This window comes from Onychomys torridus, chromosome X (genome assembly GCF_903995425.1).
Source record: "Onychomys torridus chromosome X, mOncTor1.1, whole genome shotgun sequence".
In the NCBI taxonomy this organism is placed as follows: domain Eukaryota; kingdom Metazoa; phylum Chordata; class Mammalia; order Rodentia; family Cricetidae; genus Onychomys; species Onychomys torridus.
The window spans coordinates 86,301,771-86,373,859 of NC_050466.1; the positions used below are offsets into that span (position 1 = coordinate 86,301,771).

A 72,089-nucleotide genomic window follows, 5' to 3' on the forward strand; every position below is an offset into this window, starting at 1 on the left:
AAGAAAAACTATAGATAGAATGAATACCCCCTATATGGCCCACACACATTTATCTTTCACACAGGTGAAAAAACTAATCTTCCATAGTTTGATAAAAATTTTTATGTCATTACTTTTGCTTAATTGACAGTAAGTACTGATAATATAGGATTTTAGAGTAGTGCAAAGCTGTTCTGTGATTAAATTTTTCTCCTTTTTTGACAGTTTTTTTGAACAGAAAGTTTTCTTGAAAAATCAATAACAATAGTAGAGCTGTTATTTTTTGTCAAGGTTGTGTTTTACCAATAACACAGATTTTATTATTCAAAATATAGAAGTATTCTTCATTTCTCTACATTGTTCCTGACGTGTATTTAATTACCTTGGCCACTCTGTATAATTTAATTTCCTTTAAGCTACATTTGCATATCATTATCATAATTTTTAGTGTAAGAAATACTCTCCAGTTTATTTGATTCATAATCACCCATGAGAAATTACAGTTTTAAAAAATGTATTTTATGTATTTATTTATTCTACAACCTGACTGCTGTTTCTCCTCCTTCTTCTCCTCCAAGTCTTCCCTCATCTCCCTTCTGCCCCTTCATGCCCCCGCATCCACTCTCCTCTGTTTCTATTCAGAGGAGAGCAGGCCTTCCATGGATATCCACCAAACATGGCATGTAAAGTTGAAGGTTGAATGAAGTAAGGAACCCAGTATGAGAATAAGGGTCCCAAAAGCTGGCATAAGAATCAGAGACAAGCCCCTGCTTCCTCTGTTAGGAGTCCCACAAGAGGACTAAGCTACACAACTGTAATGTATATGCAGAGGGTCTAGATGGTTCCATGCAGGCTCCCTGGTTGTCTATTCAGTTTCTCTGAGGCCCTATAAGCCTAGGTTAGTTGATTCTATGGGTTTTCTTGTGGTGTTCTTGATCCCTCTGGCTCCTACAATCCTTCTCCCTCCTCTTCTGAAGGATTTTCCAAGGTCCACCTAATGTTTGTCTGTGGGTCTCTACATCTGCTTCCATCAGCTGCTGGATGAAGCCTCTTTGATGACAATTGAGCTAGACACCAATCTATGAGTATAGCAGATATTATTAGGAATCATTTTATTGATATTTTCCCCCATAGTTTTGGTTCTTTCCTGGGTCCCTTGGCTGTCCAGCTTCTGGGTCCTAGCCCTCTAGGCAATGTGAAGGGAAGGCTCCCGCTTGTCTTGGGTGTCAGGCTGTACCAGTGGCCACTCCTCCAATTTCTGCACCACTGTCTATACCCCAACACATCTTGTAGGGAGGACAAACTTTAGGTTGAATGTTATGTGGTTGGGTTGGTGCCCCTATCTTCTCCACTGAAAATGGACAGTTTAGGCTCTGTATCCCCCATTGCTAGGTGTCTTAGCTAGGGTATATATATATATATATATATATATATATTGGTTTTTAGAGACAGGGTTTTCTCTGTAGTTTTAGAGTTTAGAGGCTGTCCTGGAACTCCCTTTGTAGACCAGGCTGGCCTTGAACTCACAGAGATCCGCCTGCCTCTGCTTCCCAAGTGCTGGGATTAAAGGTGTGCGCCACCACCACCCCGCCCAGGGTCTATATTTTTAACTCAAAATTTAAATACTGAATATGTTGGGCTTCTCGTATATTAGAAAATGCAAAAAGAAAAAATTCCCTTGAGGAATTCTGAAAATTACTTGACCTGTACATTAGTCAACTCCACTCTAAAGTCTTTTGTGAATCTACACTTAGAAAAATGATTGTCTTTCACAGAAACAAAATATAAGAAATTGTGAGACTTATATAAAAAGAAAGACAAGTCCGAAGATGTCAGTTAAGAACTCAATCTTGCTTGGCATTGTGGAACATGTCTGTAATCCTAGTACTTGATAAGATAGTGCAGGAGGCTCACCAGTTCACAACCATACTTGTTTACATAGTGAGACCCTGTTGAGTTATGTGGGGGTGGGAGGTAACACTTAGGTATTATGGTTCTGGAGGTAGCCTGAGGCCACAATTGCAAGCTGACCACAGCTTAGTCATCCATTTTCATTATGGCAAATATTGATAGAACATATACAATATGCCACTGTTATAATAAGTGCAGGGATGTGAGTCATCTTATGAACAATTTTTATTTGTGCTTTACTAAAGAAAGATAAAGGCACAAACAGGAAAACTGACTTGAATTTTAAAATCAGGTTTATATATAGCAGCCGAAGACACGATTCAAAATGAGCCCATTGATTTCTCACATCTGTGTTCTTAGTTACTCACCTCAATGCCTCCTGAATAATAAATAATTGTTCTACTGGTATATTGCAGAGGAGAATATGGTAAAGGCTGAAGCACAGTCAGAAGTCTTTGAATGGTATATTATGAACAAGTTACACCATTCTGCTTCTGCCACTTCCATGCTGTATGACTTAGAAATAGTTGTTAAACTATTCTGCTTTAGGTCTAACCTATTAAAAATGAATGTAGTCTTTTTTGTCCTCATTTACTTCAACTAGAAATTAAACATGAAAGATGATTGAAGAATAAATGAGGTAATGTCAAAAGCAAAGGTACTGCACAAACAAGGTTATTGTGGGGTTTGTCATAGAATTTATTTGTATCTAGAATGCCATTTGTCAAACTTGTTTGCATTGAGAAACATTTTATTGCCAATGCACAGACTCATAACTGGTAAAATTGCTATCACTTATTGACTGTGAGTGTTCATCCTTAAAATGGGACATCTATATTAACCACTAAGTTTCAGGGAACATCACAGAATAAAAGGTAGAAAGAATTTAGGAGCTATGGGATGAGGAGGAGTGCTGTGAAATATTATATTCTGGTTATGCTATGGTTATTTTACTCAGCTCACAGCAGCTGGGGTTACTGGCACAAGATTAAGATTAAGCCAGCTAAATTTCCAGCATGGATGGGAGAGAAGCTCACAAGAGCCCATCCCTAATTAAGGAGCGCTTAGCAGCTGGTAGGTGCTGGAAGAGGAAAATCATTCTTTGGGAGTACGGTCATTGGCAAGTTGCCTATGCCTCAGTAGGCTGGCTCCATGCCTATGCATATATAGGCAACATGATTTGGATTGAGTAGGTTAAAAAATAAAAATTAAAAGCAGAAAAAGGAGACATGAAGCTGGGAGATGTTTTGAGTGAGAACTTGCATATATAGTGGGAACATACATATATTATTTGAGACATAAGAAAACTGAGAAAGCCTTACCTAAGATGGTAAAATTTAAGAAGAAACTTGAAACAGAATGGTATTAGTGGCAGGATTCATGCTACACAGAGGAAATGGTAATTATAAATGCCCAGGAGTGATAAGCATGCTTGAGATGATTGATAAATAGGCAAAGGTTGCCAGAATGGTTGTCATGGTGACTTAAGGTGGAAGAATTGCAAGTAAAAGAGGTTACAAAGAACAACTGAAGGATATGACTCACCCTGTTAGTACTGCCAGTTATTGGTGGTGGGGTCAATGTGTTACACTCAGCCTCTCATTATAACCCTGAGGTGAGAGACCTCTCCTTACTCTTGGTAACATGAAATTTTTAATTCTTTTTGAGATTTCTGTAGACACTAACCTTGCCAGAAGAAGGTAACATACCACTGTTCCCCAGATGACCACTGATGGGGGAATGTCTTTCTGTATGCTGCAAATATGTATTGCTCAGATTGGTTGATAAATAAAGCCATTTGGCCTATGGCAAGGCAGCTTAGAGGCAGACAGGGAATTCAAAGAGAGAGATAGGAAGAAGGTAGGGTAGATGCCAGTGCCTCCCAAGGAGCAACATGTAATAGGATGCAGGTAAAGCCATGGGACATGTGGTGATAAATAGATTAATAGTTATGGGCTAATTTAAGATGTAAGAGGTAGCTAGCAAAAGGCTTGAGCCATGGCCATGCAGTTATAATTAATATAAGCTTCTGTGTGCTTACTTAGGGGATGCAGGGGGAGAGATTTGTCCTGACTGCCAGCTGGCTGGGACACAGAAAAACTTCCAACTACAGACCACCACTGATATCTTTGAATGGAAAGATACCATGCTACTTCAAGATAGTAGTAATGTTCCGGCTTTTCATAGAACTTCCACTAACAATCTCTAGCAGGGCTGGAAGTGAGAGGAATGATCTGTAACTACGTGGCAAGGTAAAATCCCAGCCTCCTGCTAGGCTTCCACTGATACCTTGGTGGGTTGCAAGTAGTGACAGTCTCCATGTTGCATTTGGCCTTGTTTGGTAGTAGTCTGGTAGGACTGAAAATGGTATGTCATTATAGGAATGTAAGAATATAAGCCTTGTCCCCCATATCACACTAACTTACTGGTAAGGGTAGGATAAGATAACAACTTGTCTGTATCTGGCTTAGGTAGTACAAATATTGCTTACAGTGATGCTATTTGGCTAGGTTGCCTCCTTCTTTACATTTTGCCTTGAAACGTCAAACAAATAAGCCAACAGGCTTTCCTTGAGAATGTTGATCGTCTGTGATTGAAATTTGTATTGTGGGCTTTCCTTCCATCCAGTCTTCAGCATATGAGCAATATGGTGACTTGTTGGATAAACATTATGTTTCCTAATGCCTGTCATCAGAAGGCATTCATGGAATAGTGGAACACAATTCAGTCTAAGGGGCATACAGACACAAGCTAGAATTCCAGAATGTCATTTAAAGTCATATAATCATTAGAAAATCATTAAATCTGTTTGAACTTTAGTTTTCTTCTTTACAAGATGATTACCACAGGCAACTACCATCTACAGCATGAGGTTTTAGTTCAATAAAATACAATTTACTGATGCATATGTAGGGGTCAACTTGTATAAGAGAGCCCCTTAGTTTTTGTTTTTAATTGCTGTGAGAAACACCATAAACAAAAGCAACTTTGGGAAGAAAAGGTTGGTTTGGCTTACATGTCCAGATTCATCACTAAGGGAAATCAGGGCAGGAGCAGTAACAGGAACCTGGAGGTAAAAATTCCATGGAGGAATGCTACTTACTGTCTTGCTCTCCATGCCTTACTCAGTTTGTCCTCTTCTACAATCCAGGACTACTTGCCCAGGGGTAGCACCATCCCTAGTGAGCTAAACTCTTCCAAATCAACTGTTAATGGGGAAAATGTCCCATAGGCTTGCCTATAGGCCAATCTGAGAGAATATTTTTTATCAATTGTGGTTCTTTCTCAAATACTCTAGATTGTGTCAAATCCACAAAACACTAATCAGCACACTAACCACCACGTATTAATACTCCATTCCACTTCATTGTTACTGTACTATTACTTACAAAGGAGTTATTAAGGGATGGAATCTTTTACCATCAGAAGCCACAAGGATAAAAGCAGAGGCGGTGGCAGTGGCACACGCCTTTAATCCCAGCACTTGGGAGGCAGAGCCAGGTGGATCTCTGTGAGATCGAGGCCAGTCTGGGCTACAGAGTGAGATCCAGGACAGGCACTAAAACTACACAGAGAAACACTGTCTCAAAAAGCCAAAAATAAAAAGAAAGAAAAGAAAAAAGCTTTAGTGAATGATAACCATGCAGTCGAGCAAGTGTCCTAGGGAAAAAGCCATTTTGTTCGGACAAACAGCACTGAAATCCCAATACTCATGTAGAGATGGTTTCTTAGTCCTTAAAAGGCTAACTTCTAGGTATACAGAAACTTAGCAGCCACACTGTGAACATAACTAAGTAGTGTTACTAGCCCAGAAAAATGTGAGTGTTCCTAGTCACTAATAAAAAGATTAATAACCATCTAAAAATTCTCTGTTTGATGCCTTGATGATTTTTACTGCTCTTATCCATCTGTTCAGAGATCTAGTTTCCTCATATCCTTCTAGGGTAGAGTGGGGGTTCATTGCCCTGTGACTAGCACAGGCACACAGTGACTTCAACTCCACAGCAGACAAGGTTATTCCTTACATAATAACCATTTCTGTGCCTCCATCACTGCATACATTTATGAATTTAATCTTCTTCACTATAGCAGCATTCTCAATTTTAATCAAGTGAGAATATGAGATCTGACATGTTTTCTTACATCCAGAAACAGGACAGTGTCACCACAGTGGACAGCCTCTTAACAACTAGTAATTGCCAGTCAATCAATATTTTATCCAATGATAATGCTAATATGCCTCACTGTGGCCTGTACTGCTACTTCCTTTGCCTAACATCTTTTTACTTTGTCTAATCTGGAGACTGTAGTGCCTTCCCCTGTTTTTCCTCTTTTGGTCTAAGACATGTGCCTAAAACTTCCTCTAAGTTCCTCCTATATACTTCCTTTTCCTCTTTCTCCCTGCCTATGTAGATAGTTGAAAAAGAATAGAACTGAACACATCTCTTTTTTTACCCTGAATTGAGTTACTAAGTAGAGAGAAAGAGTGAGAGAGAGCAAGAGAGAGACAGAGACACACACGAGAGAGACAGAGACACAGAGAGAGAGATTACAGACTCAATCCTGGCAATGAAGGTATGTGAAAAGTATTTAAATTGACAAGCCAAAAGTGAGATCAGTGATCAAAAAATGTTTTAAAACAGTGTTATTGAGTATTATATATATAATAAAATTCATCACTTTCAAGTGTGCCTGTCCACAATTTTTTGTGGGGTGGGGTTTCAAGACAGGGTTTCTCCGTGTACCTCTGGCTGTATCCACCTGCCTCTGCCTCCTGAGTGCTGGGATTAAAGGTGTGTGCCACCAGTGTCCAGCTGCCTGTAGTCAATTTTTAATAAATTTACTGAGAAGTGCAGTTACAACCATAACATTTTTATCTTCTAAATAAGAACATTTAGTTGTTTCTCTTGTACCCACTACCAAGAGATCACTAATTTACCCTCTGTCACCATTGACTTACATTCCACAAACAGTCAATATAAATGGAATTATGCAACATGTGCCTTCTGGTACCTGGATCCTTTCACTTTTTATAATTTGAGATTAAACTCTGACATATCATATATAAGAATTTCAATTATTTTGATTGTTGTTTAATAACTTATATTGTATTACAATTTGTTTACTCATTCATCAGTTGGTGGAATTTGGATTGCTATCAATTTTGAATATTACAAACAATGTTTCTAAGAGTATTTAGTCAAGGCATTATGTGTACATGTCTTAATTAACTTCAGTATATATTGAAGAGTAGAATTAATGAATCATATGACAACTGACGCTTTAACTTGTACAGGAACTGCCAGACTGTTCAAAAAGGTCATACCACTTTACAATCCCACCAACAATGTATGAATTTTCTCCTTTTTTCACATCCTTGTCCATATATATTTTATTAGGATTAGACAATATTTGAATTAGAAAGAAATTTAATTTGCCTGGTTTTAAATAAAATTATAGTAGTGAAGAACATTTCAAATCAAATGCTAGTCCTTTAGCAGCCCCTTGAATCCAATAACATTGTAAACAAAAATACAGACCAAACAATGGAAAGCAACGTTCTTAAGAGGCAATCTTACTGATAGTCTAGTGTGTGTGTGTGTGTGTGTGTGTGTGTGTTTTCCTATTTTTAAAACAGTGTGACAAAATGGGAATTTGGTTCATTACTCCAAATATATGCACAGTCTTAAGACTACATAAACCTGTTTACAAATTATAACTTCAGAACATTAAATTGTCTGGTAGATCTGTAGCCAGACAAGATTATAAATGTCATAAACAATTCAAAAGCAGGACAATTTAGACTATAACTCAGATCTCCTGGGCTACAAGTGATAATCCCTGTAGCCCTGGTGCTACACACAATGATTAGAAACACATTTCTTTCTGTACTGACTGAGCAGACATACAAAACAACTAAATGAGTCACCCCAGTTCTCTGAAAGCAGAGGAATAAACAAGACATTTGGATGTTCATCTGTTTATTGGTTCATATGAATTGTTTGCAGATTATCATAAACCAAACACAACTTGTCAGTATCCACACATGCATATGGCACAAGATTTAACAAAATCTTTATAAATAGTTCATTTTAAGGAAAATAATAATTAAAATCTAACCTACATTAAACACAAAACACCAAAGACCTTGGTAATAAATTGAGAGGTGGTGAATGAGGGTGACATCTCAGTGTGGCAGGGCTGTTTGTTGGGGCGAGTTGTGTAGTACTAACATTTTTACTTAACATATTAAGACCCTCAGGGAAGAACATTGATCTTCCATACTACTTACAACCTTTCAAAATTCCAGTGAAATTGTAAGTGAAGCCTGACTTACCTCCACTAAATACCTACTTCTGCCTTGTAAACAAAATCAATTTCCTTTTGCTAGTTCAAATTTGTAAAACTCAACTACTGTCCAGGCTCAGAGTTATGTTGAATACATTTCTAATGAATTCTTCTACTGACTTGTATCCCCAAGTAGAAGACACATAAAAACATAGTACTCAGAGTTGTCCCACTTTATAAGGACACTACTTGAGCAAACATGCAAATATGAATTTGGCCATGGCCAAATATCAGTTATAATGAAAAAAAAAAAAAAACACCCTTCACTTCCACCCAAGATACCTTAGAAATCAAATAAAAAAAAAATAAAAAATAAACCACCTTATTCTAATTACCAACCCCAACGGTTAAATTTAAGAAAATTGAAACCAAGATAATTCTTGGTATGGGTATATAATGACCTTGCTATGACCAAACACAGTGTAGGGGGATGCCTGGCTCATTTCATCACATTGTTTTTGCTCTTCTCTCATCACAATCCTTCTCACTGAGGAGCAGTGACAGACTTGAGTGTGAAGCAGTACCAGGCACATGGTGACCTTTTAACAGCTGGGAACTTCTTAAGCCGAAACCACCTCAGACTGGATGTTAGTTCTTCTCCACTAGAAGTATAGATATGACTAAATAAAATTGGTGAGATAAGAAGAAACCATCCCAGGAAAAAAGTACAGTGAACCCAAAGACCAAGATCTAAACCTTGGCTCACACATATTTGCTAATGCATGAGACCAGGTTGCCTGGTGTAGGCTTGTGATTCAATTGTTTCTAATCCTCTGCCAAGTAAAATGGGACCTTTTAGCATTTTTCTCCCATGCTTTTAACACACTTAGCAGCGGTTTGATCTTAAGGCCCTTAATCAGTGTCTGTAGATGAGCTATTATTAAAGGTACACTTAACAGAATTCTAAAACCAGAAATTTTGTGGAAAATATTCTGTTAGGGATAAGATCTGATGATGAAGTCTATGTTTTACCTTAACCATCAAGCAATTCTGGGATAGAAACTAGCAATACAAGATTCAGAAAAGATTCTGAGATAATAAAGAATAATATAATCTCCAAGGAGATTCTTATTTCTCTCTGTTTGTGAAATGTATAGAGAGGCTAAAAACAAAATGAACCTTCAAAAAGAACCAAATGGACAGCATACTAGCCATCAAACTGACATGTCAAAAGAAATACCCATACCTTGGGGCACTTTTCACATCTTCACTAACACTAAACAGGTTGGGGGTATCTTAGAGACCTGAAGGGTGATTGTACAGAGAGCCCAGACATAGGAAAGGAAAACTTGGCTCAAGAATGTTCTGTAGAGTTCTGAAAGATCAAACTCAGCCTGGCTTCCTGCTAGGGGTAGGTAGAGAAATATAGAACTTCAAATATTAGACAAGGCCCTGGAGACCCATATGAAACTTCCTTTCTGTGATCTATGATACAACTCAGGTCCATTGCTCTATGAATATCTACTGGATCTTCCAACAGACTCATAGAATGCTATGCGTCTAGGAACTCATGAAGCAAGCAAAAAAAAAAAAATTCTTATAAACCGTATTTAAGAGCTAATGGGAGGAAAAGCAGGACAAACTCCTAAGATGAACTCCACTACAGCTTCAGAAGCACTAGCAGATTCTGTGATCTATTGCATTTCTTAGTGGTGAAAATGTTCTATTTCCGCCTTTCTTCCCATCCTTTCCTTCCTTCCTCCACCAATATCTTTCTTCTGTAATGCTAGGATGGAATCTATGGCCTTGTTCATGCTAAGGGCTAGTAGTCCATCATTATCTAAATTCCTGCCCCTTGGGTTTCTGAAAAAGAGTCTTGAAATGTAATGTGGCCCTGCTTCAAAATTCTGGTACTTCTGCTTCTGCCACCTTTATATTAAGAGAATACTTGTATGCATGCTCTGCTCTTCTACCTTTTAAAATGCATCAGGAAGTGTCAAATGAGGAGAAATGACTAAAAAGCCTTTAGCCTTGCTATGTACCCTATTTTACTGAGTAGCCCCTTTACTGTCTAGATCAGTCCTTATAATAATCCATGGAGATGACAGCTCTGATGTGAATAATGTAAAGTGCAGCACCCATGTGTGTAGTAAATCTTAACATCTTTGACCAGGATGATTGCTCTTCTCTTTAGTTGCTTTACTCATTTGACCACTTTTCCTATCGAAACCTGAACTACTGTGAGAGAAAAGTATCAAAACTACAGGCTCTTTTTGGACATAAAGGGATACTTAAGACCAATGCATGATGCTCATCATCTCTGGGTCCTGAGGATCACATCTGCAATGTTCTACAGAAAGGTTATGAAGAAAAAGGTTTCAATTCATGCTGAGAAGCATGTGAAACTGGAGGTTCAGGCTTAAGAGAAATGGGATGACTATTCTCTAAGCCAAGAAAGCACCAAATGGTCCCCTTTGCTCCTCAGGGCTCTACTCCTGCACCTCAGAAACCTCACAGGCAAGACCTGACTGGAAGGGGAAAAGGTAAGAATACTAGAGTAATACAAATGGAAAGAAGTTTAAGAAAAGACAGTTTTAAAAGCTAAAAGACACAAATTTGAATCCCATTAGAGAGTAGCCTAATCTTTGAGAATGAAGACTCTAACAAATACGCTGGCTTCAGAGCTATCACAGCTATGGAAAACTAGAACATGAGTTGTAGTATCAAGGCTTCAGGCCTCCCTCTGTATGTGTGTGTATGTCTGTGTGTATGTTCATGCCTCCCCCATGATATCTCTCTATATATCCTTCCACTCTGTGTGTGTGTGTTTGTGTGCTTGTGTGTATGTGCTTATGTGTACGTGTGTGTTCAGGCCTCCCCTATGATATCTCTCTCTATATATCCTTCTACTCCATGTGCATGTGGGGTGTGTGTGTGTGTGTGTGTGTGTGTGTGTGTGTGTGTGTGTGTTTTAGAGGAGAGAGTCAAAGCAGAAAGCTAAAATGCACTTCATTTTTCTCTGAACTTTCAGGAGAGTTCTGTAAAACCCTTTCTTCAGATCTACCTGACCAAAAAAAAACAAAAAAAACAAAAAAAACAAAACATAGGCAGGAAAAATATACAGGCAGAAAAACTTTACCTTGTTCATCATTATTTCCCCCACTTCCATAATTAATTAAATAGAAATAGCATGCCCAGCAGTCCCATGCCTATGGATTCTGGGTCCCCAGACTAAAATTTAAAAAACAATAAATGTTCAAGGTCAGTCTTGGGGAAACGAGGGGGCTTTAAACCTCTGATAGGATAGTGGCTCTGAATACCCCATTTTTAGAGTACTGGTTATTGTGGGCCTACATCCCAGGCCCACGCTATTGGTGTTGAATAGAAGAGCAGGAAAGTCCAGCAACAACCACTGGCAAGGTTGCCAAGAGTGAAAGAGACCTAGAAAAAGAGCAGAGGAAGTTAGAATCCTGTGCCTCCATTTCATCATCACCCTCTTCCTTTCCTCTAAAAGTACATGGTTAGACCAGTGATTTAGGACACAGTAGCAGAATATATCACCTGGCCATGGAGATGACAAATCTATACTATTACAAACTAGAAAAGGTATTTTTCCTGAAATTGGGTTAAGTTTTAACACGATGTACTTGGTGTACATGCTTTCCAGCCAGATGTGTAGCCCAAGAAACAGAACCAGAACCCATAAGTGAGTATGAGATACACTTATGATTTTTATATTTAAGCTCTTCAGTCATAACCATACTATACATTGGGCAGTTGTGTGTTCTTGTTCATTGCAATACATAAACAAGAACTATATTGCCTCTTGATGAAGAAATAGATTGGGCATCCTTAGTCCAAAATTCAAAGATTGAAAATCCCTAATGCTTAAAACTTTATAACTATTTGGCATGACACCATAAGTGAAAAATTTCATACTTGATCACACATGACAGTGTGTACTAAGAACAGTACATGAAAGTGCCTTCAGGCTATCTGTACAAGGTATACATGAAGCACTAATAAATTTTGTATATGTTCTGTTTTTTTCCCCAAGATGTTTCTACACACACACACACACACACACACACACACACACACACCATATATATTTATACATGTACATAACATATGTATATGTGACATATATTGAGATACATACACATATGTTTTGAAATCCAATGATGGAATTAGATGAACTCTATAATGGGACTGCTAATTCTGGGTTCTAGCCTAGTTCTGAGATTGGGTTGCTCTATGACTTTAAGAAAATCACTTTTCACCTCTGTGGCTCAATTCCTGCTTGTTTAAAATGAGATGAGCATATTTCTGATTTGCCTACCTCAAAGGCATGAAGTTATAAAGTTCAAAACAAATGTAGTGGATATAGAAGGAATTTGTAATTTGAGGCCGAATGCAGGGAAAGGAAGGAAAGCCGGAAAGTAAGCATGGTATAAACATCTCTCATAAAGATATTATAAAGGACATTTGCGCATGTTCTCATTCAGTCCTTACAGTAACTTATGAGCAGAAGAATCTGTGTCTGAACGAGGTAAAATGATTTCCGCAAGCTCATAAGGCTATTCAGAAACAGGGATTTATCTGAATATAGAGCTGCATACTGTACAATGCTGTGCCGCTTATACACATGAAAGGAGAAAACTGAATATGACTAGTCAGTAGTGGGGTCCAGATAAAGAAACTGGCATCAGGACATCCTGCTCAGTCTCCAGACAATTGTTGGCTTACAAGTCATATAAGATTAGCTCAAAAGCTTAGTACCCCAGCTGTTGCCTTTCCAACCTCTATCTGCCCAATTTCCTGCCACTCTTCCGTCAAAGTCCTATCGAACAACACAACTTGGAAATTTGTTGAGAGTGCCCCACACCTTCTGGTCTTTTAACCATACCTTTCTAGCTCACCTCAGTAGAGTCAAAGGCTGGGAACTTCAAAAGGTGCATGGAGCCCCAGCTTGTCTCCAGAGCTTTCAGCTGTGTTCTCCCTCAAGGTTTCAGCTCCAGTACAAGGGGCAGAGCTGGAAAACTTTTGCAGGTCCAGCTCTGTACATTCAATGGGGGTATGAACCCATTGAGAATGGCTCTCGGAGGCACAGGAGGCCATGGTAAAAGACTCCTGGGTGGGGAAGCCACGAGTGGAGCTGCAGTCGTCATCCAGAATGGCGTTAATTGGCTTGATCTCAAAGATGCTCTCATTCACTGGAAGTTCAGGACTTGTCTCCTGGCCAGGTGGCATGGGGAAAATAGAATCATCCTCCACTGCCTTTTCAGCCTCATATGGCAACGAATCTCCTGCAACTCGAAGCAGAAAGCCACTGAGTCACCCACAGTCAGGGTCTCTTCTCAACAGGGCACCTCTTCCTGAGCACAAAATATGGAAGGGGTGAGGAGGTCTAGGAGCCAGAGTTCCTCTTCCCTCCTGGAGAACTAGAGCATCTAGAAGTGGGCTAAAAATCACACATTTTAGAAATATACTTTCATTGGGGTGTTACATTAAGTCTGCCAGATGCTGGATTAGGGAAGACAAATTTATTCAGCTAGAGATAAATGGTTTATGGAAAAGATATTTTAGAACACCCCCTTCTTCCATAATCTGTGTATATTATATCATATGGCAAAGGAACCATTTGAATTATGGTAGTGGATGTTAAAATAGGAAGATTATCTTGAATTGTGCAGATGAGTTCATAAATACCGTTAAGATAAATCACATTTTTATTCTATGATTAATGATGAACATTTTAATTTAGTAAGTACCATTTTTCTAGTTTTCTAGATGCATCATGAGAAGTATAAGAAGGTAGAAATGACACAGAGCATTAGAAAGATGTGGCATAAAACAACATCAATATACCACTGCTAGTTTTAGAAACAGAAGAGAGCCATGATCTGAAAAATATGAGCAGTCTCTAGTTGTTTTCAACTTTCTAAATACTTCAGCCCTTTAATACAGTTCTTCATGTTGCTGGTTTATCATGATAATGTTGCTACTGTTACGAATTATGTTGCAAATATCTGTTTTCTTATGGTCTTACACAAGCCCTGTGAAAGGGTCATTCTACCCCCAAAGAGATCATGACCCACAGGCTGAGAACCACTGCTCTAGAAGCTGGGAGTAACCTTCAGATGATAGCCACCAAGAAAATAAGACTTCAGTCCTACAAATTCATGAGGAAACAGATTTCCCTAAAACATACAGAAAGAAATACAGTCCTGCCAATTTCTTGATTGAGGCATTGTTAAGACCTGGAAAAGCCTGCTAAACTTCTGAGCTATTGAAACTGAGACAAGCCATTAAATATGTGACAATTTGTTATAACAATTATAAAGATAATTAACCCATTATTCATGCCTGAGTCTGAGTGTATGTTTATGTTTCTCCACTGTGGTTGAGGTTCTGTAGTTTGTTCAAATTTTTTGTTGAGTACATATAAAAATTTCATACACAATTACAAATTTCTAGATCATTTGAAAATTTGGAAGGTTTTGCAGTAGTAACAAAGAGAAGGAACTGAGTAATGGATTCTTGTTTAAGTGGGAGATAGTCCTTCTAGTATGTCACAATTCCATTCTCTTTTCCTGCTTTTGCGTTAGATTTAGTAAATCAACACTAAGTTGATATCCCCTAGAAAGTCCTAGAATGTGTATAAGTCTGTCAGTACTAATAGACACCTTTCTCATATGCAAATCATGAGGAAGCTACCTGTCCTTTTGTTCCCAGGAGGATACTACAATAATGTCCTTAGGCTAGAAAAAGAGTTACTCGTTTCTTTCTCTTCCAAGGGAAGAACAGGGAGACAGGCAGTTCTTAGATATTTCATTACATTCATCTTGCTGAAACATGGAACCCAAACACTTCACTATCCATGATCCAGAACTAGGCAAGAATTCTTATTTTACATCCCAACTTCCAAAGACTGAATGGTCAATGAAACAGAGATACAGTGGTCCACCATTACCTGAATTGTCAGAGCTACCAGAGTTACTTTAAGACGACTGAAGCAGAGTTGAAGAAAGGTCATTGACAATCAAGAGGGAAACACTATATCTCATGAAATGCTAGATTCATCTTTGCTTAGAAAACATGGAGTACACACAAATAAATCATTGATAGGCTGTAGAGTCAAATTGACTAAGCAAGCTCTATTTAAGAAGGATTTTCCAACACAAGTAGAGTGAAGCTAAAATAAAATGTTGCCTCAGGCACAGTATCCACATTAAGTTAAGGAATCCTGACAGTCCTTGTGTCTAGTAAATTCTATCTTTTCCTTTACTATCACAGGTCTATTTATTAGCCTGAGTTAGTTTTCTCGTCACTGTTAAGTTCTTGGTTCCATTAATTGCACTGAAGCTGCATTGGACACTGGTATTCTTGTCTGAGATTCTAATGTCTTATTTAGTCCTGATGATCCTACCTCTTCAGTATTTGCTGATTAATGAACTATACTTTCTGTATTACATTATTGGCTAGTAGATGAAGTTTTAAGAAGTAGAAATGTTATTAAGACTTTAAACATCATCATCTATCTTGATTTTCACGTAACCATGTCCTATGGCTTTGGCCAGTTCTCTTAAGCAGTAGTATTTTGGAGGACAGAAAATATAAGAAAGTTGACTAAACACTATGCTCTCAGTAATCCCATTTTGAGAAATTACTATATTGACAGTATTTACTGTAGACCTCATTAACTTTTATTAGTCATAGTCTAGGTATAGCTAAATCCTCTTTAATTCTGATGTTTCAGAATCTATTAATAAATACATACATAAAACAGTTTAAACAAATCATCCAATCCATTTTTCATTTTAAAGATTAAAAATAAATAAACTCAAAGGGTCTAGATAATTTGAGCTATACTACAATTTAAAAATAGAATTAGATGTTTGGTCTTTAGGTTCCTTGACCAAGTGATTTCCCATTAAGGCCAACACTCCACAAACCCTTAAAATATGATAAACCAGTCTAGTCCACTAAACTTCCAGGTAGATTCCAGCCCTTTTGACATCCCATGTTTTTTGATGCCATCCCAGATAGCTCCCATATGATAACAGTGCATCATTCCTGGGAATTTCCATTGTGGCAGGGAAGGCACATTAACTTACAATCTCAGAAAAATTCCTCTTTTTACCACATGAAATGTTAAGCTAAGCAGATACACTTACCACATTGACAATGTCTGTTGAAGATCTGCTTGCAGTAGAAGAAGAAGAGTCCAAGGAAGGCTAATGCAAACACCACCAGCAGACTGCCCACCAGTGCAACAAGTGTGGCTTCTTTACCAGGAACATTGTGTGCATCTACCTTCACTAAGCTCAACTGGAAGGTACCTGAGGAACAACAACAACGAAACAATGGGAGCGGTTAGTCAATGTGGGCAGTTAACAGTCAGACAAGGGCCCCAAAGTTCCTTAGGTCCCATCTTCTCTTTTAGGTCATCTCTATCAGAACTGCTATGTTCTTACCTGAGAGTATGTACAATTATAGTGAAAAAAGCAGAACTCATATGCTGCAGACCTGGTATAAATTAGCATGAATAACTAAAAGATGCTGCTATTGTGGTTTATTCATGCTATGTTTAGTAAAATAACCTAAAAAAATAGAACCAAATTAAAATGCTCATCAGTAAATACTGAATCAGTAAATCGTGACATCATAAAAGACCTTTCATTTATTAATATAAATAACCAGTAGAGAACAACAAAGTGAAGCAAGAATAGCTTGGTGACCTTCATAGAAAATGTTGTAAAGCACAAACTATTAGCACATATTGTCTAAGAATGTGAGTATATATGAAGTAATGCAAACATTTAAACACTAGTGGAGAATGTGGCAGAGGAATGTGTCCATGAATTATCACACACTCTCTATATTCCTTACAGTCTTAAAGACATCAACACACTTGTAGCCAATGCACTTTGAGTGGGAGCAATGTATGTCACGTCTAGACTGAGTCAGTTAAGAGCTGATACATCTAAATCACTTCTTTCTGTGACAAGGAACTGGGCACTATCTAGTCTAGCAATCATAGGCACATGATGGAAGAAGGACTTTGCCTTATGAAAGGAAACATGGGATTTGTTTATTACCATAGGACAGCCTGGTAAAAAGTTGCTTAAAATTTCATGAAAGTGGTTGTTTCTATGGAGGGAAGGAAAGAAGAGGACTCAGAAAGGATCACAAAGGAAAGATTATTATGTCTGTTCTTTTAAAAATCTAAAGAAATATATAAAATTTTAGGATTTATTGTCTAGGAATCTCAGCTAATTCAGGACTTTGTATTTTTAGACTTACTTGTATTTTGCAATGTCTGTTTTATTCGTCATGATTTTTAGAGATACACCAATAATTTAAAGAGTATGTTAGAAGATACACAAAAATTATAGGAAGTCAGACAAAAAAGTAAACCTCAAGTGTGTTAGAAGATACACAAAAATTATAGGAAGTCAGACAAAAAAGTAAACCTCAAGTGCCATGGACATAGACTAGATTCTAGTTCTTTTTTCATATTATGATGTGGTCTAAAACCCAAGTACTTCCATATACCATGTACATGACTCAAATAGCAATACTGACTCCAATAGAAATTAAGTGTAGAAATACTATTATTTTTTAAAGTACATTGTTACATTCATTACTCCATAAAACCTAGCCAAGTATCTCACAAAGTATGAATAAAAATATTTTCTCATTAGATTCAATTTTTAAGACAAGGGAAAAGAGGTCCAATGAATTTGAATTTGAATAATGAAAAGTTGGGGTTTAACCACAGGCAATTGCCTTCACCAATATTCCAATGGAAGGAGTACTAAGGAGTATGCTCCTACAAGAGTAAAGAAGTCTATCTACTTTGTTGACACAGAGATTTGCAGAAGATGGGAGAGAAAAGTAGATACACACACTGAACCTCAGAAGAAGGAGTCTGCTTTGTACATGGGATGCATTCTTGGTCCTGCAGGCCCCCAATGCGTGTCTTTCGGTAGAACCTGTGATCAGAGCAGAAAGGAATGGCAGAGCCATGAAATAGGCAATTGACTTATAACAGTCCTTCCTGTGATCATAGGGACGAAGAGTCTTTCCTTCATGTTTCCTTCATTGGAAGAAGTACCTACCCTTGTGAGATCTTTTACATGTGTGATTCAGTCCACCTTTTTCCTAATTCATCACATCCTATGAGACAGGGAAGCAGTTAGATGATCCCAATTTCTTCATGATTTCTGTGCAATATATCTAAAGCGACATTTTTACTTTAAATTTTAGGCAGAATGTCAGCATAATTAATAAGCTTTTAAGTGCTCATCTGTTTTTGATAATTGCTGGATACTTTATATATAGGGATCTAGTTAGAAAGGTAAGACTTCCCCACTCATAGAGCTTCAAAAGAGCATGATGTGGGTAGTTAGAATACTTTTACTGAGGTCTAAGTGGTAGGACGATAAGGGACATAAAAGAGCTTTAAAAAGTCCCAGAAAGACTGATACAATTTAGTAGGCTTACCTGGGCATACAGTCTCCACAGATAGCATTAGAGGTATTTGTGCAGTTGGCCTTCTGGACCCGATTGATGACAGCACAGGTGATGCAAGTCTGACACCTGTGATGTCCCCAGGTGCTTTTATACTTTCGGGGAGGACAGGCTATGCAGTAAGCATCTCCACCTTCTCCATAACCACAGTCCTGAAATACAGAAGTATTCATAAGAGCTTTAAAGAGAGGATCCGCTATGAGTCAATGTATATGAATATAATGTAAAGCAATAATTTTCAAACTACAAGTTTTAACAACATTATTGGGCCATTGAATCAATTCAGATTGTAACCAACACAGGAAACTGAAATGGAACTAAACAGTATAGTGACATAAAATGAAGTAAAGCTAAGTGCATCAATGAAAATAAAGAAGGTTATACTATGGAAAAATAAAACCCCCAAATTTTAGTTATGTGAAGACAAAAGATTATTTCTTATTTGCACTCTGCCTATTAGAGATTTAAGGAGGATTCTGACCTATATTAGCCACAGTGGAGCCTACATGAAAGGTTTCATTCTTGTGCTACCATGACAAAAATATCAAGTAAAAGATAACATTTTGTTCTCTTTTCACACATTTCACTTTTACCATGCAACACAGGCCATAAACATCAACTGATCATTATTAAGTATAAAGACCACAAGAAAGTACAACTCTACAATATATCAAAAGGTGGGTACTAACAAATATCTGACATGAAAAAGTACCTATCTTTTTAATTAAAACTTTTATAGGAAAAACACATATTAGCACATTTTAGGTAATGATGGACAATTACTTCTTATTCTAGTACAGTAAAAATGTTTTAACACCAAATGGATAAGGGATCACCTATCTGGCTTTTGCTTCAGGCCAGCTATCAATGCAATGATACTGGGACCATTACTCTCAACCTATTCTTTCTGTGCATAAGATAACTGAACAATTGAAGAGATTGGAATCTATGTTCTGTAAAGATTATTCTAGTTCTCCTACTATGGAAATCAGTGTGATAGCTCCTTAGAAAGATGAGAATCAATTTATCTCAAGACCTAGCTATACTACTCTTGGGCATATACTGAAAGTATGCTTTATCATACCACAGAGACACTTGCTCAACAATGTTTATTGATGTTTTATTAGTAATAGTCAGAAATTAGAAACAACCTAGATGTCCTTCAACAGATGAATGGATAAAGAATGTGGGACATTTTCATTATGGAATATCATTTACCTGTTACAAAATGAATAATTAGGCAAATAGATAGAACGAGGAAAAAAAATCATCCTGAGTAAGGTAACTCTGATCCAGAAGGACAAATATGGTATATATTTGATACATATGGACATTGGCTATTATGTCAATTATAATCAAGCTACAATCCAAAGAGGGGATGGACAGATCTCCCTAGAAAGGGGAACTAGAATAGACAGTTATGGAGTGGTAGAGGTACTGAAACAGGAAGATCAAAAAGGGTGGGGGAGGGAAAAAAGGGATGAGGAAGGGAATATGGGGAGAAACAACTAAAATTAAGGGTCATTTATGGGCTCATATGGAAATTTGATACAGTAGAAGCTTCCTAAAGTATATACATATATGAAGGCAATCTAAATGGATTCACCAAATAACAGGGGAGACCCAGGCCCAACTGAACATCTCTTATCAAAAAAATGGAAGCCTCTAGTACAAGAATTGAGTTATATCTAATTGAGTTTTTGGCCAACATGGTCCCATGGGAATTCCCAAACAACCCAGGATGTTGCCAAGACCATAAGTTGTTCTTCAAAAACTGACTGCAAGGCCTAATTTTTGAAGACAACACCTACACAATTCATTAAGCATGGAGACTTCAAGCTGGTGCCTACATAGAGGCTTCACATATAAGGATTACTGTTCTTGGTACCAGAAGGTATTCTGCACACAACCAAAGGAGAAGCATAAACAGCAAACCTAGCTATAAACTCTCTGCTCAACAATGATGTCTTGTCTGTGAGATATTCTAGGGCAATGGTGGCACAAAGCTTGTGGGAGTAACAACCAATATCGGATTTGATTTAAGGTCTGCTCTGTGAGATAGAAGCCATACCAAGAACTGCTTGGGTGACTACAAACCTGAGGCTAAATGTCCTAGGGACCTAGGATTAAACCAAATACTGTCCTAAAAAAAAAAAGCAATAAATTAGTCCTAATGACATTCTACTATACCCAAAGATCAGTGCTTTGCTCAGTCATCATCAGAGAAGCTTTCTGCTGCAGCAGATGGGAACAAATACAGAAGCCCAAAGTCATACATTATTCAAACTGAGAGAGAGAGAGAGAGACTTTGGAACTGTTATCCTTAAATGTAGTATCTCCATCAAATTCCTCCTCTACAGGATCAGGGAACCCTGCAGAAGAGGAGGTGAACAAAGTGTAAGAGCCAGAGGGGATGGAGGACAGCAAGAGAACAGGATCAAAGCTCATATGAACTTAAAGAGCCTGAGGGCAGGGCCTCCAAGAGTCTGCCCCAGATGGTGTTCAAGAGCTGAAAAGAGAAGGAGACACATGTCCCCATCCCTAACTTAGAAACTGTCTCCATTTGATAGCACTTGCAAATGAAAATGGAGTTTTCTCCAAGGGAATGCCATTGGAGAAACAAACAACTCTTCAGGGTAGGATGCATGCCTAGAAGTAGATGGCCAACAGAAAACAAACTCGATGGCGTCTTTGGACATTTCTTGTCTCACACTGTCATGTCTGAGCTTTCCCCTTTTTTAAGTTTATCTTACTTTTTATTTTTATTTTAACTTTCTTTTATTTGCATATTTTTGCTTTCTTTTTACCCAACGGGTCCTTGCATATATATATTATGGCTTTCAGTTGAGTGTCTTTATGGGATTCCTAAATATGAGAATGAATGGGTCTGTTCTATATCTGTTTCTTGTGCCTTCTGTTGAGCTCTTTTCCTTCTATTTGTTTTTCCTATTCTGATGTGTGAGTTTTTGTTTTATCTTATTATATTAGATTTTATTATTATTCCTTATAAACCTGTTTCTTTTCTACTGAGAGATAGAAAGGGGGATATCTGGATGGCAGGGGAAGGGGGAATGAGAAGTAGTAGAGGGAAGGAAACCATAATCAGGATATATTATATGGGGGGGGAATCCATTTTCAATAAAAAGAGAAAAAAACACCTGTACACTGTGGTTAAAAAAATTATTCTACCTCTGACAGGTTAAACAGTTACAAAATTCATGTCTGATAGTACTCATAGATTTTTTTCAAGTTTATGCATAATGATACACTATTTCTGTTTGGGGAATGAAAATGTCTATGAAATAGATACAAACAAAATTGTACATGTGATTAAAAGCACTTAATTCTTTTTTTTTTTTTTTTTTTTGGTTTTTTGAGACAGGGTTTCTCTGTGTAGCTTTGTACCTTTCCTGGAACTTGCTTTGGAAACCAGGCTGGCCTCGAACTCACAGAGATCTGTCTGGCTCTGCCTCCTGAGTGCTGAGATTAAAGGCATGCACCGCCACCACCGTCCAGCTAGCACTTAATTCTATAATTAAAATAATTGAATACAACAACTTATATATACCACAATTAAAAACAGGAAGTAATCCAATACACTTTGCTTTTTCGTTGGGAAAATTTTGAGATACCTTTTAATACTTGGACAACTATATGAAAAATAATAAAATATAATTTGGTCCTAACATTATCAACAAAAACAGATTTCAAATGGATCAGATATTTAAGAATTAAAAGTGAAAAATATTTGGGGGAGTCAGTTGACTTTCTCTTTTGATTGAGAATAGGAAAAACCTTTCTTAACTGTAACTCAGAACCCAAAGTCTATAAATAGGTAAGAATGTAATCACATAAAAAATAAAGAAGGTTTGGGCACAATAATTTAAAATCAAAAGTGTAAAACAAAGAAAAATACACATACCTTGAATCACAGGCAAATTTTTGTGACTCAAATATATAGAACTGAAAAAACAACTGACTAGAAACCAAATACATAAAAATAAACATAAATGGTTCAGATGAGAAATGTTCAAACTTACTCATAACCAGGTGAATTAAGTAAAACACTATCCTCACATATGATTTTTCACTTACTAGAGTAAACAAATTGCAAAAACGTTAACAATCTCATGTGTTAAGAAAGCTGCAGGGTAAGGAGCAAGATGGCTCAGCAGTTAAGAGCACTGACTACTATTGTAGAGGACCCAGGTTCAATCCCAGCCCATGCAGAGTCGAATTATGCCAGGAGAGAGAGAGAGAGAGAGAGAGAGACAGAGACAGAGACAGAGACAGAGACACAGAGAGAGACAGAGACACAGAGAGAGACAGAGAAAGACAGAGAAAGAGAGACAGAGACATAGAGCAAGCAAGCTGCAGGGAAACAGGAATAACCATGTTTTACTGGTTATAAAAAACAAAAAACAAAAACAAACAAACAAACAAACAAAAAAAACCACCAGAGCTCCTATGAGGAGAAATTGTCAATACTGAGTCAAAATTGCATTTAGGATTCTATCCCATAATTCAACTGTGCATTTGTTGTTATCATCAGGGCTAGTGCATAGTAAGTTCTCAGTGAACAAGTATCACTAGGTATTGCTATGCATTCTGAAATAAGTAGGACTCTGGTATCAGAAGAACAGGATGTGAGTCCCTATTCACTAACTGACTAGAGAAGACAATCATGAAAGTTATCCACATTCACTGATAATCAAATAATAAATTTACATATTGTTCAGCATTTTTCTTGATTTTACTGGTTAATTCAGATAACACTTATTAAACAAATATTATATATTATGAATCTGCCATGAGTATCATGACTAAATGATTAAAATCAGAGAAAAATCCCTGCCTTCATGGACTTTCATATTTGTCTATTCTCCATATAAATATCTAAGGTTGTATTACTATCCCTATTTCAAAAGAGGAAACTTTTTGTGTCAAAACAGTTGGCTGGCTCATGAGATTTCTCCATGTACAAACAGAGATACTGTGCTGTAGTGGACCTGAGCAACAGAGATATTGACACAAGTAGCCAGTCAAAGTACCATTTTTTTTTTTTTTTAGTCTAAGAATACTACATAAGGCTGGATGGCTGAGTATATACTGGAAGGTAGTATACTACAACCACTACAGTCTTAGAAATATTTTTCATCACAAAAACTCAGAGACTTCTTTCCTTCAAATGAGATAAATAAAATGCTCAGGAAACATCTTCCAACCATCAGGTAGTCTAGCAGAATAATGCAAGACCCAAAAGTACCAAAAAACAAAATATAGACCAAATAATGTTCCAACGATATAGAAAATTAGTCTTTCAAACTGACATCCACAAAGAAGTCCAGAATCTGTATGTTAACACAGATAACTGCTCAGTAAAGTGAAAGATTTTAGTAGGATTCTGAATATCCTCAAAATATATCACATACCATAAACACCCATGATAACAAGAATCAAGAAATTCAGATTAATGGGAAAAAGACAATCAACAAACACTACCAGTTAGATGAATCAATTATTGGAATTGTTTAACAAGGATTTTAGAGCACTTATAAAAAGTGTTTTGACAAGCAATTACGAACTACATTTAAATATGAGAGAAAATTAAAACGACACAGCAAATAAATGACATTTTTATTGGCAAGTATGGTTTTTGACATAATGCTTAAGCAGGCTTCAAGCATGAAGACATTTTGCTCTTGCCTTCTTAATGCTGGCATTAGAGCTGGAAGTAACCATATTTAGCTCAAAGAAATTATTTTTGAAGAGCCAAATGGAAGTTATAAAAATAGCTAAATAAATGAACAAAATTTACTGAGTGCACTAGAAAATTAGAAAAATCATTGAACCTGAAGAGAAAACAATAGAATAAATGCAATTCAAATAGCAGGAAAATTAGACGAAAATAGAAAAAACAAGACAATGACTGGAGAACTTTGGGGCTAAAATCAAGCAATAAAATTATCAAAGTCATATGAAAGAAAAACCAAAATAATTTGCATTAAAAAACACTCCAAGAAACAGAGGCTGAAATTTTCACAAATTTAGAAAAAGAATCACCAAATATGATGACCAATTAACATAGAATAAGTTCAAACAAATACACAGAGTCAAGTAGTGAAAACAATATGGTAAATGGCTTAAAAAATAGACATGTTGACCAATGGGGAAAAAAAAAAACCCTGAAGATCCAAACACGAGTATGCATAACCACATCCATCTACTATTCTACAAAGATGTTAAAAACATACACTGGAGAAAAGACTGCATCTCCAATAAAGGGTGCCAGGAAAACATGTCCACATGTAGGAGAAAGATATCAGACCAGTATCTATAACCTTTCAAAAAATCTAATTCCAAATGGAACAAACACTTAAATGCACAATCTCAAATGTCTAGAGGAAAATATATGAAGTATTCTACATGAAATGAGTGTAGGAATGAACTTTCTAAATAACTGCCCAGACATTGAGGTCAACAACTGACCTCATAGAATTATAAAGAGGAACCTCATAAAACTTAAAAGCTTCCATACAGCTAAAGAAATGATCACATGAAGAGTATTCCCATAGAATGAGACAGAATCTTTGCCAGCTATATATCTGAGAGTATTAACATCCAAAAGATGTAAAGAACTCAAACTCAAAAAATAAACAGACAAAAAACCCCTCATAAATAACCCATTCAAAAAATAGGCTTGAGATATGAACAGATGGGAACAGCAGGGTACAAATTATCCGATCAGGGAAATGGGAAAGAGAGGCTCTAACTATGGAAGGGAAAGGAAGATAAATACAGAAGAAATAGGAAGGAGGATAAAATAACAGTAAGCATGTCTCGAAAAGTCACAAGGAATTACACTATTAGGTATCTACCTAAAAATCCCTATTATACATAACTATGTATTTATATATATACATATGTACATGTATACATATATACATATGTTAAATAAAATTTTCTTTTTATTTAACATAAAAATATGTTGACATAAGCTCTTGGTTGACAATGCTCCCTTCAAGAGCCAAAGACAACCTAACAAAACCCCCAACACCAGGCATAAGAAGCCCTCTTTTGAATTTTTGGCTAGAGCTGTCCAAGAGACTCCTAAAACAAACAGCCTATTGCTATTGACATTGATTGCCCTCAAAAGTTGAAGGCAAGTCTCTGATGCTAAAGACACTATGCACTTTAGGCATACAGCTCAGAGGCCCCTGTGCAGGAACTAACTTGAATGCATCCTCCATGAGGACTAGCTTTCCTGATGCCAGAAGAGACAATGGAACCTTTCAAGCTTCCAAAGGAAGGACACAACTAACCGTCCTACCCATCTATGATGCCAATGAAGCACAGCAGTGATTACCATGATATAATAAGCCTAATAGGTACAGCAGTGGCACACATTCCTTAGTGGTAACCAAGAGCCTTCTAATTTTACTTCAGATCTGCTCAACAAGACGGAAATCATGCCTGGTACAGGAAACCTTTTCAACTACCTAGTGCTAGTGACATCAGAGATCTTAGAGAAGAACATACAACTGCCATTTTACTAAACCACCAATATCCCTAAACACATTCTAAATATTTGTCTTTATAGCCACAGATAAGTATAGTCCTTACTCCTTATCAAGGAAACTTACCTTTGCAAAAGGAGAGCATTATAGAAAACCACAAATAATCAAAATTCAGAGTTTTAGTGCCCAGCCTCAGTGGATACATCTACAAAACCACTTCTATTCCTAAAGCTCATGGAACTTTATGAATAAGGAAGTTTGCTATGAAATTGTGTCTCCTAGTAATGTAAGAAATACACCCATAGTCTTGTCAATGTGAAGGTCTAAATATAAGCTGAACAAGGACAACAACATAGACATGTTAAAGTGAATGGGAAAAGCCAGGAGGCTTCAACTTTATACAAAGATCTACAAACAACCAAAGAATGTCAGAATGGGAAAAATAGTTTTCCCAGAGAAGAGTACACCAGTACCAAGAAGAGATATAAAGTAATGGTTTTAGGGAGGAAAGGGAAGGAAGAAAATGATGTAATCATATTTTAATTTGAAAAACTAAAAAAAAAAAAGTCTTTTAAAAATAAACTTTCTTTTCATGACTTTAATAAATCCTGTTTGGTGATTACACCAAAATATTGTGTCTGATATCCATAACAATTATATTTATATGTTGGGTGTGGGGGTATGAATAAGAATGGCCATATAGACTCATATATTTGAATGTTTAGTTATCAGGGAGTGGCAGTATTTGAAAAGGAATAGGAGATGTTGTCTTGTTGGAAAAGATGTGGCCTTGTTGAAGGAAGTGTGTCACTAAGGGAATGGGCATTCAGGTTTCAAAACCCCAAGCCAGTCCCAGTGTCTCTCTCTGTCTTTTCCTGCTTCCTGCAGTTTTAGATGTAGAACTCTAATGCTCCTTCCCCATTACCATATCAGCCTGCATTATGTTGTGCTTCCTGCTATGCTTATAATGGACTAAATTTCTGAAACTGTAAGCAAGTCTCAACTAAATGCTTTCTTTTAAAGATGTTTCTATGGTCATGGTGTCTCTTCACAGCAAAAGAACACTGACTAAAACACTGGGAAAGTAAAGACACTTAAGTGATGTTTCCATATTCATAATTGGAAAAGGCTGAAACTACCAGACCCTGAAAAATCACATGTGTGTATATTAGTATATAGAACAGCTAAGTAAATAATATAAAGGAATACAATAAAAATGGCACAAATAAATCAAGATGGAAAGATACCTTTGTGTAACCAGCAGGAAGGCAAGAAAAGACAAAGAAAGGAATAGGAATGGTGAGAACAACAATAAAATGGTAGCCTTAAGCTCTAAAATGCCAATCAATAACAATCTTAAATTTAAATCATCTAAGCAAAGCAATTAAAAGGCAGAAATGAGCATTGTAGATAAAATCAGATCCTATCAAATTGCCCCCAGTAACCATTGCTTTCACTGATGAATGAATCATTTCCTAAGAATTAAGAAGATGCAAATTATCATTAAAAACTCTTGTTGAGAATCATCTTTCATAGTTAGGAGGCAAAGAGTTTTTCCTTTTAAATGATTCAGGTTCCCAAATGATTTGGCAGCTAATCAGTTTTATATCCAGGAAACATTTATCTTAATTTTATCATGCTTTTATGACACTGACACAAAATTTTGATGCTCATCATGGAGTAGGTATGGTTATTTGCTTTTAAAAGTTGTTTATATAACATACAAGAACAATTAGCTAACAATTATAATCAAGAATGGTTTATCTTGCAGATATATATTTTAATTTTAAGAGTTTATTACTATATTAATCAATTTATATGATAAAAACAAAATGTATGAAAAGGTGGATATAAAATAATGAAATACAACAAAATTTGAAACCATTTCTGATTTTAATATATTTGTTTAATCTATAAAGGATTAAAAAATACTTTATTTGGCAATATTTGTCTACTCAAGTACCTTACATGAGTAGAAATTGGACAATAAACATTGCACTAAGAAACAGTTCACAGATTAGTATATTTCTCTGTCAAATATTTAAAAAGCAATAAAAATTCTCATAGTTTCATAAATTAGTAATTTAATATTATAAGCACAAAATTAACAGATGATGGAAATATACATTATTCATTTGGGGGTTTGACTTCTGGGACGTGGGAGTTTATGCATTATTGAAAATGCATGCAATTGTAATGGATATTAGTAAAAAATGTTCAAAAGTGGTATCTGTTCATATATTTCATGAATATTAAAATTGTATTTAGTTTACAAATTATACATTTAGAAAAATATCCTGAGGAAGTACTGTTAATTTTCTGCAATGATTTGTTTACAGAGATATTTATAATTCATGAGTGAAATATAAAATTGAATAAAGATAACTGAACAGAAATGTTGTCTTGGATGTTGTTTGCTAATTATCCAAACACCATGGGCTTTCTTTAATAATCAATAGCTAATTTCATTCTCGGTAGTATGATGACCAGGCTAAAAAATGGTTTCTTACTTTGTTTAGTCAATCATGACAACATCATTTCTGTTTGCAAACACACATTTCCCAGTCACCCTACCTGGTATATAGATATGCATTACCCAGATATGTATCATATATAAAGGGGAGTCTACCTAGAAACTTGGAGAAATATTTATTTTCTGATAAATGGAAAGCTCTTTTGGCCTTGTCTCTGCTTCATGACTTTTATGGAGTGAAGATACAATGCCTTGGGTTTTGACAACTATGAGCTATGCGTATGGGAACAGAATAGGAAGGTATTCAAAATACCTGAAGAGACCATGTCCTTGATAACACTGTTGATCAGCAAAACAAACCACAAGGCTGTCTGTATCCAGACTTCAATATGTTCATACATGTGCTTATACAGTAAGTCACTCTTAAATTTTAATTACTGATAGCTTTTCATTCTAAACATGGACAATTTGTTGAAGTCTTAAAACAATTGTTTTAATTAAGTTTGTTTTAAATTGGTACACAAGACATAAACATGGTACTATATCAACTGAACCAACCCCTCGGCATCCATTTTCAGATGTTTACCATATATTGTCTTCTGAGAATTTTCCACTTATTGTATTAGCTTGTTTATTGATTGTGTGTTTTATTTTCATGGTGTTTAGTTTTTTAGTACATATCATCAACACAACACTTTCTGTCGCATGAAAAACTAGCAAATATTTTCCACCATTCTCTAAGCTGTCTTTTTGCTCAACTGTTTCCTTCGCAGTGTAAAAATATTTTAATTTCATTTATCAATCACTGCCACTGTAGTTCTATTCAGAAAGTACTTGATTTTATTTATGTCTTGAAGTTTGACTCTCACATTGATTGTTTTAGGTCTTATATTAAGATTTTTGATGCCTTTCCAGTTGATTTTGAAGCAGGCTTGGAGATAGAGATTTGCTTTCATTCTTCTCCAAGGGGCTATCCAGCTTGGCCAGAAACATTCATTGATGAGCTTATCTTTTCTTCAAGCATGATTTCTAAAGCATGATTTTGAAAAAAATTATTTGGTTGTAGCAGTGTGAGCTTATATCTGGGACCTACATTCTGTTCTACTGATCCATTCATGTGACTTATTTTTGCCAGTCCAGTGCGTTTTTGTTACTATGGTTCTAGAGTACAACTTAAATAATGTGTGGATATATGACCTTTTTTTTCTTTTTTTTCCCCCAGAATTGATGGAACTATCCAGGGTCTTTTGTGTTACCACAGGAATTTACTTACTTATTCTATTTCTTTGAAGAATGGCACTGAGGTTTTAAAAGGATTGTATTGATTATGTTGTGGTGATATATTGTGTCCCCCAATATATTGTTCACCCAAGTAAAGCTTATCTGAGGATCAGAGGAAAAAACCAGCCACTATACTAAACATTGATATCAGGCAACGGTAGCACATGCCTTTAATTCTAGCTTTCAGGAGGCAGAGATCCATCTGGATCTCTGAGTTTAAAGCCACACTGGGAACAGAGCCAGGCGTAGTGGCACATGCCTTAAATTCCAACACTAGTTAACCATAAAGGTCTGGAGGTCTGTACAGACAGACAGGAAGTAACAGAGCTGGGCAAAAAGAAGTGATGTAACTGGGTAGAGAGAGGAAATGAGATAGCAGAACAGAAAGGCATATAGGTATGGGTATACAGGAAGTAGGTCTCTTTGGAGGCAGAAGGCTGGTAAGGTGAGATTGGCTGTGGTTTGTCCTGTTCCTCTGATCTCTCAGTTTTAACCCCAATATCTGGCTCTAGGTTTTGTTTTGTTTCGTTTTTAATAAGACCGTTTAGCAATTTGTCTTATAGCTATGTAGATATTTTTGGTAGTAGAGCCATTTTCAGAATATTGTTTCCTAATTTTTGAGCCTTGATGGTCTTTCTATCTGTCTTAGTTAGGTTTCTATTGCTGTGATAAAACACCATGACCAAAAGCAACTTGGGAAGACAGAGTTTCTTTCAAGTTTACAATTCCATATTACAGTCCATCATTCAAGGAAGTCTGGGCAGGAACCTGGAGGCAGAAACTGAAGCAGAATCCATGGAAGAGTGTTGCCTACTGGTTTTCTCCTCAGGGCTTGTTCCCCAAGACCATCAACCCAGAGGTGATAGGGTTTCCCACATCAATCAAATCAAGAAAATTCACCACTGCATTTGCCAAAGGCTAATTTTGTGGGGGCATGTTCTCATTTGGGGTTCCCTCTTCTAAAATGACTCTAACTCATTTAAAGTTCACATAAAACTGGCTAGTACACTGTCTTCTCAAGTTCTCTTCTTCCTGCATTTATTATGATTGGAGAGACAATGTAGTCATATCTTGTTCCTCATCTTAGTGGCAAGGACTGGAATTGTTTTCCACTTAGTTTGATGTTGTTTGTAGGTTTGTTGTATATAGCCTTTAATACAGTGAGATATTTTCTTTCAATCACTAACCTCTCCTTTATTTTTATCATGAAGGGATGTTAGATTTATCCAGAGCATTTATAAACCAATTGAAATAATTATATAATTTCTATCTTTAGGTATATTTATTACATAAATTATGTTTATTGATTTAAATATGATGGACCATTTCCACATCTCTAGAATAAAAACAACTTGGACATGAAAGCTCTTTTTGTTTTGAACTTGAAATAGGTTTTTAATTTCTGTTTGCATAGTATAGTGATTTAAATAAAAATAGCTTCCATAGGCTGATATGTTTGAATATTTGGTCCCCATTTGGTTGGTAGAGATGTTTTGGAAGGGTCAAACATGTGTTTTTGTTATAGGAGGTATGTTACTGGGATGAGCTTGGAGGCCTCAAAACCCTTCCTTTTACTATCCCCAGTGCTCTCTCTTCTTCCCACTCAGGATTTGGAGATGTGAGCTCTCAGCTGTTCCTTGTAACATGCCTTTGTCTCACCATCACAGACTTTAAGCCTCTGAAACAGTAAGCTTAATTAAATAAGTGTCATTAGTAATGACATTTTATCATAGCAATAGAAATGTAAGCTACTGAAAAATTCTGCATCTCTGTTCATCAGGGAAACTAAATTATAATTATCTTTCAGTGTTTTTTGTTGTTGTTGTTGTTGTTTTTTGCCTAGTTTATGTTTCAGGTAATACTAGATTCATAGGAATTTGGGAGGTTTCTTTATCTTTCTGTGTTATGAAGTAATTTGAGAAATACCGGTATTGTTTCTTCCTTCAAAGGTTGTTAGAATTAAGCAGTGAATTTTCCTCATCCTAGACGGTTAAGTTGTAAGATGATGATGATGATGATGATGATGATTATTCCTGCAATCACACTGCTCAATTTAGATTTGTTTAAGTTGTTTACCTAATCTTAGTTTAATCTTGGTATATCATGAGTCTAGTGATTCATTCATTTCAAATTGGTAGAAGACATTTTTGTGAAATGTCTTAAAAGATTTTTCTCTGAATGCCATTGGTATCTTTTGTAAAATCAGTCATTTCACTTGTAATTTTGATGATTTGGATTTCCCTTCTTTTTCTCTTGACTAGTTCCGTTAAGGGTTTATTTTATTTTATCTTTTCAAAGAAGCAACTCTTTGTTTCTTTAATTATCTGCTTTGTTTTATTATTATTGTTGTTTTAATTAATTTCTTAATTTCTTCCCTGAAAATGATTATTTCTATTTACTAATTTGGGGTTTGGCTTTATCTTGCTCTTCCAAATCCATAAGGTATATCAACAAGTTATGTATTTGTAGTCTGTGATTGTGTGTGTGCACATGTATGCAGGAACACATTCAAATCAGGTATCTTTCACAATGGCTCCTTCAACTAATTTTTTGAGACAAAGCCTCTCAGTGAGTGTGGCACTCACAAATTCAGCCAGACTAGCTGGCAACCAAACTGCAATGATCCTTTTAGCTATGTCTCTTCAGCATAGGATTGCAGGTGCATGATGCCACCACGTGTGGAGTTTTGCTTTTTTTTTTTTTTTTTTTTTTTGCATGGGTGCAAGGGTCTAAACTCTGGTCCTCATGTGTGTGAAGCAAATACTTTATTAACTGAGACATCGCCTCAATATAACTTTTCTGCATATAGTTGTCAGATGAAAATTTTGATGGTTAGACAAAAGCAAGCATTCCCCAGGAACTTGTGAAGCTGGTTCCCCTCTACCAAAGAAACCATTTCCTTATCACTGTCAGAAGGGACAAAGGGCTGTTTTTAATGTCTATTAGCATACCAAAGGACTTGCTGGCCTGAGGATTCCTCAGTATCACAAGTACCTATTAAACATTTCAGAATCCCTCCTGGCTCTACTCTACTCATTCAGTCTAAACTTAACCACCTCTATCTCATGGTCTTCCCTCCCTCATTTATTCTTATAATCTTGTTATTTTCCCTATGCCCCTTCCCACTCTCTTTCCCTCTTCCTCCTCCTCCTTCTCCTCCTCCTCCTCCTCCTCTCCCTCTTCCTCCTCCTCTTCCTCCTCCTCCTCCTCCTTCTTCTCCTTCTCCTCCTCCTCCTCCTTCTTCTTCCTCTCTCTCTCTTTCTCTGTCTCTGTCTCTCTCTGTCTCTCTCTCTGTCTTTGTCTCTCTCTGTCTCTCTGTCTCTCTCTCTCTCTCTGTCTCTCTCTCTCTCTCTCTCTCTCTCTCTCATATATTCCTTTCTTAGTTCTTTCCCTTGTGCTTTCTTGGTCTCTTTTGCCCACACTCTGTCTTCCTCTCTGGTTCTCCCCCAAATCCCCGCCTCCTCTCATGGCCCAGTCCAGTGTACCACTTTCTGTGCCTGCCTGGAATCTTCCAGATGGCTGGGGTTGTATTCTCCCTCATACCTACAATAAAAACCTTCAGCTTAACCTTACTTGGAGAGATCATGTCATCAGTTTATATAACAGTAATCTGAGTTGTCAGTTATTGTCTTTCATCCCTGGGAATACATCATTACATGCTCTCCAGGCTTTTAAGGATCTCTGCCAAAATTTGTTATAATTCTGATATATTTGCCCTTAATACAACTTTCTTTCTTTCATTGCTCCTCTCTCTCTCTCTCCCCATATATATAAAACGTTCTGTATGCTTGGTGTTTTAACTACTCTGATTTAGGAAAAATATTTTCAATTCCTCCCCATTTTGTGATTGATATGCCTCCTGAGCCTGGATAACCATCCTCTTAGTGTAGATTTTGAAAGATTTTTCCTATGGTTTTATTAAATACATTGCTTATACATTTTAGCATCTTTAATAAAATTAAAACATAATTGCATCATTTCCTTTTTTCTATTTCCTCCTTTTAGCAACTTCTATACACTTTTTTGGGTCTTCTTAAGAAATTCCTAATTTTAAATATACCTATAAATGCATAAATTAATAAAGACAGCATCCAGGGTCCATTTAGTGTTGCTGTTATGTTTATGATTTCAGGATTGACCACTCACTCACTTGGTATTGGATAACCAATTAAGGAGCTCATCTTTCAGTAAGTCTAATTCTCCTCTCAGAAAACCTTTAGTTGCTTGTAGTTCTTAGTCTCTAGGTGAGACTCTATAAGATATCTCCTTTCTACCTTAGCATGTTATTTGTGTTGCCATTATTCAAGTATTGTCTAGGCAGCCATATTATTGAGGTATTGTGGCTCTCGCTTCTCATTTCTAAGATACACAAGATCACAGCATACTTCCTAGTACTCTGGCTCTTACAAATTTTCTGCCCCACCCCCCACCCCTTCGATAGTATTTCCTGAGTCTTTGGTACAGAAGTTGTGCTATAGAGAAATCTGGTTTTTCAGTGGTGTCCAATAGAACTCAAATGTTTTAATTATATTTTCTAATTATTTTACTTCTGTTGGTGTCTTTAGTGTTTCTTCTCATCTGCCTCTGGTATTCTCTCTTCCACAAGATCCATTATATTATAATATTGAGGCTATCAATTGAGTTTGTTTTACTTGCTGAGTTTCTTACTACAGAAATTCTAATTTTATTTTTCTTGTATTTGTTTCTTCATTAAATTTTAGTTTTGTATGTTATATTGACTTTCTTATTACTTATTATATATAAATATTTTTACTCTTTGTGAGTTCTTTAAGGATTTTATTTCTCTTATCTATTATATTATCTATTATATTATATATCTATATATTAATATTATATATTATCTAATACATTATATTATATGATATTTTATATCCTATTAAATTTTATATATTTTTCTGGGATTTTCTCTAATTCACTATCACTGTGGACCAGCATTATATTTTCCTTGGTGAAAAGGTCATATTTCCTTGATTTGTCATCTTTCTTGTTCTATTGAGATCTGAGCATCTGGGTTTTTGGTTGACTGAGTTTATCAGTTGTTTAATTGCAGTCAAACTATTTTCAGTATTCAGTTGATAGAATGTATATGAATAGTTCAGAATTTATACCCCTAGTTGTGTACTCAGGGTGCCTGACACAACCAAATATTTGACTATTATCTGTACAATCAACCACACTGCTGATGGAATTCCTATGAAAACATCCTTCTAGCCAATTAACAGCAGTGATCCTTTTAACTCCAGTAACTATGGGAGTACTAATACACATGGATAGTATAAGTATATAGTAGAGTGCTACCAAGATTACAGGTAGAAGGAATGTGGTCTAGATAAAGATAGGAGTTAGTGTTAAATCAACTAGAAGAAACTTGAGATGAGGAAAAATATATGGGAGCAGAGCATTGGGATATTGTTAGCTTCTATAGTTTAAATAATTTTTAAAGTTTTGGAGAGCTGGAGTTAATAAGAAAAAGGAGTGGAGGCAGAGAAAATAAAATAGAATGAGTGAGAAAATACATGGGCTATGTGTGGGAAAAATACTGCAGAGTACATATTAGTAGGATGGGTTCAAAAGCACACAAAACAATCACACAAACGGAGCAACATATGATCTAAAGCAAAACCTTGCAAAGTACTTATTCAAGAGTTAAGATTAAAAGGCAAAAAGAAAAAATGAAAATTAACAAAACTTTTAACAGTAGCAAAAAAGTATAATAAAAGCACTTTGGATTAAAAGAATCATATCAGTCAATATTCTTTTATTCAGGAATGGGTGTTAAATTTTTTTTTTCATGTGGCAAATTGAACTAATGGGTGAGGTGCAATTTGTTTGTTATTCCAGTAGAAAGTTGTGAAGCCTGATTTTGTGTATATATTGTCCCATAGAGGTTAGCTAATACCACTTTGGATTGAGTATTTGGCATAGCCACAGTGAGATGAGCAACACAGTTCTCAGTTCCCTCCTTGGTACTCTGTGTGGTTTGGCAATTGGAGAAAACAGGTTGCAGTCTCTTGTTGTGGGTTCCCATGAACTATAGCTATAGACTTGGTATAAAGAGTGTCACTTACACTATCACATTTCAGCTCTCAGTTTTGTATCCAGTCTTTCTTCAGGCTGTGTCACCATGTTAGCGTATGGGGAAGGGGAAGGAGGTGTAAGCTTTTGTCCTGCAATTCCCACTTAACCTCAACAGGAAATCTGCTGTGAGAACTAAAGCTTTAGTTCTAAGACCTCATCTCCAATTGCATATCCAGTCCTTGGTTATCAGCTAACTGTTACTGCAGCTCTGCTGAGTGTGTGTACTGCAAAGTGCTTCCCTGTGGTTTCCAATTACCTCACCAGAGCCAATTTGTGCAGCTAGGCACCAGTTCACAGCCACTCTTGTCTGCTTCCCCACAGAGATCTCACTTGGCTTAATAAGTCCATTAGATCTACTGTCGCTTGCAAGAATAAAGATTATCCTGTATTCTCCTGTTTTCTTTCATCAGATCTCCAATCTGCCATCTTCCCTAAAAATGCCTATTCTTAAATTTTTTGAGAAACTTCCAAGCTATTTAACAACATGATTTCATTCTTACCATAGTGCTGAAGAGTTCTTTTTCTACATCTTTACCAGTATTAAAAACAAAAGATTATTATTATTATTATTATTATTATTATTATTATTATTGGTTTTTCAAGACAGGATTTTTCTGCATAGTTTTTGTGCCAGTCCTGGAACTCGCTCTGTCGACCAGGATGGCCTCGAACTCACAGAGATCTGCCTGGCTCTGCTTCCCAAGTGCTGGGATTAAAGGTGTGTGCCACCACTGCCTGACCTTCAGTATTATTTTTATTACCAATCTTGTTAGGGTGAGGTGTGCCTTGTTGTTTCAACTGGCCTTTCTCTGCTTAGTGATTTTGAGCATGGTTTCATGTACCCATAGGTTATTTGTATGTCTTCTTTGGGGGAAATGTTACTTTCAAGTTAGTGCATCCCACTTAATTTGTGAAAAAGATGCGACCCAGTTGTATCTGATTCCAAATGTATTTCTTAGGTATTCATTGTCACTGTGCTCTTAGGGCTGAACAACTTGCACATACTCTTTGAGCTGTGGTGGTCAAGTCTGTAAAATGTGGCTCACACTAGTTTCTTGGCAAGACTTTTACAAAACCAAACAAAATAATGTACTTGAGAGCTCTTTACAATGTCCAGACTACCAGACAAATATAAATTCTTTATATTTAAAGGTTTTCAGAAACAGTATTGCCATATATGTGTTTTTTTTTCCTCTGAACTTTCAAGTGGTGTGGAAGTAAATGGCAATCAGAGAGGCACTGAGTCAAATGGATCTTTTATCATGGTCTTCCTTTTCTGAATTTCATGACAGCAGCCTGACAGATTAACATAACTCTTTTTCCCTTAAAGAAGTGCAGCTTTGCAAATACAGATGGCTTTAAAGGTAACGGCCAAGTGCATGATAGGAACATTTGTAAACTAATGGTCATGAAGCCTGATGCAATATTTAAAAGAGGTATTTTTGTCAAGACAAAAATTCGTTGCATTAGACTCATCCTAATATCCAATACAACCTACCCTCTGGTAGCCTTGCCTTGGCTTTGGAATTCCTACTCAACCCTGTGAGCATCTCACTGTAGGATACATATTAAAACTGGAGTTAATACTGTCTTTTGATAGCCCTGGGCTTTAGTCTTTTTATTTTTTTTAACTTATAAATGAAGGAAGCAATTAGAGTAAATATTTTCTTTTTTTCTTTCAGTGAATAGAACATGCTTCTTAAACCCCCTAGAAGATACTTAGTGCCTTTAGGAAAAATATAAATACTTCTCATCAAAAACTTTGAGTCCCCAAATTGTCTGATCTCTACTTCCCTTTCCCTTTCATTTTATAGCACTTTCTTTGTTTATGAACCATTTGTGTTAATCTTCTTATTCATGAAACAATGCTAATTTGTACTCATCTTGGGACTGCATTAGCTATAGGTTATTCCCAGAAAGCAGTTACTTAGAGAGCTCTTCCCAATTCCCTACATCAAAGTAGCTGCTCACTCGGCATAACAACACAATTCTGTCCTTGGATCCTCAATGTGTATGTGTGTGTGTGTGTGTGTGTGTGTGTGTGTGTGTGTGTGTGTGTTTATTTTGTTTCACTGTGGTACCTAAAATCACACAGGCTGCTTTGCAAATTTTTGATAATTGATAAATGAATAAATTTGTCAAAACAAGCATGAGCACACAGAAGCTCTGCTGGCTGTCTTCTAGCCTTTGTAGCTAAATTTAATAGCATCTCCAATTGAAGAAGCAACAAGGGATCTGAAGTAAGTGAGAAATAAGAATTATCTTCCTTGCTCTGTTTTCATTGCTTTTCTTTTTATTCAAACTTGTACCTTTAATTGGATGATTCTAGGCTCCTGCTGGTTTCCTGTCACTGAATCTGTTCTTACATGGTTTTCTCAGTAAACCAGACCCTTTGGAACAGAGGTCACTTCAGGTTTCTTGGATCTTCTCTCTTCCACATTCCCAAAATATAATTAAATATACTTTGCTTTGCTCAACAGATTTCTGTAATGCAAAAAGCCTGCACTTTTATATTTATATGTCTCTTCATGAAGTAACCTAGTATCTCATTAAACTCGCCCTTCCCTCAGAGTCTGCTAGCCTCAGTTCTTGATTGAACAGTGACTATTATTTCAATACTATTTGTATCTCATTGTATCTGCTGAACTGAACCAATAATAGCTGAGATTGACTATACTGCTAATATTGGAATTTCTCAGATTTTTTTCTTTAAACATTTTTCTTTATTCATTTCACAACACACACACACACACACACACACACACACACACACACTTACACACTTTTTCAGGTTCCTGAGATGTAAAAAAAAAGCACTAATCAGAAGAATTTACCTTGGAGAGCTCCTGTCCAGGGCCACACTGTTGGCAGGTGACACAGTGCCCCCATTGGTCCCGGTACTCATTTTCTTGGCAATCCATGATAAAAAACTGTGGGCACAGAAAACAGTTACTACTGAGATAAGCAAAAGCTTTGAAAGTAGTAGCTTCCCTGATACCTGGCTGGCTTCTGTGTCTTCTTACCTGTGGCTTTTAGTGAGAATGGAAGCCAACCTAAAGTAGCTAACACTTTTAGAACATTGACAATGTGCCCAGAAGTCTTCTAATGCTTCCTATTTAATTTAATAGGAATTTAATACATTAAATTCTCAAAGAAATAATGACACAAATTATTATTAATTCATTTTTTTTTTCAAGACAGGGTTTCTCTGTGTAGCTTTGGAGCCTTTCCTGGAACTCACTTGGTAGCCCAGGCTGGCCTCGAACTCACAGAGATCCACCTGGCTCTGACTCCCGAGTGTTGGGATTACAGGTGTGCGCCACCACTGCCCGGCTTATTAATTCAGTTTTACAAGTAAGGAAACAAAGGCACAAGTACAAACAAATTTTCAGCTAGTGGTTATACCAGGGGCTTGCTGTCGATAGATAGATAGATAGATAGATAGATAGATAGATAGATAAACAGTTGGATTCTTTCTAGTAGCTACAATCAATTGTGTGAAAAGCTCTTAAGCATTTAAAAATCACTTTCACACTTATTTTATTTGTAAATACTTTCAATATTTTTCTGACTTAAGCAATATAGAAATTATCTTTATTTGTGAATTAAAAAGTTGAAACATGATTCTTCTTTGCCAAAGTGTCTGATTATCCTGACTGGCTCATTCCATTGCAACTTGCAGTCTTGGGTGGATTACTAATGGCCTCAGTTACTTAAACTGAGGAAAATGAGCATCATGCTTCTCTTCTACACCAGACATCTTTGGAGAGGAATAAATGGGTTAAGTTCCTTCAAGCCATCATGCAGACTTTGAAGAACTATAAAAGTAAAACAGTGTAAGTGCAGAGATAGGCAGCATGACAAAAACACATTTTTTATAATAATGGATCAAGGAATATATATGCGGTGTCTGTCTCTCTAAAATAAAAACTCTGATGGGACATTTTTGTCACTCCCAATCTCATGTAAGTCTGTGTTTCAGGTGGGTTCTCAATGTACTGATGGACCTTAATATATACTTCTAATTATAAGAGAGGGCAGTATGACCACCAATCATCTTCACAAAGGTCACTAATAGAAAAAAATGTCCTGCCTGGCATTTTTGTTGAAGTATAACTTTTCTCATAACTCTTCTTTCCCATTTCTTCAATCAATGGATGGTGTCCAATGAAGTCCACTTTATACTTTATACTTCCTGCTTTATTGTTTGTCTCAAATTGTCAGCCTCAGAAGGCAAACTTCCCCTCTTTACTCTCTATACTTCTCATTGAGGGGAAAAAAAAACAATTAGTATTCTCATAACCCTCAATGACAAGGGAATTCAGTATTGTGGAAGCAAATCCAGCATAGATTATCTAAAGAAAATTGCTCCTGCATAGTTTTCTTAAAAAAAAATTATGGAGTCCAAAGAGCAAATCTCTTTTGGAGATAAATTCTTAACATAAGCACCTAAAATTTTCATGGAAGCTGCTGGTCTTGGAGCGTATATCAGACCCTATTTTCAGTGTGGTGGTTTCCAAAGCCTAATCCACCCAATATACATTAAATTGCTAGAAGCTTAATATCTCCCTTTAAACCTTGTTTGAGATTCCAGACAAATACACATACCAGGAAATAATAAATAAACACAGAGTTTCTTTGTCCCCCTCTTTTTTTTTTTATCAAAAACAGTTATCCAAAATATAAATTAAACTGTCTTTCAACTGGAGTTTAAAACCTGCTTTTATTGAAAAATCAAAACCATGTGTGTGTTAGACTATTCTGAAGAATCCTGGTTATGTAGATAAAACTGCCTATTAAGTAATAAATGTCATCACCCATCAGTAATTCGAGGCCTTATATAAAGCTATTTCCTGTGAATAGTAGTGTCCTACAGCAGATGTTTATTTATGGTAAGCATAAGAAAGAATAATTAGGCATTGCAAATATGACTATTTCTAAATACCCTATCATTGACTCTGTCCTCCTACAAAATGTTACAAAAGATGTAGTTTTGAACAAGTCAGCAATGCACAGTCAGACCTATGAAATTTCTAGTAAAGAACTCCTAATGCCCAACACCAAGTTAGTACAGAAATGGTAATCTAACAGTGTTTGCTGCTTGTTCTTTTTTGAACACATTTACTTTCCAGGCCTATGATTAATTATGTATGTATCTAGGAAACTTTGTTTCTTTCTCCAATAGTGCCTTCCCAGACAATGCATTGTAAACCCATGAAAAGGAAACGTGGATATGAATCACAACTCTACCATTTACTAGCCCATAAAATGGTTTTCCTTTTCACAGCATTATTCATTTCACCCTTAAATTTTGTATTTTAATAATACAAAGCTTCCACAGTAATTTATAAAGAAATAGATATTCTTACATATGTTAAAGGACCTAATATAGAGCTTTGTGCAAGTGTTAGTACATGGTAATTAGTAGATTCTCTTCACATTTACCCCTAGTATACCAGAGACTTTTTAGAAGTGTGAAGAATTCAAGGAAAGTTACATTTTGTCATCCCAGACATTTGTAGGAAAGGAAAGGGTAAAGCAGATAAAATACTTCAGTGGCCCACTTCATCAGGAGCATGGAAGTCATGCCAAGAAGCAGGTGTCTCCAGAATACATCTCTCCCCAGTAACTGCTCCCACCAATAACGTGAGGCTTAAGAACAAGTTTACTTCAATGTGTGTAGTATGTAAGTTTGTTGAATATTTTTCATCAGGATATTCCTATATAAGAAGAACTCAGTATTCAAGGCTTAGAACTTTTCTCATAATTACTTCTGAAATGGAAGAAAAAAGAAAAATATACAAATTAATTGGGAAGGATATTAGGGACTTTAGTGAATAGCAGATCCTTTCCCACAGAATAATCCCTCTCATTGTCACATGCTAGTGCTGTGGCTGATCTCTGACATGGGACTGTGTTCTTTTTATACCATTACATTAGTGGAAAGAGGGGAGATGAAGGGAAGTGTCAGGAATCACTTGTCTCTTCTCCAGGAGCATGACACAGGCTGAGTGGGGTTCTTTCTGCTTCTGCCAAAGTTCACAATCCATTCAACTGTATCAGTACAGGATTCTGCCTCCCCCTTGCCCAATAACGAAGGAAGAAAAATATAGACAAACTGATGAACACTGAACAAAGCCCAGATGCAGTGGACAAATTCTGTCATTTGTGACAGGAAATACTCTCCAGGTAAAGATGTAGAGCCTTTACATTGCCTACTCAGCTTCCCTTGCTCTCCTTTTCCATTAAATATGACACCTTCCTGCAGGTAATTGCCATTCTAGTTCCTGTCATTATATATTTTCACTCTCATTTAATGTCATATAAATTCAAATATAGGACATCACCTTTTTGCTTCTTGTTTATATGAGTTTTCTCATAAGAAACATTAAAACAATATGGATATATATTTTTGTGACCCTAGAGCATGATGTTTTTAAGCTTTAGCAAAACACCATTAGCTACCAAAGGGAAGACAAGTTTTACACTTAAACTGAGTACTTAAACATTCAAATCGTTTTATCTCAAGATGTGATTAAGAGACTAGGAAAAAGCCTCCGCTCTGATTTGAAGTGATTCTGAACCCCTGGAATCCCAAAGTGGAGGTGGACTCTGGTCAACATGGAGCAGGAAAGCACACGGATTGAGATCCTGGTGGTCTGTCCACCAAACACCTTTAGAGAATGAGACATTGCTGTCAATTCTGGATGTTTGTTTTCTGGAAAATTAATGCACATCTCTTACATCCATGAGTCATCAAGCATTCATCATTGTTTGCAGAATCTGAAAAAATTCAAGGCCCTTTTTTTGGTGGGTTGCTTTTTGTCTGCTGAGTCACTCAGGCATAATATGAGTAAAGAGGAATCATTTTTCAGTATGTCACTGTCTGATAATATTGTGGGCACTGCTCTTCTAGCAAGGGGGGTCCCACACAATGCCATTAGGAAGGTCTGGCATTCTAGGAATGGCCATGAACTTCAGGGAAAGCGTGATATCCTGTAGTGAGCCTGAACCTTCCAGTCTCAGCTTCCAGTGGCATCTCAATCATGCCCACCACCAATATCCAAATAGTTCATGTTCCTAGTCCCTGACAGTACCTTCCACCACAGCCTCGTTAACACATGAAATGCATGCCTTCTACTGAGGCCCACGCTATGTTCTCTACTACTCATGAGATGCTATTTATCAGACACCCCTATAACTTTTGAATTCCTATGGCTGGGTACCAGTAGTTGCTGACTTTAAAGGCATCTCCGGACTCACTTGTGAATAAGTCAGACTGGCAGGAAGGTTCTCTCTTGTTTGAGTAGCCCACATGTGCTCCACAGAGTGCAGAGAGCATCAAAAGTCACCGAAGAGAGAATCCTCAGTTTCAAATCTTTATTTATGCCAGTATGACAACTGTGAGAAAGTATATACCAAATGTTTTCACATTATCAACCATGAAATAAAGGCACAGGTGAGAAGCCCTACAAATATAAAACACTGCAATGCCCTGATGTACTTGGATGATATAATGTGAATATACACTAAATATTGAAATTATGGATATGATAACTACAGCTGACAGTCCATGAGATCTAACCATCTATGTTGCACCACAGGAATCATCAGTGGATGTCAGTTTGCCTAGAACCTTAGGCCAAATGAAGGAAGACCAACGGTCTTCTTACTTACTTCTAGCCAGGAGCTTTAGGTAATTTTCTCCTTCCTTTGGCTCTCTAATCCCTGACCTCTCTGCCTCAGACTAGGTCATCTCTTTGGTATGTAAAGGTTTAAATAGAGAAAAGAGTATTAGGCTGTGGTATGAAAGCTCAAATGAAGCTGTTGATCTCATAAGGGATGCCTCAAAGCCTTCAAAAATAATCTCTGATGTTCTTGTCCCTCAGAGCCACCTACTCTACCGTTTAGCCAGATGAGAAGATAAAACAGAGATGAAGGGCTTTAGAAGCTCTTATCTTCTGCCACTGTTGACCTCAAAACTCTTGACTGACTCTTGTTTGCCTGCTCCATAAAGCCCAGGATCTTTACCTGGATCATCCACAGTCTTCAGCACCAGGTTTATGCTTAAGTATTAAAACTATCATTTACTGAAAACTGATATTGGGAAAGGTTTTTAAACACCATGTTTTATTTCATCATTTTTTGGAACATAACAATAAGAGTGTGAGACTACAATGAATATGGCATATATACCACATTAGATTCTCTCTGGCATGGCTATCCACATATCCAGAGTTTCTATACAGTCCTGTTAGTCTTGAATGGAATTCTTTGCCATAGAAGATGAGATCTGAAATTCTATATAGTCATAGAATCCCAGACTTGTGGGACAAGTAATACTCATGGGTAAATTTTGACTAATGGGTGAAGGGAGAAAGGAGAGAATCAAGAAGAGAAATTTTGCCTTTCTTCTCGCCTATAAATTGTTGAGTAGCATTATTTCTCCCCCACTTCATAGCTTTGTTGGGAGATCTCCAAAGCAGCCAGTGAGAACACCTGCCTCTTCAATGTAGGTCATGAAGCACTACCTAGCATGGAAACCCAGAACCTGGCACAATTTCATTCTTTACCACTCCACTTGCCTGTTTTCACTCCTATATATTGGTTTTCAACACGCTCAATAAACCACTAGTTGACTTTTGATATTTTTTAAAGTTTAACTTTAAAAGAAAAATCAGGAAAAAAAGGAAAGGGGAAACAAATCAAGATTAGATGGTGATTGGTTTTCATTGGATAAATGTATAAAAATAGCACTCTGGCCGGGGCGGTCATGGCGCACGCCTTTAATCCCAGCACTTGGGAGGCAGAGCCAGGAAGATCTCTGTGAGTTCCAGGCCAGCCTGGGCTACAGAGTGAGTTCCAAGACAGGCTCCAAAGCTACACAGAGAAACCCTGTCTCGATAAAACAACAACAACAACAAAAATAGCACTCTGAACCTCATCAATACATACTAATTCATATGTTAATCACAATTAAAATATTTTTTAAAATAAAGATGGAAGATAGCACATAAGACACAAAAGTTACAAGTCAGACAACTAATAAAATATTTGTGCCTAGAATATAGTTAGAATTCATATAACTCAAAAATTAAAAAAAAAACCATAACTAAAACAAGCTTAGATTATGGGGCCCATATCTGGGTTCATGGCCCTGATACAACCATGGTCTAAGTAGATTTCAAGGCTCCTGATACCACTGAAGGCTGAGAGGACAGTGTTGTACAGTGTTGACCCCACCCTTCACTGGCTGCAACCCTAGGGAGAACTGGTCCTGCCCCTCACCAGCTGAAGCACTGAGGAGAGAGAGTCCTACATCTCACCTGGGCAGCACAATAGAGCTGACCCTGTTGGCAGGTGGCATGAGTGAGCTGGTCCTGAGGGCATGAGAATGGGAGAGCAGGTCGAACCCCTCTCATCTGCTATGTGGTAGCATGGGTGAGGGAAAGATGTCCTCAACACTTGCAGCAGGTGGGGGAATCTGACCCAAACCCTCCCCAGCTGCAGTACTTGGGAGAAGGAGCCCTGTACCTCACCTGGGCAGCACACAAGAGTTAACCCTGTAGACAGTGGCATGGGTGAGCCAACTCTGAGGGCATGACAGGGGCATAGCTGGTACCATCTTCCTAGTCTGTGGTGTGGTGGTGGGGGTGAGGGAAGGATACCCTCTCCTTGACCCTACCTCCTCCAGATGGTAAGGGAGCTAATGCTCCCCTTTATCAGCTGCAACACTCAGGAAAGCAGGCTCTATACCTCATATAAGAATTACAAAGGAGCTGAACCTGTTGATGGGGGCACAGGTAAGCTCACCCCAAGAACATAAGCATGGGGGATCTAGCCCCACCCCTCATCTGCCATATGGCATCATGGGTTGGGGGAGAGATGCCATACCTACCGTCTCTTTATGCCCGAAGTGGGAGAACTGTTACTGCCTCCCTCTAACTACAGCACTCAAGATAGCAAGCCTTGCACCTCACCTGGGCAACACAGTACAGTCAATAGTGTAGGCAAAGGTGTGGCTGAGCCACCTCTGAAGTTGTGAGCTTGGGACACCTATCTCCACTACTCGTGTGTCGTGCTGCAGTGTGGGCAGGGAAGAGATGCCCTCTCTTACCTCTCACCCTTCACCACCTGTGACAGATGAGGGAGCTGACCCTTCCCATTACCAGCTGAAGCACTTAGGAAAGCAGCCCCTGCTCCTCACTTGAGCAGTGCAGTAGAGCTGACACTGTTGGCAGAGGCAAGGGCGAGTTGACACTGTTGGCAGAAGCAAGGGCGAGCTGGCCCTGAAGATGTGAGAGTGGGATAGCTTGCCACAACCCCCCTCATCTGCCATGAGGTAGTGAGGGTGAGAGGAAGATGACCCCTCCCCATGAGCCTGCCAGCTGTGGTGGGCGAGAGAGCTGACCATTCCCCTTACTAGCTGCAGCACTCAGGAACGCGGACCCTGCATCCAATCTGGCCACATTGACAGGGAGGCAAGTGAACTGCCCTAGAACGTAAGCATGGGAGATCTGGCCCTGCTCCTCATCTACCACATGGTGGTGTGGACAGGGGAGACATCCCTCCCCCAACCCCTCACCACCTGAGGCAGATGGAAGATCTGGCCCTGAAGTCGTAAGAGTGGGAGAGATGTCCCTGCCCCTCACCAGCTGCTGCTCATCATTGCAAGGGGTGAATTAGCCAGGGAAATACTGAAGAGCTCACCTAGGTGGTGAAGATGGGGAGGGGGGGCCCAGAACCAGGGTTATGAGTTGGGGCCACCCCAACATCCACCTCATCTATGATCTGCTGGAGCATGTGAAGGGGCCAGTCCTACAGACTCAAAGCTGCAGGATCTCCATGACATAGAACAACAACAGGATATCCAAGAGGAGGCCCAGTGAGGGCTCAGCTTCTATAGTGATGGTATAGCACAAACCAGAGGCCTTGAACCAGACCAATGACTCTCTGCAATGAACACATGCACATAATGACATATAGATAAAAGGTTTTACTACATGCCTCACTGTGTCACACTGCAGCTTCCATAATGAGATTTTCCCTTTTTTTTTCTCCTAAATTTTTTTTTGCAGGAAAGGTTGCAAGGGCAGAGGGCAGATACAAAGGAATGGGAAATGAATGGAATCGAGATGCATGATATGAAAGAAACAAAGAACAAATGAAAAGAAAACTTAATAAAACAAAAAAGAAATTAGCTCACTTTTTTTTTGAGACGGTTTCTCCACGTAAAAGCCCTGGATGCACTGGAACTCACTCTGTAGACCAGGCTGGCCTCAAACTCACAGAGATCTGTTTGCCTCTGCCTCCTAAGTGCTGGGATTAAAGGCATGCATCACCAACAACCAACTAAAATTTGTAGACCATATAACTAATAAAATATTTGTACCTAGAATATAATTAGAAGTCTTATAACTCAATTTTAAAATCACAATGTAAAATAAGCTCAGATTTTAAGCAGACTTGCAAGTGATCAATAAGCACATGAATGTGTGCTCAGTAGGAATGCAAATTAAATATATACGCCAAGAGATGAAAACATGTGCTCACACATAACCTGGTAATAAGTGTTCCTAGCAGCATATTCATAAGAACCGAAAGTAAAAAAATATATAATGTCCACCAGCTTATAAACCAAGTAGATAAACAGAATGTGGTATGTCTGTACAACAAAACATTATTCATCTAGAAAGGGTAATAAAACATATAATGTATGTTATATTATGTTTAAGGGAAGTAACTAGACATGAAAGGGCAATAATGTGACTTCTTTTACATGCTGTCCAAAATAGACAATCCACAGAAACGTATGCGGTGAGGAGGAGACAGTGACTATGCAACAGGTAACGAAAATGACCAGGAATTACAGAGTAGAATCTTATAATATATTCAAAAGCAGGAACTTCTATACTTGAAATGGTAAATTTTATGTTATATGAATTATGCTTCAGTTTTTTGAAGAAAGATGACCTTCATTTTTTAATTAAATACTTTAAATATCCTCTTGGACCAAATGAGTTATTTCAACCAACTTTTCACTCAAATTTCAGAATTGATGTGTATGTACACATATATTTACTAATATTATATTATTACATTAATACTGTATTAAACTTGTACACACATATATTTATCCAGTAAGAGTGGAGTGATTAGAAAAGTGACTAGTGCTTCTTTACTTGTCCTGTCTGTTATCTGCATAATCTGTGAGCCTGTTCCCACTGTCCTGATTTCCTCAGAAAATAACCTAGAAGACAGTTAATGCAGGCATACAGGAAAAAGAAAAGCAATGAGGTTGGCATTAATAATAGTCTAACATTAGCTCACTGTGCCCTGTTGGGTGTAACGTACTCACACTGCTGGGTGTGCAGCTGCCTCTGACCACCATTTGTGGATGTTGGTCTTCTCAACTTGCAGAAATGCCTGTGGCATGAAGCATGGTCTCTATGTAGGATGGGTAGAACTTGGAGGATGACAAGTCTAAATTAAGAACTCAGGACTTTAGGCTATTTGCTTTGCCCAGGCAGTCCAGAAATCCTGAGATTTAAAAAGGGTGATGAAGATAGCAGCTGGCCCATTCCCTGCCCATTCCTCTCATGCAAGCCCAATCACCACCCATGTGCACGGGGCTGTCAAAAATCAAAGCAGTTGCTTAGTTTGGCCTTGAGAATAATTCTTTCCTTGCAAATCAAACTTCTAATCTGGATAGTGCTCTGATCAATTCCAGATGTTTGGCCTGCAGTTCAGACGTTGTTATAAATGATTAGACACTGTCTCTCAGTTTCTCTTTCCTGCTCTGGCCCAGCTCAGCTTTCTCATGTCAGTTTCCTATTTTCATATTGTCAGGCATCTTATCCTCTTCCTAGCTCACTGTTTGTGAATTTTCTTTTTTTATTTTACTCATAGTAAATGGTCCCAGGAAAAGCTCTGCCAAAAGTGACATAGTGATACTCAGTGCTGACTCAAGCTACACAGTCATCATGAGGTTGATTAAGTTAAACACTTCAGACAAGTGGTCCTCATTCTTAGTCATATTTGAGAATATATTGGTACCTGTGTACCACTCTTGAGTTTCGGATATAATTAGTCAAAGTATGAACTGAGCTTCTGGAACTTTTACAGTTTACCTACTGATACTCAGGTAAAGCTACTCTAAGTAACAGTGTAAGGTTTCTTTAGCTTGGACATTCTGTATTACTTAAATATAAAGCATAATCAGTAAAGAGAATTCCTGTCCTTGACAGTGAGAGGCAGTTCTCCCATATTTTCTTGTTTGTAAGAGAATGACAGCTAAAGGAGCAGAATGTAGGAGAACGGATCCCTTAAAATGTATTAGGCTACATTATCTTCGACCCTTTCAATGGCTTTTCCTTTTACTCACAAGAAATCTGAAGTCCTTTTAATGGCCAGGGATGTCTTCCATAATCTGGCTACCTAAACTTCCTCTGTTATCTCCAGCTATGTGCTCTACTGCTCTTCCCCTTACATTTACTGCAGCCACAGTGGTCTCATGTGGTCTCATTGCTATTCTTCACATGAAGCAGGGACATTTTCAGTGGAAGGTCTTCATACATTCTAAGCCAGGAATCTTCTTCTGAATATATACATTTGATTAGTTCTCCCAATTCTTCAGCTCTTTATATTACTATATTATCTTTTTTTTTTTTTTTGAGCTAAGGACCAAACCCAGGGCCTTGCACTTGCTAGACAAGGGCTCTACCACTGAGCTAAATCCCCAACCCCTTAGCATCTTCTTAATAGGGCTTCTCTGGACACTATGTTAAAATTGGAATGCCCCTAATCCCCCTATCTCCCTCTTGTTTCATTATTCTCCATAGTACATATGACCTTCTTACATGATGGTTTTCTTAACATATGTCCTATTTTTTTCTCAAACTAAAGAGGAATAACTATGACATCATTGTACCTATTATATTTTATGTTTTAAAAACAGTGCTTATTACACAGTAAGCTCTAAGTAAGTATTTATTATTTGAGCAAATAATAAAAAGAAATACTACAGAATAATAGTAACAACCTTATAATTTGTGATGTCAGTTAGTTCCATTAACTTTCACGTTAATCTGCTAAGACAGATTCTATCAAAACAAAATAAATGAGTCTCCAAGAAAAAATATTACCTTAAGTTCATTTATATACTAAGAAAGAAAGCCAATCTTGGCATGTATGTTACAGTTGTGTAGCTTGGTCCTCTTGTGGGACTCCTAACAATGGGAGCAGGGGCTGTCTCAGACTTTTTTACTGGCTTTTAGGACCCTACTCCTCATACTGGGTTGTCTTACCCAGATTAATACATGGGGAGGTGCTTATTCTTACTGCAGCTTGATATGCATGTTCTGTTGATATCCATGAGAGACCTGCCCATTCCTGGACAGAGATGGAGGAGAAGGGGGTAATCAGAGGGGAGTAGGTGGGAGCAAGTAGGGGAGGGACTGGGATGGGAGGGTGGGAGGGAGACTGTAGCTTGGATGCAAGATAAACAAATAAATAAATATACTTAAACATTTTTAAAAATTAAAATATTTAAGAAAAAGAAAGCAAGCCAAGACTCACAGGTAACTTAGAGTCCCTAAGTGCATCATGCTTTGCAAGGCAGTGTTTTCCTAAAATAATGAGTATATAACTTTCACTGATATTTTTTCTTTTTGTGGTATTTCCAGTGAACAGAAAGAAAACCTTTTCTGAACATGAACTTGATTTTTCTTTAAATAATCATTTTAAAAGGGTTCCTGAGGAAGTTTTGGGAAACGCCTACACCTAAGACTAATAAATCAAAACATTAAGGGGTTATGAATACTAGGTAAATAGTGGGATACACTTAGATGAATAAAGAAGAGTGCCACGAACAAAATGTTAAGTGACACACATATTTAAAGCCACCAATACACAAGGGGAACCCAGGGAAAACTAGGCTCTGGTAATAGGAAAGCATGTTAAAATGTTAATGATTAACGAGTGAGCGTTAGTGCCAGATTTTGGTACAGGAATGCACAAAGGGATATATATATATATATATATATATATATATATGAAATTGATAGAAATTAATTGGCTTTTTCTATTTTCCTAGTGGCTTAAAAAATTCATCTATTCATGATACCAACTTCAGGAAAATAGAAAGGAGCTGTGCACAATTAAAGACTGACTCACCTGTTTACTTTGTCCTTTATTCCAGTGCCCAAAGCTCATCTGAGGTAGGCAGAAGTATATAGTTCTTTTTCAAGGCAGTTGTCACTGTAGAGGTAGAATTAGTAGTCAGTAAGCTGGGCCACTTCTATTTATCCAAAGGAAACAGTAATCATGTGAGTTAAATTTCAGAATGTGTGCCTGCACACATAGCTACTATACAAAAAGACACAAACTTGTCAAAAAAGACATGCAACTATACAACTTAGAAGACTGTAAATTGAGCAGAAGAAAAGGCCCAAACTCACAAAACCATATATATATCGAGAGAGAGATGATTAATAAAATAATTAATGAAATTAAGTTAAGGTCAATCAATTCTAGGCTGATTTTAAGAGGAACATTTTCTTTTGATTTCTGCCAAAACAGTCATCGCAAGTAGAAGCAAAGGCACAGAAACTACCTTGGACCAGGTTCAAGGGAAAGAATGAGACAATGTATGTGAAAATGCTCTGGAAACTCCAACTTGTGCTTCATGTGTGAAGAGCTGCTAGGACTATTGTTACTATCCCACCCAAAGCAGAGCAACAAAGGACGTTGGAGATAAGCCACAGGTCACATCAGCATTGAGCCAATATTTAAGTCAGATTTTCTCTACTGTCACCCAAGCCTAAGTGAGTCACTGATTTGTGTATTGACTACCATATTAGTGCTTGAAGTGGAGATTCATTAGCTTCCCAAGGAAATTTGGCAGTGTCCCAGAAAGAAATTGAAATCATGATATGTGGATATCTGGAAACTGTTTGACTAAGAAAGTGTGTTCTAATTTCTGATTTCCCTTACTACTTTTTAATCTTGCATCATATTGTTTCTACTCTGATCAGATTAACAAGCAGTCTAGAACAACTGTACCTCCCTGAATCCGTCAGTCCTTTTTACCCAACAATAATCAAATATGACATTTCTTCCTCAGGAGGCCAGGGAATGAAATACCCTACAGAAAGAGTGGGATAAGACAGGAGGCACATGTAATTCAATCCAAGGCAAAAACCACACAACAAGACTGGGAAAACAAGCCCAGAGAAAATAAAAGCCATGCCCATGAAATGGGAAAGATAATTGAAGGTGAACATAAATAAGAAAGATTGATATACACTTACAAAAATGTCACAATGAAACTCAATGTATCATATGCTAACTAAAACATTTTAAAGAAAATACATTTACATGAAAAAATGTTCAAGAAGAGGAAAAAGAGTTAGTACTATAAAACATATCTGGTAAAAATAAAGCTATTATCTCATACATAATTATGCTTTTGTGAAATAATTTTCAGAAATAATTTCAGATTTTGAAAATCTCACACAAAAGGTTATATTAGCCTCATCTTTTTATTGCTCAGAGGAAAATACCATCCACCTGTATTTGAATGCCTTGAATAACAAGCAACTCAGTACTAACAAGACAGTATGTTTTCATCATGATTTATTTATTTTTCTTCATTTTGACAACTGGTTAAAATTTAAGATAAAACTAATTGAGACTACATAGGCATGAAATTCCACAAGGATATATCAAGATAACATCAACACTTATGATCCAAGTAGGAAAACTGAAGCTACAGGAAAAAAAATACAATGTTGCTCAAAATCTAAGTCTCTGTTCAGGGCTCAGTCGATTTCCCATACACAAAGAGGCAGGCCACCTCCAGGACTGACTGCCGACTGACCATGTTACCAAGGATGTGGTTTCTCTTTTCTACACAAAATAATATTGGCTGTATAATTTCTCAACAAGAAAAATTCCAGAGGATAGACTGGGTCAGGGAAAGGTGGCTCATGGAAGTGAAGTAAGTAGTACTGCCCACTTTTTTTTTTTTTTTTTTTTTTGGCTTATTCACAATAGTGACTAACAACCTCCTGGAAATAATGACATTTTACTGTTTGATTCCATCATATATTACATGGAAACCACTTTATTTTTCATAATGGATTGCTATTTCTTACATATAGAGTAACTGTAGAATAGATGGTTAGTCACTAGAAAACTCAGTTGATAATTGTTTTCTACACTAGGTATTCTGTTAGTCACAAAAGAGAAAACAGACCAGAATAAGGAAGGCTAATTATCTGTAAGAGAGCATGTCTATAAAAACAATGAAAAAATATATAGTTAGTGCTAATCTAAGACAGACTAGAGCCATACTCACATCTCTCCTATGTATTTAATAATAATGGTCCACGTAGTATATAACCTAATAATAAAACTGGCCAGTGCTCTTCCCACTAAGCACCTTATGGGAAAATATAAGGGTGGAGCCAGTCTTCTAAAGGAAGCAGAGAAAAAAAATACCTTTTCCTTCAAAAGCTTCAGCTCTGAATAATGACTTAGCTTACTCCCTGCAGAAGGCATTCAGTGGAAGAGATCAAGAAGACATTTAACTAAAGGAAAGTTATATGGCCTGCCTTAGGTTTCTAAGCCAAGATATCATTTGCTTTTCTTATGGGTCTAGGGACTTTTTTCTCCCTGATTTCTCTTACTGAAATTTTTCAAAGACAAAGTAACTGGTACAAGGTAATTGGATGATTACCTCCCTCTCTTCCTCTCTAGTTCCAGAATTAACCTATCTAGCCATCATCTTATACACAAGCAGCTGTAGAAAATGAAGGGGAAAAGTGAACCAGAAAAAAAAAAAAAAAAGCTGTGGCTTGCATTTATGGCTCAGATACACAGAGACCAAATGATCTCCATCAGGTTACATTTTCTCTGAGCATTCTCTAGTGAAGAAATGATATAAGTAAAGAATTGAAAAGAATAATACATTCATTATAAAGAAATTTGTCACATTCTCCCATAATGTTTCTTTTGCAGTTATTGCCATCTGAAGTTGTTACCACTCCATTTTGTAAATTCTAAACCTCAGACTCATATTTTAATTAATAAATACCATGCCACATGAGAAATGGAAAAAAAGAAAGAAAGAAAACAGCTGATTTACCCGAGAACAGAAGATGGAGGGCAATTTGGTCTCTGATCTTCAAATTTCTGAACTTTCAGAAAAGAGGAGGTTTCAGTAAGTCACCCCAAAAAGCAGCATTAGAACATCTGAACAAAAGGAAAAACTTGTAACAACCAAGGTTTTCCCCACAAGAGATAATGGGTTCTTTCAGAGAACAGTGAAGACTTTTCCTCTAGAAGTGTTATCAGAAATGAGACAGGTGTTTAAAGGTGAAGTCAGGTGTAAAAGAAACATATGACTCATAAAAAACCTACTATTCATCAAGCATTGGGCTAGATCCTTTACAAGATTATCATTTTTAATCCTTTCAGCAAGTGGGAACTATTTCCCAATTTTTTGGGGGGAAAACAGAAACTTGGAAAGTTTTAATTTTCTCACTGGGCTTTCTCATGATTCTATGGGTGAATGGAAAGCATATCTCATTGTTGTATAAAACCAGACCAGTGATTACTGATGAAGAATGGAAATATTGAACATACAATGCTTTTAGGATTCTAAACAATAGATTCCAAATCACACTACCTAAAGAGGTAGGATGAAAATGTGTACTCTTTCAAAGTATAAACTAACCCTAAGAGATAAACTTCATCCTTCCCTTTTCAAATGTCATGTAAGTCATCACCTTCAAATTTCTGAGGAGTCAAAGTCAGGGCTTTGTCTACTTTTCATTTGTTCACTTTTGTGTTTTCTTATGCCTGCCCAGCTGAATCACATTTACCTAATTATTCTTCCTAAAGTATAGATCTGACTTTTTCTTTAATTCAGAAACTCACAGTGGCTGTACAATGATCTGCCAAATGAACAGAAAGGCAAGTATCCAAAGTCTTGTGTAGTTTCCCACCAATCTTATTTGTACTTTTTTTTCCTAATTGTACCAAAGCATCCAATTCAACTAGTATTCCTTTCACGTGTTCTGAGTTCCTTGCCATCAAGCAGTTGTTCATGTTTTCTCTGCTTAAAATGCCTTCTCTCCTTTTTCCACCTGTTGAAATCATATCTGTGCTACATAATCTATCTTAAATAATAATGGTTAACATTTACTGAGTGCTTATTTTGAACTGTGCTAAGCATATACAAGTATTTTACATACATAGATTAATTCAGTTCATCCTCAGAATAACTGATGTTGGTACTGTTGTCTCAACTTTTACCTGTAGTAAAATGAACCTCAGAGAGGGAGAAATCTTCCCTTTGACCAAGGTCACACAGTTGCTATTTGGTGGAATGAGATCTGAATACAAATAATTTTGTTCTCTAGCACCCAAAGATGTGTTGGGATTGAAAAAAAGTTAGCTGGGCATAATGAACACATACCTGTACTTACAGCATTTAGAAGTTGGAAGCAGGAGGATCAGGAATTAAAGAGCCTCCTTGCTATAGAAAGAGTTTCAGTTAGTCCAGCCTTACCTACATGGGACCCTATCAGGTCCTAAAGATACCCAAGACAACTCTTACTCAAAACAAAACACTCAAAATCTTTAAAAGAAAGAGAGAGAGAGAGAGAGAGAGAGAGAGAGAGAGAGAGAGAGAAGAAGAAGAAGAAGAAGAAGAAGAAGAAGAAGAAGAAGAAGAAGAAGGAGGAGGAGGAGGAGGAGGAGGAGGAGGAGGGGGAGGAGGAGGAGGAGGAGGAGGAGGGGAGGAAGGAAGGAAAGAAGAAAGGAAGGAAGGAAGGAAGGAGAAGGAAGGAAGGAAGGAAGGAAGAAAGAAAGAAACTAAGAAAGAAAGAAAGAAAGAAAGAAAGAAAGAAAGAAAGAAAGAAAGAAAGAAAGAAAGAAAAAAAAAATGAAAAAAGCCACAACTTTTCTGTTTTCCTCTGGCTCTAGTTGATATGGTCCTTACTTGACAACTTCAGAGCATTTTGACTAAACTTTTAAAGTTTATTTTGTGCAGTATTATTTGTGTTCCTACGCTCAGGATGAGTCTATTAAGCCATAGGGGATACAGCCTCTATTATCACACAGACAGCTTAGTACTTTAAGCTGGGTGATAGAGGGTATATATTCAGTATGCATCATATGTTGAATTAAATGTATGGCAGGATGAAGGGGACAGGAGAGTTACCTAGACAGAGTTCCACAACTTACTACCTCCCATTGCCCTACGTGACATTGTCCAATGCTGCCAAAACCTGTCAAAATGAAATCCCACAGCCTGTTTTCCCAGCCTAGTCTCTGGCTGGTCTCTTCTCCCTGCACCCCGCCAGTTCTTGCAGCTGTCTGGTCCTTGGCCAGTGTTTGGGGTGAGGCCGGATCAAAATATCACTGTCCTGGGCTCGGCTTCCAGCAGCAAGTGATCAAATGAAACTCAGTCACTGGTGACAAGGCTGGATTGAAAGCCCCCATACACAGTGCCAAATTGCTCTTTACACAGGCCCGGACTTGCCCGAGCACCACGTGGGTGGGCTAGTAGTTCAGCTTTCTGCAGGATGCTCTGAATGTCCAATCCATTCCCTCCTCCTCTCTCTTCCTTATCTCTGGATCCCAGATGCACAAGGTTGCTGGACAAGTCCGGGCATATTCCCAGAGGCCATCTGGCTCCAGTTTGAACCTGTACAGGCAGGAACTGACTAGTCAAGGCTGTAGGGCTAACAGCCTAAATTTCTGACATCTCAGAGAACGCAGTCAGGGCACAAACGACGAAATGACTGATAGCCACAGAATACCTTCCCCCAAGTCATGCTGACTTTGTAGTACCCTTACACCGACATCTGATATGGTCCTCTATTTCCGTCCCTAGGTGACACAGGTTCCAACTGATTTACCACATGAAGGAGTGTTTCCACACTTACCATGTAAAGATCAATGGATGGATCATACAACTGGACTCCCTGAACAAACACAGAACAGACACCCTGCCCAGTAGCCGCCCCTCAGCCCCCAGCCTGCATACCGCTCTCACAATAGGCGAAATCCGTTGCAACCAGAGTTCTTCTGGACTCATTTCACTTTCACGTGTGGCAACAACAGATCAAATCCATCCTCTGTTTCTTTCATGTTGTGCCTATCCCCCTCCTCTCCTCTGTGAGGCATGAGGGACAACTATTGGACTATTTGATGTGTCTGGGAGTGGTTATGCAAATAAACCCCGCCCCTGAGAGGACACTGTGAGTCTGGCGGGTAAACAATGGTCAAGCCTCAAGTGTGGCAAGAGTTATTAAAGCTCCAGGAACTGAAGCCGGGGCAAGTGGGGGAAGGGCCTAGAGTTGGATCTAGCTGACTCTGTGGGGAGGAAGGGAGGAGGCAGCTAAATGCAGCCCAGTTTTTAAAAGTTCTGTGCATGACTTAGCAGGCATAGAGTTTCAGAGAAAACCAAATGTTGGGACAGTTGGAATTCTCAGACACAAGGGAAAGCCACTTCCCAGCTCTGGCTTTTCAGTTTTATATTAGTACTGTCAGAAGATTAAGATTTTTAACAGGAAACATGAAGCTGAGGAAAGACCACTGAAAATGAAGAAACACTGGATTCTACATTTCACTCTGACTTTAAGCCATGCTGTCACCTCTGTTGGGTCATGGGTCTCTCACTGCACACATACTCACACACACCATATACATAATATCTCTAAGGGCACTTCCAAAAATGATACTTTCTGGTAGTCTTGGGATTTCACAGGGCACTGTAAGGGATGTCCTAGAATGCATTAAAATAGGAAGAAATGGGAGCCTGAGCAAAAGTATACAGGATGGAATGTGACTTGAGCAAATTGAGACATCTCACCTGGGCTGGGCAGAGGCCATAAACAGGAATTCAGAATCAAGTCTCAGAGGCTGAAAACCCTTTGGAGGAAAAGAACAGAATTAGATTAGAATAATGACTAGAATTTAGTTGCATACAAGTGTATATTGGATAGAAATAAATTAATAAACACACTTCAGTGCTATCATCTCTGAGGTTAAAATAAAAAGTATTGCTCTACACAGCTAATTTTATTCCTAGTGAAGAGAAGAGACCAATGACAAAATAATCTGCCTTCTTCCAGAAAGAGCAACTTTTTCAAAAAGAGGGGCCCTCTGGTTTCCTTCATCTTCTTCAAATGATAGTTGTCTGTGCTAGCTGAGTTTTGAGACCCCATTGTAATAAAAAGAATGCTGGTTTGGGAAATAGAACCCTTGATCAAGCCAATGTCATGTGTAAAATCATATAATCTTTCACAGTCTTGTTTTGGGCATTTGAAACTTGAACAGATTCATAGCCTTAGTGGCCTTGAAATTCTAAAATGGTTCTTCTCACATGCTTGTGTACACAAGTGGTTACTCAGGATTTCTGATAACACACAGATTCTGTGTTAGTGTCACCATGTTGTGAGGCTGAGACTGACTTTCTTTCTTCTTTTTTTTTTGGGGGGGGGTGCGATTTTGATGCTGAGTTTCTCTGTGTAGTTTTGGTTCCTGTCCTGGATTTCATTCACTCTGTAGACCAGGCTGGCCTCGAACTCACAGATATCTGCCTGGCTCTGCCTCCCGAGTGCTGGGATTAAAGGCATGTGCCACCGCTGCCCAGTGGGACTGACTTTCTAATAGCATTCCCATTTGATGCAGTTGCTGAGTCACAGACAATACAATAAACAGCAAAGGTTGAGATGGTGGCAAGAAGCAACCTTAGCTGCTCCTCTTTGCATTAGCCAGCATTCCACAACAATAATGATCAGCTTTTGAAGACAGGCTTGTCTGGGATCACAGATTTGGAGATTTCAGTCCATGGTTGGTTGTCGCTGTTGATTTATGGTCTGTGGCAATTTAGCTTAACCCAGTGGCACAAAGCCATTTACATGATGGCCAGAATCCAAAAGTGAGACTTATCAAAAGATCTGGGTCTCACTATCTCCTTCAAAGACCTAGCCCTAGTTACCAAAATAGTTCCCACAATACCTCACTTCTTAAAAGCTGTAGCAGTTTCTAGAAGTACAATGGGCTATTATCCAAGCTATGGACAAATAGACTCCTGCAAGACATTTCATATTTAAACTAAAGCAATCTGTAATCTTGCAAATTATGTTCTTTTGTCACTAACAATTGTCCTTTGAAGTAGGGTTTACTATTCACATTTTACAGCTGTAGTGAATCCTAGTATTCCATGATCATATCTGGAAGAACCTGAGAGAAAAGTGGCAGAAAATCTTCAGAATGTGTAAGTTATTGTTGTATCATCTGGAAAATGTCTGGAAGTAACTTTACCTCCTCCTATAACTTGTCCAATAGCAGAATAATTGTTGATCCTCACAAGAACTTGACAGGAATTTTTCACACATTTTAATTGATTAGATTAATATATTTATCCTAGCAACAACATAAAAGAGCAAAAACAATGGAATAATCCCTGCTTCTACTTTTTAAATGTCATATACAATTCCCTAGCATGTTCTGTCTTTAAAATACATTCTCAATTCCATAACTCAGCACCTTTCCTTCAACTGTTCTGGTAGCCTGCTTTTGTAATTCCTCCATACTAGTTAATTCACAGCTTAGCAACTAGAGTGACCCTTGAAATATTAATAAACACAAGTATTTTCAAACCATATTTGGGTTGTCTTATTCAGAGTAAAACTCAAATATATTAATTACAGTTTTAAATTGTTTATAATGTACTCTACTCCATCTGACTGCCACCAACCTGTCATTATGTACTTGATGTCATCTCCTACTAATCTGCTTCAACACTGTGCTCAACCATTTCAGTATCTTTGGTTTATTTCTCCTAATACTTGACACTCTAAGGACTGGTCTTTGGACTTGTGGTTCCACAGCTTAAAAATTTCTTCCCCAGCCATCATCATGGCCCTATTCCCAGCCATTATTATGACTTCATCCATCACTTCCTCTAGCTCTCCATTCAAATATTTTCAGAAAGAGTTTTCAAAAATACCCTAATATAAGGAATTGTCTGTGTGTTTTGGACTTCCATGGATAAATGAGCTTTGCCTCAGCATTACCTCTAGGTACCTGAGGTACCGTGTGGCACTGGGTCAGAGTAAGGCTCTCATCTATTTCCTCTGTATGGAATCTACGTTTTTCCCATGGGCAGTGAAAACTGAGTTGGGTCACTTAACTTCTTGGGATTCCCCCAGACTCTCTTCTCGTCATGAGCAGAAGTTATGTCATGAGATCAAAGAGCATAATCCTAATTGAAATGTTTCTCTGATTATACATCATTGCTAGAACATGCCTTATATACCTAACTGGAGGAGAGACAGGCCCAGCCTCCCCTAAGCATACCTATGTTTGCAGAGAGGTTCCTCTTGGGTCACAGAGAGAGATTTGGGGGCTCTCTAATACCAACCTTCAGATATTCCTCAGAACACTTAGGAATATTGGCCTTAGAGAGTTCCCAAAGAAGCCAGGATAGCATCTAATTTGAGGGTAAAATGCAGACACAGTGACTTATTATAATAGAAAATAATGTCTCTTCAGTTAGACTAAGGCTCTTCCAATCTACAGAGCCTGAAAAGTACAAGTGAAAGCAAAATTTAATGAATCATGGAATGGTGAGAGCTATAGAGCTGAATCTTTGGATTTTGGTATGTCTAGCAATATCCCTAATTACACGATCAGTTTCTTATGTCTGTTAGTCAGCATGTACAATATTCCAAAATAACTCTGGCCAGAGCTATCTCATGTAATCGCTTGGGTCTTCTGGATTACAAAGATGGATTATAAGAAAGTTACTTTTATCTGTGTGATTTTTCAAACTTCAGCTGAGTTCTAACTAGCATAGTTCTTTAGTGTTACTTTCTCTCATCCTAAATCATGTTTCTTTTCATTTACCAGAAATGACTATTTCCAATTCATTCCTATTAGTCAAGACTCAAATACTACTCTAAAACGCCTAATAATCACTTCATTTCCTAAGAATATAAAAGAGCGGTGACCTCTCCTTTCTTAATCTTATCCTTCTCTCTTATTTTAAGAACTTTCTATCTCAGAGTGATCTATCAGCATTCATTCCTACTGTCTGCTGCTTATTACTTTTCATGGGTCTTTGTAGTCATTTCCTTTCAGATGCTTCTGCTGCCTTTTGTATTTCTAGTTTAAGCCAATTCTGCAAAGGATTTGCCATACTTACTGGTTTTATATGATCATTTTTTACATCTTCATTTCATTTTGTTTGTAGCTTTGCTGTTTTGAGACAGTGTCTTCTTATATAACCCGAACAGAACAGGACTGTATGACCCTTTAACCATAGCATCTCTAAATCAGGCTTTAAAGGTATAAGCCATACGTCCACCTCTACCTCTTCATTTATGAACTCACCACATTCCGCTTTTATTTTACTTTGAGAATTGCCTCCATTGAGCCTCTTACCTGACTCTAACCCATCTCAGCGGACTGTGAACCTGTGGGTCAAGAACCTATTAGTCATTTCACTAATTTCCAGGTGCAAAAGAGCACCCAGAGCATATACTTTAGCAATTTTTATTGTATCTATTAGTAGGTCTTTAACAAATTAATTAGCATATGACTGGGTGGGAAGGCTAAAGGATAAAAAAATCAAATCATGTTTAAATTTATTCTTGAGACATCCAGGCCTCATGGTGACCACCACACAAGATTTTCAATGCCTCCTCAACTAAACAGAATCAAACATTGGAAATACATAATAAATAGTAGTGACAGCTAAATGTTCATTATCATTTCATTAACTCTGCATATCCGGTCCTGTTTTAATGTTCTGAATGCAAGATTTCATTTTATAATTGAGAAAACTGAGTCACAGATATGATAGGTAATTTTCTGTAGTGCCAAAAGTGGCAAGTAACTCAGAACTCTCAAAAATAAGTGATCCCTGAATTATTCACTGCCACATTAAAAACAACACATTCTTCCCTTCCCCAAATGGACCATCCTATCCAATCTGGAGAGCAATTCTATACTTCAAAAGTTTCCCTGAAATTTTCTACTCAGCACTGAATTTTCAGTCTAGAAAATGGACTTTCACCTTTTTTGTCATGACCACCAGAGACGTTTGCATATTTAATACCTCTGCTTCTTTTACTTTAACTGTAATGGCCATGCTTTCTTAAACCAGCCTTCCCTTCCCTCTAAAAGGAGAAGAGAAGAAGGGAGCCTCTTCTTCCTGTCCCTTGTGGATATGCATCGTCAATCATCCACATCTTCACTGGTATCAGTATTAGCCGTCCTCTCTGTTGTGCCCGCCCCCTCTACCCTCAAACACCTTTGAATCCCTCTCCCAATGTAAATTAACTTGAACCTAGATCTACACAGCCTCCACTTTAATAAGTAACTCCATCTCTTCTCCTTTCTTAGTTAAGGTCCTGACCAGATACTGGGTCAGATACTATAAATTCAGATAAAAACCCATGGCTACAGAGCTCATAGACCCTAGTGGAGAAGATAATGTTTTTGTTTTTACAAATAGGCATAATGTACTAATCAAATCACTTCTAAATAACTATGCTTGGGCCTATAGATTAGCGCTAGTGTTGGCATTCATCAAAGAAGCTTCATTTTGCACTGCAAAATGCAGCTAAAAGAAATTAACTAAAGTCTAGAGAATAAGTGTTGAATTTTCAGCCATGAATGGAATGTCTAAAGCACTCCTTCAAAGGCTCAGAAAAATATCAAGAAATGGGTAAAAAGAATTTCAGAACTGGAAACAGGGGTAGGGATTTGTGGGTCATTGTTTTCCAAATATAACATGGCTACTGCAGTCTTGAACAAAACAGCCATGTAGCTGCATAAAATCTGCACAAGAATGGACCTGTCAACACTTTGTCATGAAATAAGGGGAGGATTCTATCCTGTATTTTGCCTGAGAATTTATATAGTGGGAATGTTTGATGGGGAAGACAGATATCTTCCTCAACAGTGTAGCCTCTGATAAGGTGTCCACAGTCCTGTAACCAATCATTCACCTATGCTCCTGTAAATAAACAACCTCCATGAAACTCACTGAATAACACACACACACACACACACACCATGAAAATAGAAGGGACTTAGTTGGGAAAGAGAGTGGTAATAAGGAATGGATATATGATCAAACTATATTGTGTACATTTATGAAAATGTAACAATGAAACCTATCACTATATATAATTGATATATATTAATAAAATAATTTTTAAAATTCTGACCACAGTCCTCTGTATTTACTGTTTCCATGTAATCATTCTTATCAACAGCCTAATATATTATAATCAGGCTCCTTACCCCATGTGTTGTTTTTTAGGCCACAATTTTAGTGCCAAAAATTAGGGAACATTTTTGTTCATTTTCTTCTTCATTCACAGATTTTTCCAGTGTTGGTCACTTTTCTTTTGGAAACATTCTTTTGTTGGAATAAGATTTTCTTCTGGTTTCCTCCTATTTCTCAAAATATTTCTTCTCAGGTCATGTCACAGATATTTCTTTTGTCTTGTTCCTATGAATATTTTTTAAAATGAGTCTTCTCAAAATACTTTATACACATGAATTCATCTACCTCATAGGCATACCTTTGAAGTATGCATTCTTTTCATTATTTTATAAAATATGAAAGTCAAAATTCAAGAAATAGACTGAAATGCCCAGGGATGGAAGTAGCATAAACTCTTTCCAGAATGAAAGCCAGAATCTGAATCCAAACATGTCCTTCTTAAAAAAGTATATAACTCAGCAATAGACTGAATTTTGATCCTAAATTGAGGTTCTTAATCTCTCACTGGCTTATATGTTGCATGATTTTGAAAAAGTAACTTAAACCTTTTTGAACCTCAATGTCCATATCCATAAAAAAGGGAACAAAACAAGAATTTTTAGGAAGATTAAAGAGGAGCATTTCAAGACTCCTTATCTGAGATCTAAACCCAGGAACTCAATAACTGAAATTATCACCATTAGATCCTGGGGATAGCAGTGATTATAGTTACTAAACATTTTCCCCTTGCTATGTTCTCAATGTTTATATCTTCCCATATGTTAAAACCTAAACTCTAATAGCAAGGAATTTGTAGGTGGTCCTTCAGAAATTGATTAGGTCATGAGGGCAGAGAACTCATGAAAAGGATTAGTATTCTTATGAAAAAATAATATGAATCATAGATATTCCTTACCCCTTCCATCATGTGAAAATACAAGGGGGCAGCAAAAGAGGAAGTAGACATGGACTAAACTGTGAATCTGCAGATATCTTAGTCTTATACTCCAAACCTATAGAGAACTATGAGAAATAAATATTGCTTAAAACCTACTGAGGGTAAGAGATTTTGTTTTACCACCCAGAAGGGACTAAAGCACACCCTACCCAACTAATTTTCTTTCCCTCTATTACTAATGTAAATGAAATAATTTGTGTAACTTGAAAACTATGTTGTGTGACTTGGAATAATGTAATGCTTGCACGACAGGAGCCAGCCACAGGATATCCCCATATGAGTGAAGCCCAACACAGGCTTTGCACATTAATTAAACAACCCCAAGGTGAAAGAGCCCTAAAGTGTGGAAGTCCCATAGCAAAAAACCAACACCATTGGAACAATACAAGGATTTGGAAATTTGCAGGCAATTCTAGTATCTCACTGCCCAGAGATGGCCCCTGCACTGATATCCATCCACAAGAAGACTTGGAGAATGGCATCTGTGTGGCTCTGGCTTTGGTGACTGCTGAGTTTCTGGCACTGTTGCTGAGTTCACTCATGCCTACCAGTCAGTGCTAGTAGTACCCTAACCTCTCAAGGACTTTCAACAGTGTCATCCTCTGGACCTACCACATGTGAAAGGCTTCTCTGTGAAGTGGATCAGGCCTGCAAGAAGCATTCTAAAAGAGAAGGATTCCTTAATAGAACTCTGCAGCACTTTTCTACCTGACCTACTGTTCCCTGCTTAGTGAGAAATCTGCTTGCATAAAGTTATTGTAGCCTGTATTATAGCATGGTATTGTAAGGAATGCTGGTGTGAATAAACAGAGCATATCCAAGCAAAAAGTCTTGTGTGAACATCCTAACTGCCAAGTTCCTCATAGCCCACCTGCAGTGCTTTCCACATGCTCGCTGAAAACTTCACTTATTAATCTATTTCCTTGTCAACACTTCCTTGTTTTATTTAGTCTTTCATTACTCAAACACTGACTGAAACAACACAATTTTGACTGAGGCAAGTAGCCAAACCCACATTTTTTCTACATACTACACTAGCAGGCCTAAGCCCAGAAGCATATTGCTGCATATACGCTTATTAGTAATTTTAATTTCAAGTAACCTGGAGGCAAATAGACCTTCTGTCATTCAGCTTTAATTGATGGGGAAGACACCTTATTATAATTATGATAATTTACTAGATTCAAATGACAGAATTGTTAACCAAAAGACTTTTACTATATATAGGCACCAGTTCTAGGCAATTTATAAAAGTTATCTCACTAACTCTTTGCTGTGGTTTACAAGAATAATGCCCCCCCACTCCTATAATAGGCTAATATATTTGATTACTTGTTTCTCAGTTGGTGGTGCTGTTTGGGAACATTATGGAATCCTTTTCGTGGAGGAAGTAAGTCCTTTAGAGAGGGCTTTGAGATTTTATTGCCTCATCCAAATTCTTGTTAGCTGTTTGCTTCTTGTGCCCTATTGAGATGTGACCTGTCAGCTTCCTGCTTTTGACACCGTGTCTTCCCTATCATTATGACTGCTAACCCACTGGAACCCTAAGTCAAATAACTCTTTCTTCTTAGAAGTTTCCTTTGGTCAAAATGTTTTATTACTGCAAAAACAGCAACAACCAAAACAGATGCAGTCTTTTACAATACTTCAACTATTAGTCCCATTTTAAAAAAAGAAAACAATAGGAGACTGGATAGATGCACAGTGGTTAAGAGTGCTTTCACATCTTGCAGAAGACTCTGGTTTGGTTCCCAGCATCTATATTGCGGAGCTCCCAACCACATGTAACTCTAGTTTCATTGCATCCCATATCCTCTTCTGGCTTCCTCTGGCACTATGCATGGAAAGGGTGCATATACATACATGCAGGTACTAACACAAATATTTTTAAAAGTATAAAACTGGAAAGAATGAACACATAAAATAGTAAGTGGGAACAACATCAGTAACATAGTAGAATGGGACATTTCACTACTTGTCCCCTTGTAGAAACATCAATTTTATAAACTATTTCTACATAAAAATACCTTCACAAAACTGAGGTGACCATGTGAGAGATAATGGTATACCACAAAAGTAAAACTCACTGGAAATAATAGGAAATGAAGATTTACATTACCCACATTACACTTCCCCCAAGTGTAGGTGATATGTTGTGGGAAAAGATATCCTGTAGGTGTGTGTGTGTGTGTGTGTGTGTGTGTGTGTGTGTGTGTGTGTGTGTGTGAAGAAAGGAATTTGAAGTGAGCATCAGGTTATGCAAAAGACCACAGCATGAAGATATCTGTGTCTAATATTTTAAGTATTTTAAGTCAGAATAAAAATATCCTTTGGCTGGAATTGCCATAGGACTCATTGAGGAAACATCAGCTATGTTCTGTTGATGAGCATGGTGTGTCTGTCAAATTGCCTTCTTAATATTTATGCTTATGTCCATGTATTATTGCTTCTGTCAGTTTCAATCTCATAAATCTCTTTTATATACTGAGTAATGGTTACTATGGGGGATTATAACTGGTCAAAATGCTGGGAATAAATGGCTCTTGAATGTTTACCTTTAAATTGGAGAAGATAATTATACATGTATATGAAATGATTCATGAGCAATCCACTAGTGTGCCATATCCATAAAGGAGAGAGGAACTTCCTCCCTCAGGGGTCACCAACCTCTTATAGTTCTTTTGATAGGAGTGTAGAACTAGGCATTACTCATCCATAATGGGATGTTAAGTGGCTTGATCTTGTGCAAGTAATCATAGAAGCTATGAGTCGATGTTTGATGCAGATATGTCATGTTCAGAAGTTAGCATTTCAAAACTCTCCTTCAAATTGCCTCTATCATGCCTTCTACTCCCTCTTCAAAAAAGTTCCCTGAGCCTTGGATGGTTGTAAGTAGAACACTCAGTTATTTGTATTTGGTATTTTTACAATTACTTACCTCACAGAGAAGTTTCTTTTCCTGCAGTTGAAGTCAGCATAAATCTATTGTGCAAATGTAAGTGTTTAGAATTCAATTTGACAGCATAAGATATTTAGCAAAACAATACTGTAAATGCTTCCCTCTAGGGCTAATGGTCTTCCCAATCATGGAGTTTGGACCATATTTACAGTACCAGGCATGAAATATTCCACTTGAATCAGGCCCAATATCCAACCAGAAAGTGGTTAGTTATCCTCATAATCATCTTACCATTATGGAGAAGCCACAGTATTTTCCCCTCAGAAATATAGATAACATCTTGTGGCTTTATGTAGTAGGGAGTTTCCTAGTAGTTTCTTCAAGCCCTGCATCCAAAATGAGTAGTGCCTTTACAAATAGGATCTTGTTATCTGATTATGATGGGAAACTAAGAACAATAGCAATAGCCTGTGTTGCTTTGGGTGCCTCTAGGGCCTCTCTGAAGAGTAACTGATAGAGATATCCCATGGCTGGCACTGAGATTTTTGTTAGCGAACCCATATACTCTAGATACAGTATTGTCTACCCTTGCAAGATAATTCTGTTCACACTTCCTTCTTAAATACACATGTCTTAGTTACTTTCTATTGCTGTAATAAGACACCATGACCAAAGCAACTTAGACAATTTCAGGAGGCTAAAGCACATGACCACCATGGTTGTCAGCATGATAGGAAGCAGGCAGGCAGCAGGCAGGCAGGCAAGACTTTGGAGCAGTAGCTCAGAACTTACATCTTAAGAGACAACCAAAAGGCAGAGAAAAAGCTAACTCTGCATGGCCTGAGCTTTTGAAACTTCAAAGACTGTCCCAAGTGAAAAATAACCTTCAGCAAGGCCACATCTAAGAATCCTTCCCAAATACTTCTACCAAATAGACAAGTATTCAAATAAGGATACTGGGGAGTTTATCATTCAAACCAATAATACACACACACACACACACACACACACACACACACACACACACACACACAGATGAGTTTTCTCCAGTCCTGCCCAGGCCCACTGCCGTTTAGACCCAAATAAACACACAGAGGCTTATATTAATTAATTAATTAATTAATTAATTAAAATTGTGTGGCCTAATGGCTCAGGCTTCTTGCTAGCTAGATCTTACATCTTATTTCTATAGATCTATACCTTGCCAAGTGGCTCTTGGCTTATTGGTATCTTTACATCTTGCTTCCTCCATGTCTATCTGGTGACTCCTGACTCAGCCTTCCTGTTCCCAGAATTCTCCTCTCTCTTTGTCCCACCTATACTTCCTGCCTGGCTACTAGCCAATCAGCACTTTATTTATTAACCAATCAGAGCAGCACATTCACAGCATACAGAGGGATAGCCACAGCATTCACAAACACGTGTTTAATTGTCCTATTAATTAGTAGATTTACTTAAGACATCTTCATGTACCATTAACTTTGGCTCACCCACTATCTTAATTAGGATTTCTTCTTCTGTGTGAAGGAACACCATGACCATGGCAACTCTTATAAGGAAAACATTTAATTGAGCTGACAGTTTACAGTCCCAGAGGTTCATTCCATTATCATCATAGTGGGGGACATGGTAGCTGGGAGTATGGTGGCATGCAGGCAGACATGGTGCTAGAGAAGGTGTTATACTATGATATGTATATCACATTCCAAATCTGATGGTTCAAAGCTAGGGATCTCATATGAGAATTCTTACATCTTAACTTGCAGGCACCAGGAAGTGGTCTATTATACTGGGCATGGCTTGAGCATATATGAGACCTCAAAGCCCCCCTCCACAGTGACATAATTCATCCATTAAGGCCACACATCCTAATAGCACCACTCCCTTTGGGGACCATTTTCTTTCAAACTACCACCTTTCATTCCCTCGACCCCAAAAGCTTATATCCATATCATAATGCAAAAAAGTACTCAGTCCAACTTCAAAAGTCTCCATAGTCTATAACAGTCTCAAACTTATTTAAAGGTCTAAAGTTCAATGTCTCTTTTGAGATTCATGCAATTTCTTGACTGGAATTTCCTGTAAAATCAAAATAAAAAAGCAGATCACATACTTTAATATATAATGGCACAGGATATACATTACTGTTTCAAAATGCAGGAAAGGGAGCACAATGAGGAAATACTGGACCAAACCTAAAAGCCATCTGGGCAAACTCCAAACTCTGATGCATTTCCATGTCTGACATCAAGTCTTCTTCAGATCTCCAACTCCTTTCAGCTTTCTTGAATGAAACATCTCTCTCTCTCTCTCTCTCTCTCTCTCTCTCTCTCTCTCTCTCTCTTGCTGGTTCCACTTCCTGTTAGCAATATCCCACTACTCTGACTCTGGCATTTTCCGCATCCTGGGATTTCCAAGGCAATCCAGGCTTCACCCTCACAGCTTCACACAATGGCCTCACTAGACTTTCAGGGACACATCAGGGACACATCTGGCCTCAGCTGTTTTCCTTAGTCATGGAGGGAAATTCCATAACTCCTTTCTTGTATCCTTAATGTTATTTATTTGTGGCACTATTTTCCATGTGAGAAAAAACGTGAGGTACAATGAAACCCATTATAAGAGCTTTTATTAGTGGAGGGAAAAGAGGGATTATTTAATAGGCCTACTAGAAACAAATGTTATGGGAAAAGGGGCTGGTGGAACAGGTGGAATCTGCTATTATAGGTCCCCCCTCCAGTATGTGCATATGGGCTTATGTAGCTATGCCATGCATGCCCATAAATTATGTGATCATGTAGCACACAGATTACATAGGACACAAGGCCCTGGCATGGCTAAGCATTCTGACTGACTGATGAATAGCACATGTGTGGTCATGTAGCTGGGGGGGTAGTTTGGAATTATAACACCTAACTCTAGAACCATGTGGTCAAAGCTGCCAAGTTCTGCTGCTTACTGTGGCCACTTGTTCAATAATATCTTCACCAGCTTTCTGTTTTCAATGGTTTCCTTTGCTGCCTAGGCTTTTCTGGAATTTGCTTTGTAAACCAGGCTGTCCTCAAACCCAGAGATCCACCAGTGCTGGGGATTAAAGGCATGCACCATTACACCTGGCTGTAGGCCTTTCTTTAATTCCTTTTCACAAGTTGGGAATTTAGCTGGGTGGGATCTAGCCCTGAGGTCACCACTCCATTTATTCCATTTCTTAATCTGTTTGTCTCCTTGGACACAGGACTTAGCTCTATTTCACTTCCTGGTACTCCCTTTCTTCTCAAATTTTACACTTTGTAATTTCCCTCTTCAGCTTGCTCCTTTTCAGTATAAATCTTCATTAGAGTTAACACTGGTAACCACATGACAGAATCCAACACAAGCTGTTTTGAGATTTCCTTAACAATGCAATTAATCTGAAACTCTTCACTTTAGCCTCAGGCAGACTCTTCTGACAAGGACAAAAGGCAGCCATACTCTTCACCAAAATATCACAAGAAGGATCTCTAAGCAACATACTAAAATTCTTTTCCTTTGAAACATTTTTAGCCAGCCCCCCACAGTTCAATTCACACTCAGCATCACTGTCTTCAATGGCCCCTTAAGTAGCACTTGCATTCAACTGCTTTTCTAAGCCACAGTCCCAAAGTCCATAATCCTTCAAACAAAAGCATGGTAAGGTCTATCACAGTAATACCCCAGTCTGTGGTACCAACTTTTGTCTTCCTTAGAGTTTCTAGTGTTGTGAAGAGACTTCATGATCATAGCAACTTTTATAAGGAAAACATTTAGTTGAGGTGGTGGCTTGTAGTTTCAGAGGTTCAATGCATTATCATCACAAAGGGGAGCGTGGCAGCTGGGAGTATGGTGGCAAGCAGGCAGATATGGTACTGGAGAAGGTGCTGAGAATTCTTACATCTTGACTTGCAGGCAACAAGAAGTGGTCTGTCTCACTGGGTATGGCTAGATCATATATGAGACCTCAGAGCCACCACAGTGACACATATCCTCCAACAAGACCACATCTTTTCCTTTCCTCAGTCCTATATCTACTTAAACCTTTAACCATGAGTATTTCCTCTCTTACTTCATTTCATGACTGCTTTACTACCCTCTCTAATTGAACCGTTTTCCCAAGGTTGGTTTCAATATACCTTTACAAAAATTTGAAGCCTTTGTTCAATGCATTTCCCATTTTCTGCCCTCTCCATGCTTAAACATTTCTATCCTCAGTAAGCCCCTTCTCTACTTTCATATATCACTTCCTTTACAGCATCCATCTCCCAACAACTTGTTTCTAGTATTTCGGCTTCTATATATATATTCCAGGTTAAATATACAAAAAAATGATTTGAAGGTAGAATGTAAATGTGAGAAAGAACATACATACAACATTTGTCTTTCTGGGTTTGGGTGACCTCACTCCACATAATTTTTTTTTATCAATTCCATTCATTAACCTGAAATTTTCATAATTTCCTCTTTTCTGTATAGTATTATGGTAGATCATTATGCACATGTATCACATTTTTGTCATCTATTCATCAGTTGGTAGGCATTTTGGTTCACTGCATTTCCTCACTAGTGTGAATTGAGCCTCAATTAAAATAGACGTCCAAGTTTCTCTATAGTAGGACATAAAGTCTTTTGGGACTTTATAGACCCAGGAATAATATAGCTTGGTCATAGGGTATTTCTACATCTACTTTTGGGAAACATCTAGCCTGCTTTCTATTCTCATCAACTGCATATTACAGTTCCCCTTTACCCACACCTATATTAGACTTTATTGTCATTTTCATTAATGATCTTGGCCATTCTGGCTGTGGTAAAGTAGCATTATTCTGCAT

General features: G+C 37.6%; 1 protein-coding gene across 1 annotated transcript; it reads right to left on the bottom strand.

Moving 5' to 3' along the window:
* Nucleotides 1-11,297: 11,297 nt before the first annotated feature.
* Eda2r (ectodysplasin A2 receptor) lies at nucleotides 11,298-57,207 on the bottom strand. The gene is made up of 8 exons (XM_036175029.1): nucleotides 57,146-57,207; nucleotides 51,262-51,345; nucleotides 38,922-39,017; nucleotides 18,691-18,869; nucleotides 18,094-18,179; nucleotides 16,359-16,523; nucleotides 13,101-13,487; nucleotides 11,298-11,619 (listed from the first exon to the last, which is right to left on the bottom strand). The coding sequence occupies exons 2-7, from the start codon at nucleotides 51,298-51,300 to the stop codon at nucleotides 13,111-13,113; spliced, it is 942 nt and encodes a 313-aa protein (XP_036030922.1). The 5' UTR covers nucleotides 51,301-51,345; nucleotides 57,146-57,207; the 3' UTR covers nucleotides 11,298-11,619; nucleotides 13,101-13,110.
* Nucleotides 57,208-72,089: the final 14,882 nt, after the last annotated feature.

What these genes read in the sequence shown, in the direction of transcription:
- Eda2r (XM_036175029.1), bottom strand. Translation starts at nt 51,300, where the DNA reads ATGAGCTTTGGGCACTGGAATAAAGGACAAAGTAAACAG. An exon ending in ATAAAGGACAAAGTAAACAG is followed by an intron (nt 39,018 to 51,261) that starts GTGAGTCAGTCT and finishes CTGTGCCCACAG; the next exon opens with TTTTTTATCATGGATTGCCA. An exon ending in TGTGGAGACTGTATGCCCAG is followed by an intron (nt 18,180 to 18,690) that starts GTAAGCCTACTA and finishes CTCTGATCACAG; the next exon opens with GTTCTACCGAAAGACACGCA.